We start from the raw sequence: 72,089 nt of genomic DNA on the forward strand, positions 1-72,089 counted from the left end.
GAGGGGAAGATTTTGAGCGAGTGAGAGATGACTATGAGGAAGAAGAAGAATACATTGGTTCGGGTACCAATCAATTCCGTGGAAGAGAGATATTAGACCGTGACAATGACTATGGAGGAATTAAGATGAAAATACCATCATTCCAAGGAAAAAGTGATCCAGAAGCTTATCTTGAGTGGGAGAAGAGGATTGAGATGGTATTTGATTGTCAGAAATATTCGGAAGCTAAAAAGGTTAAATCAGTTGCTGTTGAATTCACGGACCATGCTATCGGATAATGGGACAAAGAGACACTTTCTAGGAGGCGAGTGGGTCAAAGACCTATAGATACATAGGAGGAGATGAAGGCTTTGATGAGGAAGCATTTTGTACCTAGCCATTACTATAAGAGCATTTTTCAAAAGCTACAAAGCTTGTCTCAAAGAAATAGGAGTGTGGAGGACTATTATAAGGAGATGGAAATATTTATGTTGAGGGCTAATGTTGAGGAGGATAAGGAGGCTACAATGGCACGTTTCTTAGCTAGTTTGAATAGGAAAATAACAAATCACGTGGATTTGCATCATTATGTGGAGATTGAGGAGATGTTGCACATGGCCATCAAAGTAGAGCAACAACTCAACAGGTAGGGTACCACAAAACCTAGTATTGCTTAAAATGGTTGGAAAGCAATCTCATCCATAGGGAAACCCAATCAACCCAAGTTTGAAGATAAAGCCCCCACACGGCCTAAATTCGAAGCTAAGGCCGAACCATCCTCATCCAAGAAAATAAGTAAATCAGATTCACCTTCAACTAGAAATCGAGATATCGTGTGCTTTAAATGTCAAGGTAGGGGTCATATTACAAGTTAATGTGCTAATAAGAGGGTCATGGTGATTCGGGAAAGCGGAGAAACTGAATCTCAAGAGGAAGAGTCAGATAATGAATCCATGCCACCATTGGAGGATGTTGGTGATGAAGATGAAGATGAAGATGATTACAAGTACTAGGTTCGTGGGGACTTATTGATACGAACTTAGGACGACCTGCTCCTAAACCCGTATTATATTAGCCCGGATCTTTAATTAAGTTCAAGTTCTAATGGAATGGACCTCAACCCCTAACCAACCTGTGGTTAGAAACCTTGGTATAATGTAGACGCCACAATAGGGGATGGAAAACCTATTGATAAGTCAAGCTAAAACAACCAATTCTCCAATGGTGTTTTAGGTGTTCTCAAAGAACAAAGAGATAATTAATCTCACATGTATTTTCTTAATCAAATCAAAGTTGTATTCTTATTGATAACTAACCCTTTAAATAGGCTACAAATCCATGAAATAAAACCCTAGAACATAAAGAAATCCAGCCACCACACATAAAGAAACCTAGTTGGCCGAAACTATACTTCCTTTCCTAATCTAAATTTGATTAATTAATTCCTTTATATTAAATTAGGAATTAATTAATTTACAATGGAAATAATAAAATAAAAACCTTCCTAAAGTTATTTGTCCAGAAAATAAATAAATAAAAGCCAAAAAGTAATGGTAGTTTCCTAAAACAAAAAGTAAAAACAAATTAGGAAACTAAAAATGCTAGCCTTTTTGATCAAGTTGACTTTGATCAATCTTTGACCTCTTTGAGCTCCAAATCAGCTTCTATATGCTTTTTAGGATGCCAAATAAACTGAATATGAAAGCCCACACGTTGCCCATGCTTGGAAAAATAAGAAAAGGCTAATACAGTAAAATACAGTAAAGCCAGCAAGCAATACAGCAAATTCGGCCAAATTGTTGATGCTGTCCGTACAAGCCCTTTTTAATTGCATTTGAGGCTGCTTTAACTTGATTCCATGACCTCTTAGGCATATGTATTGAACCCGTAAAGCATTGGCACCATTTCATGCTTCTCGGACTCCAAAAATGTACCAAAACCGTCACCCAGGTCCGTATCGGCTTCCACCACTTGGATGCTTCGAATAGGCTTTGTATCTTCAAGTATGGACAAGCTCTGTTGAGATTGATTACCCTCTGTATAAATACTCCCAGTTTGTCCTTAAATCTTTTAATTTGAGCTCTTGTGATTGGCCTAGTCTTCATCCGTGTCGAGTCAGCACCATAGCGGGTTATCGGTGGAGCGGGCTCGGGCGGAATCACATCACTTATCATTGCTTGCTAGGAGAGCTCTAGCTGTTTATAAAGATGAGAAGGAAGTGCAATGGGAAAACATCTTTCATACTAGGTGCAAATTCAAAGATAAGATATGTAGTATGATTATTGATAGTGGAGTTGTACTAATGTTGCTAGTGTTACTATGGTTCAAAAATTAGGTTTACCAACTATGAAGCATCTAGAACCCTGTAAGCTACAATGGCTTAATGATTGTGAAGAGTTGAAGGTGAATAATCAAATGGAGATTGCATTCTCTATTGGTGATTATGAAGAGGTTATTTATGATGTGCTGCCACTGCAAGCTGGTCATATGCTTTTGGGACATCCATGGCAATTTGATAGAGACACTAATCATCATGGTCGTACTAATAAGATCATTTTTAACTTCAAGGGTAAATGAGTAGTGCTTATGCCAATGACTCCTAAACATGTTTTTGATGATCAATTAGCTTAACAAAGAAGGAGAGAAGCTGAACAACAACAAAATCAAGTTATGTCCAACAACCAAGAGAAGAAAAAGAGTGGTGAGGCTGAGAGTGTGAGAGAAAAAGAAAAGAAAAAGAGTGGAAATGAAAAAGAGAGTTTTTATGCAAAACAGAGTGAAGTAAAGGAGGTTTTATAGTGTAAAAGGCCTATGATTGTAATAATGTACAAAGAAGCATATATGAATCATTTAACTAACCCTGGTGAATCTGTTTTGCCTAGTTCTATTGTTTCTCTTTTGCAGGAGTTCAATGATGTCTTTCCCAAGGAGATTCCAAGTGGGTTACCACCAATTAGAGGGATCGAACATCAAATTGATTTTTTTCCAGGATCAACAATTATAAACCGACCGGCTTATAGGAGTAATCCGGATGAGACAAAGGAGCTTCAAAGGTAGGTAAGTGAATTACTTGAAAAGGAATATGTTAGAGAAAGCATGAGTCCATGTGCTATACCTTTTTTATTAGTCCCTAAGAAAGATGGAACGTGGAGAATGTGTGTAGATTATAGGGCTATTAACAGTACAACTATCAAATATCATCATCCTATTCCTAGGTTAGATGATATGCTTGATGAATCGTATGGTGCATGGATGGTTTCAAAAATTGATTTTAAGAGTGGTTATAATCAAATTCACATGAAGGAAGATGATGAATGGAAAATAGCATTTAAAACAAAGCATAGTTTGTATGAGTGGTTGGTTATGCCATTTAGGTTAACTAATGCCCCTAGCACTTTTATGAGATTAATGAATCATGTCATGTGTCCATTCACTAGAAAATTTATGGTTGTCTATTTTGATGATATTCTTGTACACAGTCAAAATTTAGATGATCATGTAAGACATCTTAGATTAATTTTTTAGGAGTGCTTCGGAAAGAAAGATTATTTGGAAATATTAAAAAGTGTGATTTTTGTCGAAATGAGCTTATATGTCTAGGATTTGTTATGATAGTGTTTGACCCAGGAGATTGGGTTTGGTTATGCTTAAGAAAGTAAAGGTTTCTGAAGCAACAAAAGTCAGAGTTTATGCTATGTGGGGATGGACCTTTTCAAGTTCTAGAGCAGATTAATGAAACACTTACAAATCAGACCTTCCAGGTGACTATAACATAAGTGCTACTTTTAATGTTGCTGATTTATCTCTTTTTTATGCAGATGATGATTTAAGAAAAAATCATTTTCAAGAGGAGGGGAATGATGAGGACATGACTAGGAGCACCTCAAGATGGAGTCCAAAGCCACTTCAAATCTCTACGAGACCAATAACAAGGGCAAGAGCAAAGAGGTTTAAAGAAGCACTAAATTGTTGAATCCCGGCAGTGTCCACATCTCAAGGAAGCAGGTTCATTACTAAAGATGAACCAAAATTGGTCCATATGATTGGAACAATGGATGTCAATATGAAAGAGAGCTTAACGTAAGGAATCCAAAAACATGGTGATGTGGCAAGTTTTGATGACATGGATGGTGACATGGCATCCTATGGTGACATGGCACTTTTGCTATGTAGAGAGTGATATACGCCTACATGGCTTCCAACTAAGTTTAGCCGAATTTTATAATTAGGAAACATTAATTTTTATTTATGTCTTGATTGGATTTTGGCATGTTGCCTATTTACTTTCCTAATTTAGTTTTTATTAGGTTTTTAAATTACTTTCCTAATTTTATTAAGGTTGAATTGGTCAAAGTATTACAGGCCATTTAAATTAGGAAACTAGGAGCCAAATTAGGTTTCCTAAACCTAACCAAATTAGGTTTCCTAAACTTAACCAAATTCGGTTTCCTAAACCTAACCACATCAGGTTTCTTAAACCTAACCAAATCAGGTTTCCTAAACCTAATTTTCGTCCATCTTTATTTCTAGTAAATTTAGGAAAGCTTTGTAATTTATTTTACCTATTTAAAGGCACAAAAGTCATGAACAAAAAGGAGATTTCAATTTTGATTCAAAGTGAGAGTGATTCTCTTGGTTCTCTAAGAACTGTATCGAACTTTTCAAGCTTTTCTTATGGAGTTCAAATTTCACTTATCAATAGGTTATTCCCCACCTTATTGTAGCGTCTTCACCATACCAAGGTTCTTACCTCAAATATAGGTAAATGTTCGAGGTCTTCTATTGATAATTTGTAATTAGACTACCCAAATCAATCTTTGTTACGAGACGTGGAGGCAAGTCGCTCTAGATTCATATCAAAAGGGGATTCTAGAGCTACGAGAAGTGGAGTCGAACCTACCGACATGATGGCGGTTTTGAAGCAAGTCCAAATGATGAATGCTCGCTTTGATCACCTATATCAAAGAATGGACAAATTTGAGAATTCACATGGTGGGCTGAATCTTATGGTGGATTTCAATGGAGGCCGTAGACGTCCTAGGGTAGGATTTAAGGAAGATAATTATGGAGACAATCTAGAGGAGTTTGATGATATTTTTGCATTCCAAGGAAGGCAAAACTGTGGGAGGCAAGTTAGAGATGAGGACGATGACCTTGAGAATGTTAAAGTGAATATCCCACCATTTTTGAGGAAAAGTGATCTGGAGGCATACTTAGAGTGGGAGGAGCATATGGAGATGATATTTTATTGCCATAACTATTCCGAGGTAAAGAATTTGAAATTGGTCATTATGCACTCTAATGGTGGACTAATGAGCAAAGTACCCGAAGGAGATTTGGTGATGAATTGATTACTACTTGGCAACAAATGAGATGAGCCATGAGGAAGAGATTAGTGCCGATGCACTATCATAGGTTGCTGCATTAAAGACTCCAATCTTTAACCCAAGGAAGTTGGACTGTGGAAGGATATGGAGATGCTTATGATGAGATTGAACATGAATGATGATCTTGAGGCAATCATGGCACGGTTTCTGATGAGGATCCGCCCGAGCTTGCACAACCGACAACCCGTTGGGGTACATATCCGACACGAATGAAGACCGGACCAATCACTAGAGCTCAAGCTAAAAGGTTTAGGGATCACCTTGCTGCCTTTATCCAGGGCACAATCCATTCTCAAGAGGGCATGTCTATTCCCCAAGAACCAAGACCTATTTTGAGCATACAAGTGGTGGAAGTAGGTACGGGCCTGGGTAGTGGTTTTGGTACTTTTAAGGTGTCCGAGCAGCATGAACTGAATCCAATGCTTCATGGATTCAATACATATATATAAGAGGATATGGAATCAATTCAAGGCAGCTTCAAAACCATTCAAAGGAGGGGTGTGCGCATAAGTAGAAATTTGGCCAGAATTTTGCTGTTTTCTTGTGGGCTTTACTATATTTTGCTGAGTTGGCTTTTTCTCTTCCTTTCAAGCAAGGGCAACGTGTGGGACTTCATGCTCAGCTTATTTGGCATCCTACAAAGCATATTGAAGCTGATTTGGAGCTTAAATTGGTCAAAGAATGGTCAAAGTCAATTTAGTTTCCAAATTTAATTCTACTTTTTATTTTAGGTAATTACCATTAATTTTTTTGTTTTTATTTATTTATTTGCTGGACAAATAAGTTTAGAAAAGTTATTATTTTAATATTTTTATTGTAAATTAATTAATTTTTAATTCAAAATAAATGAATTAATTAATTAAAATTAGTTTAGAAAAGAAGTGAGAATTTCGGCAATCATAGGAAACCACTTTCTATGGCCGAGTTTCCCTTTTGTTTTTAAGGTTTTATTTTGTGACTTTGTAGCCTATTTAAAGGCTTATTTTTCAATAAGAATTAAGCTTGAATTTTATACAGAAAATTATTTGTGAGATTGAATTCTCTTTGTTCTTTTAAACACCTAAAACACCATTAGTGAATGAGTGTTTTAGTTTGATTTATCAATAGGCCTTCCATCACCTATTGTGGTGTCTGCATTATATATCAAGGTTTCTAATCACATGTTAGTTAGGGATCAAGATGACCATTACAACTTAAACATAATTAGATCCGGACTAATACAATACGGGTTTAGGAGCAGGTCATCATAAGTTTATATCAGTTTCAAAGAGGATTAAATTGTGAGATAAGCCAAGTGGAGCTGCAACAATATATGGAATTGGAAGAGATGCTTCATGTGGCTATTAAAATTGAGAACCAATTCAAGAAGAGGGGTATATGTTTATGGTTTGGAGGTGTTTCAAACAGCGAGAGGATTAATTTAAGTGTTTGGAGGAGCAATCCCACCTATGAAGCAAGGATAAAACTGAAAAATGGTGAAGAGAGCTCCAACCGGTCAAGGAAAGACAATCTAGCCGAACACCCAGCAGCACCTAAATCTAGTGTAAGCTTGAGTCTAAACCTTCTAAAACTCGTGACATTGTTTATTTTAAGTGCCAAGGTTGAGGACATATTGCAACCAATGCCTAAATAGGAAAATTATGGTGTTGAAAGGTAATGGAGAATTGGAGTTTGAAAGTGAAGATTCCGTAGCTTAAACTAAATTTGTAGATGAGGCAATTGAGGATGAAGAACAGGTAAAACCCGAGACACTTTGATGAGAATCCGCCCGTGCCTGCACAACCGACTACCGCTGAGGTGCTGATCTAATACAGATGAAGACCAACCAATCACTAGAGCAAAAGCCAAGAGATTTAAAGTCAACTTGGCTGGATTCATACAGGGAGTTATCAATTATCAAAAGGGTTTATACATATCCAAGGATATAAGGTCCGTTTTAAGCATCCAAGTGGTAAAGGCTGATATGGATCCGGCTAGCTGTTTTAGTGCATTTTTGGACTTCGGACAGCAAAGAATGGTTCCAACACTTCATGAATTCAACGAATATAACTTAGAGGTCATGCAATCAAGACAAGGCAGAATCAAATGCATCTAAAATGGTGGTTTACGCATACAAGGCGTTTTTAGCCAAAAATGCTATTTTTGTTGCTGACTTTACTGTATTTTGTTGATTTTGCATCTTCTCTTTGTTCCAATCAAGGGAAATGTATGGGATCATAAATAATCCTATTTGGAATCCTACATGGAATATGGAAGCTGATTTGGAGCCTTTGCAATCTAGAATTTGGTCAAAGATACCTTAGTGGTCAAACTAATAAACTAATTTCCTAATTTGATTTAGAATTTTTGTTTTAGAAAATTAGTCTTTTTATGTGGTTTCTATTTATTATTTTTCTGGAGCAAATTAACTTAGGAAAGTTATTTTTTTATTATTTCAATTTTAAATTAATTAATTCCTAACTCAAAATAAGGGAATTAATTAACACAAATTAGATTAGGAAAGGATGTGAAATTAGGTAATTTCCTAATTTGATTTTGTGTTGGCCAAAATTTTCTAATCCTTTTAGGGTTTTATTTTATTCTTTCAATGAGAAATCACATTCAATATTATTCAAAAAATTAAATGTGAGATTGAATGATGAGGACATGACTAGGAGCACCTTAAGATATAGTCGAGAGCCACTTCAAATCTCTACGGGACCGATAACCAAAGCTAGAGTAAAGCGGTTCAAAGAAGCACTAAATGTTTAATCTAGGAGATGTTCACATCTCAATAAGCAAGTTCATTACTGAAGATGAACCAAAATTGGTCCATATGATTGGAACGATGGATGCCAACATGAAAGAGAGCTTAATGCAAGAAATCCTATAACATGGTGATGTGGCAAGTTTTGATGACATGGATGGTGATGTGGCATCCTATGGTGACATGGCACTTTGCCACGTGGAGGGTGATATGTGCCTACATGGCTTCCAACTAAGCTTGGCCAAATTTTATAATTAGGAAAACATTAATTTTTATTTATGTCTTGATTGGATTTTGGCTTGTTGCCTATTTACTTTCCTAATTTAATTTTTCTTAAGTTTTTAAATTACTTTCCTAATTTTATTAGAGTTTAATTAGTGAAAGAATTAAAGGCCATTCAAATTAGAAAACTAGGAGCCAAATTAGATTTCCTAAACCTAATAAGATTAGGTTTCCTAAACCTAACCACATTAGGTTTCCTAAACCTAATTTTCGTCCATCATTATTTTTAGCAAATTTAAGAAATCTTTATAATTTATTTTGCCTATTTAAAGGCACAAAAGTCATGAATAAAAATTAGATTACAATTTTGATTCAAAGTGAGAGTGATTATCTTGATTCTCTAAGAACTATATCGAACTTTTCAAGCTTTGCTCGTGGAGTTCAAATTTGACTTATCAATAGGTTATTCCGCACCCTATTGTGGCGTCTTCACCATATCAAGATTCTTACCTCAAGTATAGATAAAGGGTCAAGGTTTTCCATTGATAATTTGTAATTAGATGGTCCAAATCAATCTTTGTTATGGGTTTAGAGGCAAGTCGTTCCAGGTTCGTATCACTGAATTTCTTTTTGCTCTCTTTGAATACTTAAAACACCATTAGAGAAAAAGTGTTTTAGTTTTGACTTATCAATAAGACTTTCATAACTTATTGTGGCGTCTTCATTATACCAAGGTTTCTAATCATAGGTTGGTTAGGGGTGAAGGTGTTTCCCTAATAACTTAAACTTAATTGAGATACGGGCTAATATATTATGGGTTTAGGCACGAGTCAACCTAGGTTAGTATCATTTAGTATCAGAGCCAAAATTTTGTTCAAGTTTGATCTATCTTATTTGCTTTATTTTGTTTCATGTTAATCTGCAATTTTAGCATTAAGTTAGGGTTTCTTCTATCATCATACACATTCTGCATATTAAAAAATAATAATAATTCATTCCTAGACAAATTAGGATTTTCTTGTTTTATTGTATCTTTGTTTCCTAGTTTGTTGGTTGTGTTTCATCTTTGTTCTTAGTATTTCTGTTTATTATTGGTTTTTCTTTTCTCTTTTGATCTTAAATATTTGCATTCATATATTGAAAAAAGAAAAAAAAAAGTGTAGTTACGGCAACATATATAAATTTACAAAAAATTGTAAAATTGTATTTTTGTTTTTGGTGGTCACGAGTTTGTTGGCATCTTCGTGTTGGATTTTCAATTTTGTTGCTAATTATTGCTACTGCAGTTGAGTAAATATTCTGTGAGTAAAATAAAAATAAAAATAAAAAAAAAGGAGAAGAAAAGCCGAAAAAAAATATCGATTTGTTGAAATTTGAAGCTGAATTTGTGTGCTGAAAATTTGTTGGAGCTGCTGAGTTGTTGCTTATTTATTCAATATTTGAAGTTGCTGGAAATTCAATTTTTCTGCCGGGCATTTGAATTTTTGAGTGCAAAATTATTTCGATTAAAATTAGTAAAAGGATTTGATACAAAACTTGAATTACAAAGAACAACAACCAACAACTATTATATATTTTTGTCCAATTTGATTCTTGTTTGTGTTTGAATTTCTTTCTATAAATTTTATTATTGAATTCTTAGTTTCTTACCATCTGATCTAGTTCTTATTGATTTCAAAAATTCCTTTGTTAAATTGACTTATTTTTGTCTAGAAATGTCGAGAATTAGTTATTTAAAATTCACTCGGTATTGCTTGCTTTTTGCTACTGTTTTGTTGATAAGTTTAATTAAAACATACTTGTGATCTAATTGCTATTTTGTTTGTGTTTTAATTATAACTTTGAGTTAATTCTTTGAGTGGAAAAAGGCAAGTACGTGAGCTCAAAAGAGGGTCAAAAGTCGAAACTAGTGTGCAAACACGAGTTTTGAGACCTTGTTTGAGCCTGATCCAACAACATATAGCGAGGCTACAGGCACAAAGAATGGCAAGCCGCAATGAAGGAGAAGTTTTTCATGATAGAAAAGAACAGAAATTGGAGCTTGATGCCGAGACCAAAGAAATGACATGTTATAGGTGTTAAATGGGTGTTTAGATCCAAACTAAACCCTGATGGCACCTTAAACAAACACAAAACAGGGTTGGTTGTAAAGGGATATGTTCAACAATATGGAATAGACTACATGGAGACCTTTGTACCGATGGCAAGACATGAAACTATTTAGCTATTACTTGCATATGCAGCCAACAATTCTTGGAGAATATATCATTTGGATGTGAAATCATCATTTCTAAATTATATATTAGAAGAAGAAGTCTATGTAGAGCAACCTGAAGGCCTTTTCAAAGAAGGAGAGGAGGAGAAAGCATACAAGCTTCATAAAGCTTTGTACGGGCTCAAACAAGCTCCAAGAGCTTAGTATGCAAGAATTGATGATTACCTCACTTATAAAGGCTTTTCAAGAAGTGATAATGGGTCTACCCTCTACATTAAAGCCAACTCACATGAAGATGAAATGGTAATCTCTCTTTATGTTGATGGTTTACTCATAATAGGTTGCAATACTAAAGCCATCCAAAACTTCAAAGAAAAAGTGAAGGAAACTTTTGAGATGTTTGACCTTTGGCTTAACGAATTACTTCCTAGGTTTAGAGATCAAGAAAACAAATAAAGGTATATTTCTATCTCAAGAAAGATATGCTTTAAATTTGCTTGATAAGTTTCAACTAGAAAATGCCAAGTTTGCTAAAGCACCAATGATTCAAAATACCAAGTTCGAACTCAATGATGGAAGTGAAAAAGTGAATGGTTCGATTTATAGAAACTTAATTGAAAGCTTACTTTATTTGTGTGCTTCAAGACCTAATATTATGTATGTTGTAAGCGTGTTATCAAGGTTCATGAATGCTCCATCTCAGAACCATTATCAAGCTACAAAGAGAGTGCTAAGGTATGTGAAAGGCACGGCCAACTATGAAATTCTATACAAGCATGGTAAAATGTGTGAGCCAGTTGGCTATTGTGATAGTGATTAGGTAGGTAGCTTGGAAGACATGAAGATTACCTCTGGTTACTTTTTCATGTTTGATTCAGATCCATTTTCATGGAGTTCACACAAGGAAGGAACCACAGCACAATCAACAGCAGAAGCTGAATACATTTCAGTTGCAGCAGCATCAAATCAAGCAATTTGGTTAAGAAAATTGTTTGATGACTTAGGTTGCAAACAACAAATGCAACCACTATTTATTGTGACAACACTTTAGCCATTGCTATTACTAAAAATCCAATACAAAACAAAAGAAACAAGCACATCTCTGTGAAGTACCATAGCAACCGAGACGCTGAAAGAAACAAGGAAACCAACTTGGTATATTGCTCCATTAAGATCAATTGGCCAATATACTTACAAAATCATTTCCAAAAGAGAACTTTAAATACTTAGGAGTCTTCTACATATCATGCCTAATATTGCCAAGGAGGAGTGATAGAGAATCATTGCATTGTTAGACATGAACAAAGTAAACTCGAGACCAAAACGAGGGAAACCTAAGAAGCAAGGTGCTTTAGCCGAGGGGCTACTTTCTAAGTTTGTTTTTTGCATTCTGTTTTGTAATTTGTTAAAGCCAAATTTTGTGTAACCTACAATTGTTAAGTTGGTGCACAAAGACACCAAAATGTTTTAATTAATATGCATTAGCCAAATTAGGGTTTTTACCTAAGCACCTTGATGACATGGAAGCACCTTGTTGACAAAGTTGATGACATGGACACCTGCTTGGTGATATGGAGCTTTAGCATTCGGCCAATCTCTCATCCAATGCATGTGAAGACATGTGGCATCATGCATATGAATTACTTCAACATGAAGCACTCAATAAGGCAGCAACACTTGTCAACATCTGAGGAAGCATATGGTGAAGTTACCTTTATACATGTGTTTACTTCATCATGAAGAACTTGAAAAGTATTGGTGCATAGAATCAGCAATAGTGTGCTTTCTCACCGCTTTTGTAATCTACAAATATGTACAAACATTTTAATGAAAAATTGAATTTTGGTTTTGGTAAACACCTTAGTTTTCTTTTGAAAACAAGAAAAACAACAGAACCGGCCTCGTTAAACATTTTCAGCTGCTTATTCAAACAAGTCGAGTATATCATCTCCAAAATCAATTTTGAACAATTTCAAAACCTTGTTCTCTTTAGTTTAACCTTGCCCTCATCTCTCAACAGGTAACCACAGATATCTCAAACTCTAAATTTTGCATAGTATGTATAGTGCTAATTCACCAATAACTTATTCTCCAATTTATCTATATATATATATATATATATATTTATATAGATAATAATAAAAAGTAAAATTGAAAAAAAAAAAAAAGGTGATAGGCGATGCTTTTAAGGTAAGAAGCATCGCCTATTCATTTAAATTATAAAAAAATATATTTTTTCAATTTTATACTAATTTAAAATGTAATTAAGTTAACATTAAAACAAAAATAAATTAAACGAATAGATTAATTATTTTACTTCATATTTCTAATTAATATATTTAATATTTATATACATATGAATCAAAGATAATGTTAATTATATTTCCAAAAATAAATAAAAAATAGAAGACAATAGATGGCACTTCTTATGCTAAAAGTGTCGCCTATGCTCTTCAAATTATAAAATAAAACAATAAAAATAAAAAGACTTTAATTGTATTATCAAGATGTTCACCAACAATATTTAGCCTTTTAAATGTGCCATCAAATAAATATAAAATTCTTTCATGTGCAAAAAAGATATCAAATTTAGATAACCAGTACTGCCTAATAGTCACATTACTCTCTTAATTAATTTTCTACTTAGGTTTATACAAGATAGGCAACCATAGATATCTCAAACCCTAAATTTTGCATAATATGTATAGTGCTAATTCACCAATAACTTATTCTGTAATTTATCTATATATATATATATATATAAATATTTTTATATAGATAATAATAAAAAGTAAAATTGAACAAAAATTTTTTAAAAAAAGAAAAGACAATAGATGACGCTTTTGAGGTAAAAAGCATCACCTATTTTTTTAAATTATAAAAAAAAAATTCAATTTGATACTAAATTAAAATGTAATTAAGTTAACATTGAAACACAAATAAATTAAACGAATAGATTAATTATTTTGTTTCATATTTTTAATTAATATATTTAATATTTGTATACATATGAATCAAAAATAACATTAATTAGAATTGCCAAAAAAAATTAGAAGACAATAGACAATGTTTTTTATGAGAAAAACATCGCCTAATATTTTGATATTTTTTTAAAAAAAAATTTGAAGCTCTTTAATTTAATTAACAAATAAGTTAAAAATACAAAAATTAAGTTAAAACTGTAACCTCAACAATAAGTCAACACTGTAAAAGATTAAAAAATAAAAAATAAAAAAGAACATAGGCAACACTTTTAATGCCAAAAAGCATTGCCTATAACATTTGAAATAATTAAAAAAAAATTATAAATTTTTACTTCATAATACTAATTACTATACTAAACTATATTACTAAGTCTTCACACATTGGACTTAACCTTTTAAATGTAGTCATTTAATTAATAAATTCTTTGTTTTACAAAACAGACAAGAAAGTGACAGCAATAGTACTATCTAACGAACATATTGTTTTATGCAGGTTTTTACAAGCCATCTATGTATTATACTAATTCACTAACCGTTTATTTTCCAATTTATCTATATATATATATATTTACATAATTATATGCATATTAATAAAACTTGAAAAAAAATGGTAAATAAGCTACGCTCTTGATGAGAAAAGCATCGCTTAATGATTTGATATTTAAAAAAAAAAAATTTGAAGCTCTTTAATTTAACAAAAAAATAAGTTAAAAATGCAAAAAATAAATGAAAATTGTAAACACAACAAGAAGTTAATATTGTAAAAAATTATAAAAAATAAATAAATAAACGACGCTTTTGATGAGAAAAGTATCACCTATAGTTTTGATATTTAAAAAAAAAAGTAATAATTTTAAGCTCTTTAATTTAACAAACAAATAAGCTAAAAATGCAAAAACTAAGTTAAAATAACACAACAATAAATCAACATTGCCAAAAAAAAAAAATTTTAAAAAGACAGGCAAAAAATTATAAATTCTTACTTCATAATGCTAATTGGTATATTGAACTGTATTAGCAAAATCTTCACACACTGTATTTAATCTTTTAAACGCATTCATTGAAACAATATAAAAGTCTTTGTTCTGCAAAACAAATAAGAAAATGACAGCAACAATAGTACCTAACGGACACACTGCTTTACTCAGGTTTTCACAAGCCAGATATGTACAGATATCTCAAGCCCTAATTTTTGTATCCTACATACCGTGCTAATTCACTAACCAGTTATTCCCCCAATTATATATATATATATATATATATATTTACATGATATATGCATATTAATAAAACTTGAAAAAAATTAAAATAAAATAAAAAATTGTAGATAGGTGACGCTTTTTATAAGAAAAGTGTCCCCTAGTGCTTTGATATTTAAAAAAAAAAAAATTGAAGCTTTACTTTAACAAACAAGTTAGTTAATATTGCAAAAACTAATTAAGTTAAAATTGCCCCAAAAAAAAAAAGTTAACATTGCAAAAAAAAAAAAAAAAAAAAAGGAAAAAAGAAGGCAATTAGGCGACACTTTCTTTGCCAAAAGCGTTGCCTATTAATCTTGAAATAATTAAAATAAAAAATAAAAAAACTTTGTCAATTTTTGCTTCATATTGCTAATTGGTATGTTGAATTATATTACTAAAATCTATACACACTATATTTAATATTTTTAAACACAGCTATTAAATCAATATAAAATTCTTTATTTTGTAAAACTGATAACAAATTGACAGTAGAAGTTTGCTAATGCATACACTACTCTTCTCAGGTTTTCATAAATCAGATATCCACAAACATATCAAGTCTTAATTTTTCTATCCTATGCTAATTCACTAACTATTGATTCTCCAATTCATCTATATATTTATATATATATATATATATATATATATATATATATATATATATATATATATATATTCCCCAATCAAAAATAAAAATTATCAAGTTCTGTTAATTTAACAAATAATTAAGTTATAATTGTAAAAAAATTGCAATAATCAAGTTAAAATTAAAATTGCCAAAAAAATTTAAAAAAGACATAGGCGACACTTTGGTCTTAAAAGCGTTGCCCATTATGGATTTAATTTAAAATAATTATATTATCTTACTTTTAATAAATTAAAAGTTGCCTATTATTTATTTAATTTAAAATATTATATTATCTTACTTTTAATAAATTTAAAATTTTAAATCAAATAAATTAAATTGAATGAGAAGATTAATTATTTCACTGTGTGTTGCTAATTAATATATTCAATATTTAAATACATTTAAATAAAATATAAAATATTTGAGTATGTTAAAATTACATATTAAGGACACTTTTGCTCACAAAAGCGTCGCCTAAGACTTTTTAATCATAAAAAAATAAAAATAAAAATATTATATGCTTTTTTAATATAATTATTCTTCTTCATACTTCTAAAATTAAATAAAATAAGTATAAATTACAAAATAAAATTATAATAGCCGATGCTTTCTTCACAAAATCATTGCCCAATGTTAATTATTTTTACCGACGTTTTGTTTATAGAAGCTCAACCAATGTTTTTAATCATCAATCCAGCGATACAAAAAAAACATCACTTATTGTTGTTATTAAGTGATGTTTTATCTTAAACATTTTTTGAAGACGTAGTATATTTTTGATATTTCAGCCGATGTTTTATCTTTAGCGTCGCTGCTTTTTTTTCGCAAAAGCTTTTTTTTGTAGCGTTGCGTAATTAATGTCACTAGTTTACTATTTTGGCGTAGTGTTTACAAAAGAAAAGTACATTTAATATAAGCATTATTAATTTTGGAATTCAAATTTGGCCTCCCAAGCTTGCCTTGAGCAAATGGGAGATTGTTCGATTTATACTCTTGGAGCAAGCTAATTCATTAATCAGAAACTTTGATTAATAATGTACCATATGATCTCCAAACCTGCTCATTAAATGACAAAATCCATTTAACTAGTTATTAAGATACAAGAAAGAACTCATTAATTGGACCCAACATATTATGAAACCCTAAAAGAATTAGGGTTAAGAGTCTATAAATACTGACCTCCAATCACATAAGTTTATACGTATTGTTTTCTATAGATCGAGAAACTCAGTAGAAAATAAAATATCTTGAGAAAAAAACAGAAACGGTGAAGTTTTAAAGTATTTTTCAGATTAACCTTCTTATTTCTCTTGTGATCAAGAGTGCTCACATGTATATCTATCACGTAAAAAATAATTTGGAAAGTCTTGTGGATTCAAGAAGATATTTTCTGCATTACTACAGAATATTAATGGATAATGAAACTATATCTATCACATGTTGTATTCAACTGTGCAATTCCTTACTTAATAAAGAATGTTTTTTTCCCTTTCCCTTGTTTGACTTTCTTATTTATGTTTCCCCTGTTTACCAAATCAATAAGAGAATTTATTTTTGATTGGAAAAAAATAAATAAATAAAGAAAGGAAGAAAGAAAAGCATTTGGCTTTTTGGCTAATTCATTACTCTTTCACATGCAGATTCAAACTCAGAGTGTTGCCGAGCAAAGACACAATCATCAACGTGAACCTTTTGCCTTCGACATGGATTGCAAAGAAGAAGCCGACGTCTCATTGCCGAACAGAATCATCTCAAGCGTGCGCGGGAAACAAAGCATAAGAGAGGCTAATGTCGACGGGCTTGAGATTGAGAAGCTTGTTCACGAGGAATAAGAGATGTAGATGAGCTAAAAAAAGAAGAAAAAAAAAAAAATCCAAAGCAAAACAAGACATTAAATTTCCTTGTATGCCGCTCACTTGTTGGATATGTTAACTTATTGGATGGAATTTGCTAAAAGGACCAAAAATGCAAGATTTAGTTAAGTTTAGGGTGCAAAATATCATTAAAAAAAAATTAGGATGGTTGATGTATAGTTTGAGGTGTTTTGATGTCAATATGCTATTTATAGTTATTTACTCGTCGTTACCCATTTATAAGATTCCACATGCATGGATTACTCAATTCCTTTTGAGAAACTTCAGCTAAAGCAAAAGAAAGCATATAAAGAAATGTCCTTTTGTGAGCATTTTTTCTTCTTGATAGATAAATTAACTCAAACTTCTTCGGTCTTTTGCTCCCTCCAGAAATTATAAATTATTTATATTATTTACAATTTAGTATATTTTAGCGTGGAAACATGCATTTTAAACTTCCACATATAAAGAATTGCAACTTAGGCCTTTAATTTGTTAAGTAGAAGGTGTTAAAGAATTTCAATTAACCCTATCTTCTTGTCAATCAGGCGGCTTATATCATGATCTTAGGAAAAGACGATATTAATTTACCATAACGACTACCCTTTGGTAACTTGTTTAGGATTTTATTTTCTTCTACCTTTCTTTTTTTTCATAAAAAGAATGGGGGTTATGGGGATTTGTCGTTTAGAATTGAAGTTGATGAGTGATGCGTAATATATTAAGCCTTGTAACTAGTTAAAGTGGAGGTTCCCAATTCACCGGGCTTTATAAAAAGCTTAAACTGAATATCAAATTATTTGGCGAGCTTTAGTAGTCTTCCATTAATTCACCCAAAAAAACAAAAAGAAAAAGGACTTCCATTATAAAATCACAACCCTGGAACATGGAAAATTTAACACAAAAGACACCAAAAAGTATATTGATACCACTCAATAAAATATCAGTAGAAAATGGAAAGTTACACTTAATTACTCCACTACATTAAGAAACCCAAAGTAGTACTAAAACTCAGCCGAAGCTGATTAAGTTACAATGACCGTACCAAGCAAAGCTTGCTTTTATATATTCCAAAGCAAGAGAACCAAAAAAAGAAACACCTATTCAAATGGTACCGGCGGGTGGTAAGAGTCCACCTCTGCCAACTTCTGGTTTACAATAGAAGATAAAAAAAAATAATAATAACAAAAATAACAAAATCACCCCCAAGAAAGTGTAGGGTCACAATGCATAAGGACCTTACAACAGTAGAAATTAAAGTTAAAATGATGAAGAGCAATTTTAAAATATGCCCTTCCCATTTTGACTCCAGAGGCCAAAATTGACCCCAATACCCCTTTTTTTTTTTTTTTTTGGCTGCAAAAAAAAAGGGAAAAAAATTGACCCCAATACAAATAGTATACTATCTAATACCCTAGTATACTTACGAGTCATACTACCTAGTATTATATATAAATATAAATGCATTAAGGGTATTTCAGACATTTGACCGGCTAGCGGAATTGAGCCCCACTATAAGTCTGGCCAAAGGACCACCCAGCTGGAGCAACATTGTTAGACACAACACTACGGCCGTCGCTGGTAGTGACCTTGAATGAGAGGCTTTGGCCATTGAGATAGGTGTTGCTTTGCCAATTTTGGCCCCAGTTCCTAGACATTGCCTGCCAACGGGTTCTTGACCCTTTGATTGCAACAGCATGAACATCACCAGCACCACCCACGTTTGTGATCAGGACTAGGTTGAAGTACGAATGGCCATTGATAGTGAACCTTATGCCTCCTCTTCTCCCGCATGGTACCCTACAAAAAACCGCCCAGATAAAAATTAGTATTAATTATTTTTTCTATTATTACCAAAATACCCCCACCCCTTCAAGTCAAATAAAGACACCCAAAATAAATAAACTAAATAAATTGTTAGCAAAAACAGAAGGGTAAAAGTTGAGAAAAAGGGAACTCAAACCTCATGTTCATGAAGGACTAATCACTATACTAAGTTTAGACAGGAGACGAAATTAAGGAATAAATAATATATATATATATATATATATATATATATATTATACCGTTCCAAAAATTCTCACTAATTGACTGAGCTTTTACCTTCTGTAAGATACAGGGACAATTCCAGCTTTGTATTGGGCAATGTGCTGAAAAACAGGCTGAGAGAGATCAAAATGGTGCTGAGGAGGATTACACCAGCCTCCAGCGTTGTTAGGGAGAGCATTGTTTGGTGGACAGAAATTAGTGGCTGTGACCACAATGGAACCAGGCAAGCACCATTTTGGATCATTTACACACCTAATCTCGTAACATGAGCCACAGCCTAAGCCATTGTTGAACAGAGCCGTACTCAAAGCAGCTGTGTTTGTTCCATAACCTTGGCTGTATAGGTTCCCATACCCACAGGCACCCCCTATAAACAATTCAACGAAGGAAAATTTTTAGTCAAAGCAGAAAATAAAAAATAAAAATGTTGAAGAAAGTAATGATTTTGATTCATACCCATTGTTCCAGAAGCATCACCACCTCCATAGAAAGTGGCATGAGCATTTATCCAACCCCCTCCATAGCCACACACAGATGAGAACATTCCCAGAAAACCCACCAAGAAAAACCCAGCAAGAGCCATTTTCCTGCAGGAAAAAGTGAAGAATTTCATCTATTTATTTCCTAAAGTAAACAACTATAGGAACATCCTAAACTCAAGTTAAGACATTGTTGTTATTGTTCTTCTTCTTCATAATGAGAGTAATACTAACACCAAAAAGGAAATGTGTGCATGTGTGTGAGAAAAAGAGATGGAGAAAGATATTATTACATCAAAGATTAGTGAGCCTTCAAAGAATGATGAAACAGAGGAGGGAAAATTTGAGGTAGATGGGTGAAGGAAATGGGGAGGGTATAGAAGGGAATATATAGAAGTTTGGGAAAGGGAAGGGATGGGCCTAGGACTATTCAACCACCCTCACAACTAACAAAACACTTTTTAAAAGTCTGGGGGACCATCAACAGCTGCGTTTTAAGGGATTTTTTTTTTTCTTTTTTTCTTTTTTTTTTTTTTTTTGTGCTGGCATAGGGTTTAAGTGGTTTTCCAATGGTTAAAAACAAGTCCCTATTTTGTTCCGGAGAGGAAACCGTGTGGTTTTGTAGCTTTCAGATAGGAAAATCCCCCAAATCCTAGTGGGCCACAGCGGTTTTTAGCTCTAATTGTTAGCAAACTTCCATACCCACATGCAAAGCTTCGCCAATTTTCCGCAAATTCCATTTTCCCTTTTTTTTTTTTGGGGCAATAATTTTCCCTATTTTGTTCCTTCTGCTTTCTTTTACTGTTTTACTTTTAGCCCATTTAATTTATATGTTTTTAATGCAGAAAATTAAAAATAAATAAATAAAATTTCAGAGCTGGGTTTAACTCTCTCTCTCTCTCTCTCTCTCTCTCTCTTTGTTTCTTTTGTGAATCTCTCTCGCTGTATAGTGTTATAGCTCTGATGAGAATTTTGAAATTTTTTGAGGTTATTTCTGCAATGTATAATGCTTGGTCTTTCTGACATGCATTCAAACTTCAAAGGCTCATTTCACAGTAAAGTAAACCTTGATCATGGAGCCGCCTGGCTTAGATAGAAACTAGGGCAGGACTTAAAAACGCACTTTAATATGCCCGAATCTTTTCTGGTAAACGAATTTAATGAGTATTTTTGACTGTCACATAAAAAGAATTTCAACTCCTTCTTTCCCACCATTAAATAGCATATCTGTACGCTTACAAACTTAATGCGAACCTTCTCTCTCTTTGTTCTGTTTCTGTGCATAGTAGTAGGTCCCATACTTTGTGTCAGTTGTCATGAACGGCTCATATGCAAACTTAAACACCTCTACTACAATGCTGCAGACGAAGCAGTCAAATTGAGATGTCCGCAGCACATGGGTGATGGCATTTCTTGCTAACCTTTTTGAAATTGAAAAACAACTCCGATTTCTTTATAAATAAATAGATAAATAAATAACCTTCTTGCTTTCTTTCAGTTTCAACTGTTATATTTCTAAGAAGTGATGAAAAAGAAAAACAAATATAAAACTGGTATATATTAGTAATATTACTTTGAAAATAACTGAAAGCTCATATGCAACTTTCATTGGTATAACATGCAATACTTAAATCATATCGTTCCATATTAATTTTATTTAACATGCACTATAATATTAATAGAACAATTGACTTAATTAATAGTCCATTTACATCAATATTTAAAAATTCTTTAATTTAAAATATTGGGAAATTATTGTAAATTATAAAAAAAAAATGTTAATAAAATAATCTATAATCAATGACATCAAATTAAAACATAAAAAGATGCAGATCCTAAAATTAATTTTTAAATATTTGATTATGGCATATAACCGTCTTTTCTCCCAAAAAAAAAAAAAAAAAAAAAAAAAAAACAACTTGTGAATCTAACTTGTTTTTAGGAAAGTGAAACTTTGATGTGTATGTGAATAGTTTAATAGAACATAGGAAAGTCCGGAATTACAGTGATATTTTTGGCTAAAAAGTTTATCCGGTAGCGTATTCTTTTTTTGGTGAAACTATACAGGTGGTGTATTCATAACAATTGATGATGGATATATTTAACAATAATAAAAAATAATGGTTGGTTTTAAGGCACTAAATTAAGAAAAATTGTGGTGATTTTTTAAGATAAGATTTTGCATTGAAAACGATAACTTCGATCTTAAATTGATTTGGAAGATTAATACCGCGATTCTCGGCATTAGTGTTTCAATCATCTTGAATATCAGCCAAAAACTGAAGTACAAAATAATAATGCATGCTACACAACTCCGCAGTGTTCATTGACTTAATTAGAATGTACTGGCTTTCAACATAATAGTTTATTACCAATTCTTTTAGGGCTTGTTTCTTGCAGTGTCATTGTTTTGTTTTTCTTGTGAATTTTATGTTTTTGATTGTGTTTCAAAATATAAAAAATAAAAATAAAATAAAAAAATAAAAAGAAAATCATAATCCTAGTGAAATTTAAATATATATACAGTTTGATAATTTTAACAATAAAATATTTTTTATATCATATCAAATGTTACATTTTAATATTAAAAATAATAAAATATAAATTTAATAACATACTCAAATTTTATTTAATAATAATGAACTGTATGGAAATTGATAATTAATAAATAAAATATTAAATTTTAACTTTTAATACAATTTAATGTTGAAAAAAATTAACATTAATTTTAATATTAAATATCTAATTTCAGCATTAGAACATGAGCATGTATATTTAAATTTTTGTGGGTTTATTGGGTTGAGTAAATGGGATTGGAAGGGCAAGGGAAAAATCTGAACATTAGGGACAACAAATTTAAAGCATTAGGGACAACAAATTTAAAGCAATGTTTGTCATGATATAGTAAAAAACAATACCTTTAAAAATAAATTGAGAGGAGGATTTTCCAAGATATACGCGCCATTTGTCTGTTGAAAGGGACTTCTAAAGAGTGCTTTAACGGCGGCAATATAGCATCTGCACATGCAATCCTTTGTCTGTATTCTTTTTCTTTCAAAACCCATTTTGGCCTCTAATTAGATTTTTATTTTTATTTTTTATTTTTTTTATATTGCTGATTCTCGTTCTTTCAAACACTACCCCTAAAACCCAATGAAAGAGACATAGCAACCAGACAATTCATTCAAAATCGAATCAGATATAACAGATTATAGGAAATTACAGTGTTAGCTACCATGCTGTTGGCTTCCATGTGTTGTTTTCCGAGTATATATGCTCCCGAAATAATGCATCATTTACGTGGATTTTTTACTTTTAGTTTTTTTTTTTTTCTTTTTACTGTCATTCCTTTTTTTTTTAGGATTTTTATATCATATATAGAATTGGTTTGTGTTGATGTTCATATAATTTTATTATATAATTTTCATAAAAATAATAATTTTTAAAAAATTAATAATTAATATTATAAAAAAATAAATATTGATGATGATTTATTTAAAAATTATTTTAAAATAGTTCGTAATATAACACAATACAGACCGTCTGTAATATAAAATTTTTTATTATACATATATTATGGAATTTAAAAAGTAATTTTATATTGTAAACCAATTCACATATAGATTACACATAAATTGATATTTTTTAAAAAAAAAAATATTAACTTTGTATGCTATATACATAAATATATATATATATATATATATATTTCAAAAATATCAATTTAGATAAAAAAAATTTAAAATTTAAAATGGTTATCCATAAAAATGATTCAGTGGATTGCTCTAAAGTCGCCTTTTCCCTTGAAGCTTTTATTAAATTCCTTTCATATTTCACACATGCCACAAAAAATAAAAAAATAAAATAAAATAAAACACCGCTTATTTATTTATTTTTTAATAAGAAAAAATCCATGTTCTTTAATGAGGCTAAAAAAAATTTGTGGAGAAGGGGGTATTTTAGGAAACTCGGAAGAGATAGACGAGAGATTGGTAAATTAACTCCACGAAAAACAATAATATTTTATTTAGAGACCTTTAACTGCCAGTAACCAACTGGTAGGCTAGAGCTGGAACACGTCCAAGCATCCCAACTTCCTTTGTACTATACACTTTATTGTCCAATAGTCTCATATTTAATCTGAGCCGTTAATCTTTCAAAAAAAATTTCTGACCGCTGTGCCGTACTAGATTTTTTCTTCCTTCTTGCTTTTGTGTTTGCTCTCACATTTCTCTGTTCCTAAATCCCAAGATTCACTGTCCCGTCCTGTCTTATCTTCCGGATTTGATTCCTTGCAACCACACGTCAAATTCAAACTATACATCCCCTGTTGATTCTACATGTCAAACACCTAATCTTCAAGAAAATCTACATACTTTTATACTAACAAATACATATTGGATACATATGGAGTCAATTTCGTTGTATGTATTTAATTCTGGAAATATTGTAGATTTTTTTCTAATCCTCCACTCATTTGGGAATTTCAATACATGTAGAATCAGCAAAGTTACCCCTAAAATAAAAAACAACATATGGAATGAGCAAAGTTAGCATCGGGCCGCTGTTACCACATTGCATTCTTTACCTTTGTAAATAGCAGATATTCGTCCCAAAAAACAAAAGAAGAACACAAATTTGTCCCAGTCAATAAATCACTGCCCAAGAGACGGTTTCGATGATGGCAACAGCCATGCTTATTTATCTGTCCTAACCTTGCTTACCAATCAAAAAACATTAATAAATCACCATTTTTCTTTTGTAATTATAGTAATCTCATCTGTCCAAATTTTAATTCACACCAAATTATAGTTGTTGAAGAAGCATTTACTTATTTTAATTATTTTATAAAACTACAACTTTTAATATCGGCAATGCTAAGTACATTTACAAAAATTGCATAATTAACTTTTTATTTAATTGTAATAAATTAAAATGTAAAATAAATTTTTTTTTTTTTTTTTATAAATTAAGGAGGAGAGATGCGGCATCAGGTTTCAATTAAATTCTCTTACCCAAAAAAAAAAAAAAGAAGTCTTGACTAAATTTAATTATATATAAATTAAAACAAACTGGGGCATAAAGCAAATCGAGTGTCTGATAACAAAAGTTTTTTTTTTTTTTTTTTGTGTTAATCTCCAATGTCACGGAACAATTTTAAAATAATTTAGAATAATCATTTTCTAATTTTCTGTTTTGAATGATTATCAGAATTAAAAATGTATTGTTCAATGACATTACTATAAATACATTGAAAAAGCCGATGGTTTATTTATTTAGGAGATATTACAAAATATAATTTTGTATTTTCGCCCGAGTTTCAATTTGAGCCCTAAAATATTTTTTGAAGTAATTCCCCTTTTAAATTTTGACATAGTATCAAATTGCCACCATTCCCTTTTTTTTTTTTTTGGTTAGAATTTGAAAAAAAAAATTGATTGGTTACTATTCAAATTGATTTTTTAATTAACTAAAATATATCTAAATCAAAACATTTTTTTTATCAAATTTGGTTAAAAAAAAGTGAAAGTTGAATACTAGAAATTAAATGGAAATTAAATATTGTTTACGTTCCTTTTAATAATGTTTTTCAAAAAGAAAATGGTTTAGACATATTTTATTTAATAAGCAAGCAATTCTAATATTAATTGGTCAGTTTTATCAAAATTTGAAAAAGGAGGTAAATTGACATTGCTAAAGTTAAAGTATAGTCACTGGATATTAATCTTCTATCCTATTTTCCAATCCCATTTATATCCAACCAGTATGTAACGTCATGCCATTTTTTTTTTTTTTTTTAGTATTGTGTAGTTGGCAATTTAAGCTTAAAATTTGTGCGCAAGGAAATAGTAGCTTTGCTATGATCTCTAAAAGGACAGTGTCATCTTATTTAACATGTGTATCAAAGAGAAAAATTATATCAATTTAGATAAGGGTAAATTTCTATAGAAAATTGATTTCGGGTATTCAATTTTTTTAAAATTAGTTTCTTGAAAATAAATTTTAAAAATTTGAGAACTTGAAAGCTTTTAAATTAAAAGTTTATATTATAACAAATTAAGGATAAATTCATCTTCTTAAATCCTTACAACTAGATTTCTAAAATTTTCAAAATGATATTTATATATGGAAACACTATTTTTTTTGAATTTACAAATCTTATTTTTTAGGGCCATGTTTTCCTATCTCCAAATAAATATAAGAAAGTTTGAATCTTTTCTATAAATTTAGATTTTCATTAATATTACTATTTAGCAAATATGAAATAAAATTAACTATTTTTTTTGATGGTGTGAAATTCTATCTCGTAAAAACATAAGATCCCTGTCAATGATAAATCCGTCATTTTTTTTTTTTTTTTTGTGAAAATCAGATAATAAATTGGTACAATTTCACCCTTAGAAAGCCAAAATTCTAAAACATCTTTTACAAATCATAATTAATGTTGGGTAATGTTAAGTAACGTAGTACACTGGAGCACCCGTGAGGCAGATCGATATGATTGGGTTCACGAGGCATTTCTCATCATGCACACTCTCTCTCCAACGCTAACCCCCATGTGGTGTGTGTTGTTAAAGTGGTTAATTATCAAACCCTTAATCATATATCGTTAAGACTTTAACCCAACACCAAATCTTCTCCTCTCCATTTGTGGACCACACAAAGAGAAAAGAAAAAAAAAAGAAAAACAAAAATAAAACCATCATTACCCAATTGGCTTCCGCCAAGTTGACCCACTTTCTCTCCATCTAGCACAACAAAAATCGAAAAACAACAAAGGATGACAATGAAGATTCAATAATCTGTGTAATCTTGATGCTGTCCCTACACAAACTGAGCTTTCAGAGATGGAATAAATAAAAAACCCTTTAAGAATTCTCCAAGAAAAAAGCCTGTAATATCAGACTAAGGATCAATTTGGCATAGCATTTTCAAGTTTCAAACACCTTTCAGTACTGGCGCGTTTATCTCAACTCCCAAAAGTTGTTCGCATAGCCAGCAAGTGCTTGAAATTCCCACATGAAAGCGAGTGAAAAAGGATCGGTATTATGCAAGCCCGTGATCATAGGAGTTCTTGCCTAATAAAGAGAGTGAAGCTGTATCTTTGGGTTAGATTTTGCTTTCTTGTCTTAAAATCTCTTTTAACTGCATCCCTTAGGTTAGCTAACCCTAACTACCATCTTTACTTGCTTTCTCTTGAGCTATAATTGATAAATCAAACCAGAGTTTAAAAAGAACTCCTTCCAACTACCCATTAGAGATTTGGTGAGAGAGAGCTTTTAAAAAAATTCAGGGGTTTGTTTGTAGTTTGATTAAAGAATTAGATGCTTCTTATGAGTATCACAAAGGGGTCAACCATTGTAGAGGAATCAATTTATTACTATATTGCTATATACACCAATTTCATTTACGGAATTATATATATATATATATTGTATGAAAAATTAATATAAGCTAATAATTAATAAGTAAATTTTTGAAGGCATTAGGAAATTTCAAATATATATCACTTAAAAATATTACATTATTTATCATATTATTTTATATATAAATTTGATAAATAATTTATTATCTCTGACAATCTTACTTGAGCTAATAAAACTGTTTTGGTTCAATAAAAATGTTTTGCAGCGATTATATGATAATGTTGAATGAGAGCCATTTGATTTTGGGTCATCATTATTATTATTCATACTCTTGATAGGATTTTGATGAATGTGAAGGTGACTAACAAAAGCAATGTTTGCCGACACCCATTATGATTATTCCCAATTTGAATTTAATATTCGAATCAATTCCACAGAGTTTGAATAAAAATTTGCATTGGATCTTACTTTCGATTTTAAATTAGTTTGTTGTATAGAAAGTTTAAAGTCATAACTAAGTTACATGCTAATCGCACTTTGGAATTAAAAACGGTTAAAATATATGTATGGATTTTGGTTGGCTTCTTTACGTTTAATGTGCATGACAAAAGCAGCGTTTCGCCAAACATAATGTTGCCTTTTTTATTTATTTATTTTTGGTAAAATCCTTCGCTTCTTGCCTTGGATTCCATACGCTGTGAAGAAAATATATCTCTTAGCTAATTGTAAAGATGGCGTATAAGACAAAATAGATTAAAAGGATGAAAGGCTCAGTGGACAAGCCTTTTTCTTATTCGTTTTATTTTGGATTAAAAAAAATAGTAATAACAATATCAAAAAAAAAAAAAAAAAAAAAAAAAAAAAACAAACAAACAAAGCAAAATTCTGATGTATCTAGCCAAAAACTAACAGCAAAATGCTGTATCATAAAAAAAGGTTTGCCTAATCCGTCTTTCTATACTTTTTTAATTAGTTTGAATAATAAGGTTTATATTATCTAAATTATATTTTTTATTTATTAAAAAATATATTATTAGCTGTTTGAATCACATTTTTCACCAAAATAAAGAGTTTGACGAAGATTAACTTATTATACCAAGATATTAAAAATTTTAACTTGCGCTAAGATTATTTATTTGTTTTATTTTTATTTTTATCTAGTTGATTAAATGAGTTTCATTATTATCTAGGAAGTTATTATTTATCTAGTTTGTCAACTAGGGTAGTTTATTTCAAAAAGAATGTGACCTGGAGATCTATGTGAAAGGGTAGATAAAAGATGGACGGCACATACAATTTTAAGACAACAGCATAACTCTTTTAAAATGTCTTTCACTCAGTTTTTCAATTTTTATTCAGTATTCTTTTTTCAGTTTTTATTCAGTATTCTAACTTTCGTTATTCTAGTTGCTTTCATTGTTCTAGTTTTTTAATTTAGGCAATAAAAGAATCCATTAAATTTTTTTTGTTCTCTGTTTTTAAGTAGAGTTGTCTGGTTGAAGTTAAATTATTGTGCATTTTTATTTGTTTTATTTTATTTCCTTCAAGTTGAAGATGGCATGCCTGCATATACATCTAAAAAGATTACAACTTCTTTGATTAATTTTAAGATCGACAGTAGTTAAACAAGTTACTTATTTCAATAGTTATTAATTATTATTATCTACTGGTATTTGTTTGTAACTTCAATAAATACTTTGGCTTTATTTTCCTGAAATGTGTCCAAACCTTAACAATGTTTGAATCATTGTTCGAACAAAGATGTTATTGTTCAAAGAGTAAGTTTGATTGTTCAAACAATAATTCCAATATTGTTAGAATTTAGTATTTTGACTTCTAAAAAATCTAGAAAAACCATTTAAATTCAAATTAAAATACCCCCGACATAAATCGATCCAAGTAAATTGTAAAAATCAAGTGTTGAAATAATTAAAAAAAAAAATTATTGAGTGAAAATAATTGAGATTTGTTATTAATGCTCTAGCATATATTGAGATTAACACATTTATAACTTAATATTTTGGATCATGAAAATTGCCAATAGACAAAAATTGATCAACAATCTTTTCCTTTAGCATTATCATGACAAAACACTTTTTCTCATGTACTGACTCAAAAACAAAAAGAATTCAACACATTTGATTAATACAATCCCACATAAACTATACAAGTGCATCTTAACTGACAAGATCTGTCTCGGGAACCCTTCCAGAATCTTCAGGGTGGTTCTGCCTGATGAAATCCCACTAAACAAGTTCTAGAGGATATTCAATGAAACCTCACTTAAAATGTGGACAAGAGAATACAAGCAATATCAATAATATCTTAATATAACGATAAAACTACAACAACATATAGATCCACAATTAGTCCATAACTATAGCTCGTCATACTATAAGCCATAACTACATAAATAAAAAATATAGTCAATACTATGCCCAAAATCTAGATTATAGCATTCTAAGAGTATTAGTAAAATTTAGAAGAACAACTTATACAAATAAGTTTAGAAAAATAAAGATAAATAGAGAAAGACAAGTACTGCTGCTACGGTGGGAAGCACGGAAAAACAAGTGGTGCACTAGATAGATTGCAAGCTAACTGCTTTAGGAGAATGAATTCAAAAACAAATAAAATATGAGATAAAGATATCTCAGTAAGTGGCATAGTATAGAAAATAATACTTTATTTCTGTAAAATTTTCTCTCAAGATCTCTCGTTCCTCTTTTGAAAGACTCCCTTTTTAAAAACCCGTTCACAAAATCCAAACTTATACCCCAAATCAATATCATAGAATCGATGCTTAAATAATATAAAGTGCATGATCATTAAAATATTATAAACTATTTTAATCATTATATAATTATTGAGCATAAAATAATATAATATAAACACAATTTCACAAAATAATTATGAAAGAGCGTAATAATCACAAATATTGGAAAACCAATAATACACTCAAAAACATAAACAACATACCATACGATATACTTAGCGTTGCCAAGCGGTGCACGGCGTCTTGAAACACCATCGGACAGTAAAATAAATGAAACCTATGAGATAAATCCATCTTACGACCTTTAGTATCCTAAAGCAACGTGGCAATATAAACCTGTGGGATGAACCCCACCTCACGACCTTTAATATGAGAAAGGTACCATACCAATAATTAACCTGTAGAATAAACCTAATCTCACGGCCCTTAGTGTACTACAGGTATCATAGCAAACCTGCACGCTATAATATGATACTGATTCGAAACACTGGTATTATATGGGATACCAATTAAAAATAAACAATACAGTATCCATAAAACAATATTTGTAAGATCATACATTTTCAAACAATAATGTATTGTAAAACATAATTTCATATTCAAATCCAATCATTTGTTTAAATATCCCAAACATTTCAAATTATCATTTTATTTCAAAACTATAAATATCACAGAGAAATACATATCACCATAAACCATTTTTTTAGATACATAATTATAAAACATTTAAACATGCTTAAAAACATAAACTTTTCAATTCACTTTCTCAAAATCAATTATTTTCTGAAATGATTTAAATCTTCAATTTAAATACCAGGATATTTAAATAACATGATCCACAAGTTCACTATGAACTCATCAGAGTTAGAAATCATTTAAAATATTATCAAGTGTCATATAAAATGATAACACATATATGTAAAAGTAAATATTCATATATGCACAAAATAAACATTTACATCAAATGTTAGATATGTAAAATATTCAAATCAAATATATATATATATTGTACTAGCATGTCCAAAACAACTTAAAAAGATATAAATGCTCATTCTTGCTCATTTGCGGGATCGTTTTCAAGCTCAATATGAGTGCCTGTCATATAATAAAATATTTCTTAGGCTCCAAGAGCTAAACCAAAGACATTGGTGTGTACCAAATGTCTTAAAATAATTTGTACAACTGTAAAATTAAAAAAATTAAACATCGACTTGTCCAATTATACTACGTATCTTTAAGACCTTATATCCAAAATTGGGATCTTTTACTCTAAGGCTAATCTTTTAAAATTGATCATTATAATGGATCCTATTAATATCTAATTACACTAATCTAACTTTAATTTTAACCAATTTGACCACTTTTGTCCAAACACAGTCCAAATTTATCCGGTATTTAACTAATTGATCCAAAAATGAAAAAATTATCAAATGATGTCCAAAATTCACAAACTTTATATCAATGGAAAACCCAAGAGATAAGAAATATAATGGTGTGCTAATCTTGGTCCAAAAATGTCACCAATGGCTGGACAACTTGTCATAAAACTTGGCCAACCTCCTCTTAATGTATCTCCCAAATGGTGAGGAATTTAGGCAAATGGAGCATGGAAATGGATTCAGAGGATCCAAAAATGGAAGAGAGGGGTGTGTAGGTTGGCTTGGAACAGCCAAAAAATGCCCAAATGGTTCGAAAATGCCAAACAGCAGATCCTGAGGCGACGATTGGTGGTTTGGCCTAAAATTTGGCCAGCTTGGTCATCAAGAGGTGGGTAATATGCATGGCTAGCATGTGTAGGTAGATGGTGGCCGAAATTTGAGAAAATGGTAGTGACCTAGTTAGGCATTAAACGTGGTTTGGATCGATCCGATTCGGACACATGGATTTGGAGAGAGGTTTCTTAGGTTTAGGGGATAAAATAGATATTTTGAGATTTGTTCCCTATTGGGTATGCTTCCCAACATTTATATAGGTTATTGGGTCACTAATAGACAAAAATATAAGACGGTTTGGACATTGATATAAAACTGATGTTTAAAATTTTTCAGAACCATAACTTTTTATCCGTAACTCAAAATTAGACGTGCCAGCAGTTTATGAACTCGTATTGATGAGCTCTACACAATGACATATCAGTCAAACCAAAATCTTAACTATAGAAAAAGTTAACCTTGGATTCACACATGGTTCACTTGGTCAAATTTAGTCAAACTTATATAATGGGGATATTTTGTTACAAATTGTTACACTAACACTTGAAACATACACATAAATCCCCCTAAATCCCCCTAAATCAAATTTTAACAAACTTGAGAGTGAGAAACTTGGAGAAAAAGCCAAGAGTGATGCAAAAATCAATGAAATCGTGAGTGAGAAAGGAAAAGAAAGAAAAGAAAGGAAATAAAAATTTTTATTTGAGTTTTGGGGAAGTTAATAAAGTTATTATTTTCATTGTAAATTAATTAATTTCTAATTTAAAAATAAGCATATTAATTAATCCAAATTGATTAGGAAAGGATGTGAAATTAGGCAATTTCCTAATTGGATTCTATGTTGGTCGAAATTTTCTAATCCTTTTAGGGTTTTATTTTGTTCATTCAAAGCCTATGTAAAGGCTTATTTTCAATGAGAAATCAAGCTTGAATTTTATACAGAAAATTATTTGTGAGATTGAATTCTCTTTATTCTTTTGAACACCTAAAACACCGTTAATGAATGAGTGTTTTAGTTTGACTTATCAATAGGCCTTCCATCACCTATTGTGGCGTTTTCATTATATAACAAGGTTTCTAATCACAAGTTGGTTAGGGGTCAAGGTGACCATTAAAAGTTGAATAAAATTAGGTGGTATTAAACTCAAAATTCCACCTTTTCAAGGAAAAAGTGATCCCAAAGCATACTTAGATGGGAGTAAAATATGGAGATAGTATTTGAGTGTCAATACTTTTCAAAAGCTAAGAAGGTTAAACTTGCTACCCCAAAATTTGGAGAATATGCAATTAAGTGGTGGAACAAGGAGTCCATAACCCGGAAAAGAGCAAGTCAATGTTCAGTGGAGACTTGGAAGGAGATGAAACAAATTATGAGGAAAAGATTTATCCCTAGTCACTACTACAGAATGATCTATCAAAAGCTTCAATATTTGTCACAGGATAGTAAGAGTATAGAGGATTATGACAAAGAGATGGAGTTGCTCATGATGAGGGCTAACATTGTGGAGGATTTTGAAGCTACCATGGTCAGATTTTTGGCAGGCTTAAATAAGGAGAAATCAACCAAGTTGAATTGCAATATTATATAAAGATGGATGATATGTTGCATATGGCGATCAAAATTGAGCAACAATTAAAGAGAAGGGGTACTACCATCATATGACTAGTGGGTTCAATGAATCAATGGAAATATAGTCTAGCAAGTTAGAGATCAAATCCCACCTTGAGAAGGCACCTAGGTCAAAAAAAGAGGAAAAAGAACTAAATAGGCTTAGTAAAACTGATCCTATTGCATCTAAAAATCGAGATATTTTATGCTTTAAATGTCAAGGTAGATGGTACATTGTAAGCCAATGTTCGAATAGAATCATGGTATTTAAGGATAAGGAGGATATTGAGTCTGAGGATGAAGAAGATGAGGTAGATGATGAGTTAATGCTAGCATTAGAGGATAACATAAATGAAGATGAAGAGGAGTCTCAACACAAGTTTATGATGAAAGTAGATTTGGGTTTAGTTACGAAAAGAGCCCTAACAGTCTATAAAGATGAAGATCAAGTACAGCAATAGAACATGTTTCATACTAGATGCCAAATTGAAGATAAGATATGTAGTATGATAATTGATGGAGGAAGTTGTGCTAATGTAGCTAGTAATGTTATGGTTGAAAAATTAGGTTTAACAACTATGAATCATTTCTATCCTTATAAATTACAATGGTTAAATGATAGTGGGAAAATTAGAGTTAATAAATAAGTAAAGGTAAAATTTAGCATTAAGGATTATGAGGATGAAGCGCTTTGTTATGTTGTACCTATGCATGTGAGACACATATTATTGGATAGACCTTGCAATTTGATAGAGATACTAAACACCATGGTTGGGTAAACAAAATTGTATTGTCTTACCAAGATGATAAGGTTATGCTGATGCCCCTAAAGAGGTTTCTGAAGACCAACTGAAGATGCAACGAAGGAGAGAGGTTGAGTAACAACAAAGGCCGAATCCACCATTCCCACAGCCAAAAGTGATCACACAGCCCTTATAGGTAATTTTCACCATGCAGCCAAATCACATTCTAAAGTTAAATTAGGTAAGTCCATGAGTGAGGTAGAGAAAAAAAGAGGAAAGGAAATAGGGGTTCTATGAAAAAACAAGTGAGATCAAGACAGCTTTCTTATGTAAAAAGCTTATATTTGCAATGATGTATATGGAAGCTTATTTGAATCATTTAGCTAACCCTGATGATCTTGTACTTCCTAGTTCTATAGCTTCTCTATTATAGAATTTGATGATATCTTTTCTGAAGAGATACCAAGTGGACTTCCACCCATTCAAGGGATAGAACATCAAATTGACTTTGTTCCATGTTAACAAATCCTAACCGACTAGCATATAGAAGTAATCACAAAGAAACAAAAGAGCTTCAACGTTAAGTAAATTGTTATAAAAAGATTATATTTGAAAAAGTATAAATCTGTGTACTGTTCCAGTGTTATTAATCTTTAAAAAAGATGGAATATGAAGAATATGTATTGATTCTAGGGCTATAAGCAATATAAATGTTAAGTATAGGCACCCTATCTCTAGGATAAATGATATGCTTCATATGTTATATGGTCTATATTGATCATGAATCTTTGGAGCACATAAAAGGCTAAGGTAAGTTTAATAGACGACATGGTAAATGGATGGAATTCATTGAATCTTTTTCCAATGTCATTTGCTACAAGCAAGGTAAGGAAAATATTGTGGTTGCTGCATTATCCCGCAAGTATGTTTTACTTTCCACTTTAGATACTAGATTGCTTAGGTTTTGAATAAGTTAAAAGTTTGTATGCATGTAATAATGATTTTACTGAAATTTATAAACTTTATGAAAAATATGGTAATGGAAAATTTTATAAATTTGAGAGATACTTATTTAAGGATAATAAACTTTACATTCCATCATGTAGTATACGCGAGCTGTTAGTGTATATGTAAGCTGTTAGTGAGGAAATCACATGGGAGTAGTCTTAAGGGACATTTTGGAATAGCTAAAACTTTGACTATTTTCCAAGAGTACTTTTATTGGCTGCACATGAAAAGAGGTGTTGAGAGAGATTATGAGAGATGCATTAAGTTGTAAGAAGTCAAAATCACGTTTACAACCCCACCAGTTGTATATGCCTTTGCCTATTCCATCTTAACCATGGACATGTATTTCTATGGATTTTGTATTAGGTTTGCCTAGGATAAAGTGTGGAAAGGGTTCTATTTTTGTTGTCATGGATAGCTTTTATAAAATGGCATACTTCATTGCATGTAACAAAACTGATGATGCATCTTATGATGTTGATTTGTTCTTTAAAGAAGTTGTTAGATTGCATGACATGCATAAAACAATTGTATCCAATAGAGATACTAAGTTCCTAAGTTATTTTTAAAAAAACATTGTAGGCACAATTAGGTACTAAGTTATTATTTTCTAGTACTTGTCATCCACAAGCAAATGTTCAAATTGAAATAGTGAATAGGACTTTGTATAAATTGTTGCATGCTTTAATTGGTAGAAATATTAAAACTTGGGAAGATTGTTTATCTCATGTAGAATTTGCATATAATAGAATTGCTCCTTTTGAAATTTTATATGGTATGAATCTTTTAACTCCATTAGATTTAACACCTTTGCTGATGAATGAACGTGTTAATCTTGATGGAAAGGAAAAAGTATAATTTGTAAAGCAGATACACGAGAAGGCACATGCAAACATTAAAAGAAGAACGGAGCAAATTGCACATGTAGCTAATAAAGGCCGAATCCCTATAGTGTTTGAAACTAGAGATTGAGTTTGACTACATTTGAGAAAAGAAAGATTTCTAGCCCAACGCAAGTCTAAACTTATGCTAAGAGGAGATGGACCTCTTCAAGTGTTGGAAAGACTAAACGGCAATGCATATCGTTTAGATTTACCAAGTGAGTACAATGTTAGTGCCACTTTTAATGAGTGCTACTTTTAATGTTTGTGACTTATCTCATTTCACTACAGATGATGAATTTGATTTGAAGATAAATCCTTTACAAGAGGAGAGAAATGATGAGGACATACCTAGGAGAACAATAAGTTGGAGCCAAGATTCTATACAATTAAAGACAGAACCAATAACATGAGCTTAAGCTAAAAGATTCAAAAAAGTACAAAATGATTTAAGCTAGGAGGTGTTTAACTCTTAAACAAAATTCACTATTAAAAGTGAATTAAAGATGGTCCAATATATAGGATTATACGGCCAAATCCATGAATAAAGGCCTTTACTGACTTGACACGATGATGTGGCAACCATAGGATGATGTGGCAGTGTTATATGGCATTCTATATGGCATTTGTGCATATTTGATAAGCTTTAAGGCCGAATTGACTTTTCTTAGTGTCCAATTCATTAATTAGTTTCCAAATTGTAATGAAATTTTAATTATTTTTGTATTTACTTTATATTAGGATAGTGTCAAATTAGTTTCTTAATTTTCCTTCATCAAGTACTTAAATCACTTTTCCTAATTTCAATTAAAGGAATGCTGATTAGTCAAATTAAAATTATGACACTAGGTTTAATGTCAATTTTTGTTTTAGGAAACTAGAAAATTTGGCCAACCATAGTTTATGTTTAATGGCCGAAATTTATGCTTTATTTTTCCTTAATTTTATTTGTACTTTGCATATAAATAGGCATCCCTTTTAGTTGAATACAACAGTTTAAGAATTTTCAGCATAATTGTGAAAGTTATTCTCTTAGTTCTCTAAGAACTATTGACTTATCAAGCTTTACCTGTGGCATTCAAATCCTAGACTTATCAATAGGTTTCCCATTTCCTATTATGGCATAATCACTATTCCAAAGTTCTTAATCATAGATTGATTAAGGGTTAAGGTTTCCATTAAAACCTGTTTTAAAATGATCCATACTTTATTTGTGATGGATTTAGGAGCGAGTTGACCTAAATTTGTATCAAACATAGCTCTGTAAATGAAAAGAAAGGAATTTGTATTCTCATTGAATGTAAGAGAATACAGGACATTGGTCTACTTGGCATAAATGTAGCCAATGTTCTTGTTAAGGTCAAAATTGTAACATGGCAAAATGTTAAGGATCTTAACAAAACTTAGTTAACTAATCACTATTGTAGGGAGTAATAGGAATTTGAAACTCAACAATAAAATCATTGATAAGGGTAGTGTAAACAACCACTTTATCGTATGGAATACAATCGCCTATATCCAACCTAAGATAAGGCATTGAGCACGTAATGGATATATGGACCTAATCACAATAGGAGAAAAAGAATAATAATGGTTTAATGTCCAAAACATAAAAGAGTTAGGTAGACAAATGTCGATAAAACTGACATAAAAAGTACCCATAACCTTGGAAAAAACAAAGAATTTTGACACCATACGCAAAGGTCGCCAACACCTATGCCGAATCATTTGATCAAACAAGAAAGGTATCTATCATAACACAAATGGACACTCTATGATATTGGGAAACTCTTAAAACACAAAGATGGGTCTCATAGGAGGCATTAGGAGGTGGAGGCTCAAGCAAATTAGACCGATGTAAAGGAGAACCTCTAGAGGCATGACCTTTGATAGAAGACCCACCAAAAGAGGAAGCGTCTCTAGTGACATGGGCTTTCTTGAACTCCCTAAGTTATGACTCTAAGAATAAAAACTAAACAATCTAAACAAAGAAACTAAGGGGGGGCAAAGAAGAGTAGTCACCTGTAGGTAAAAATAGCAATATATGTAGAAGTTGAGATAAAAACAAAAGAATAAAAACTAAACAATCTAAACAAAAACACTAAGGAGGCTAAAGAAGAGTAGTCACCTATAGGTAAAAATAACAACATATGTAGAAGTTGAGATAAAAATAATTAAACTACAGTAATAATAACAAAGAAAATACTCTCTCAATTCACAATAGTGAGCCCTAAATAATACTATTAACAAATAAAATATTCCTCATGGTTTTTTTTTTTTTTTCACAAACTAACAAATATGGAACAATATCTAATAATTTTGAAAATAGAAATGTATCAAATGCCAAAAAAAATTATACAGCCCCTAAATAAAATAATGTGATTTTGCAGTGTACTAATGTGTATTTTTCTTTTTGGCTTTTTACTTCTTTTTCTTTGATACCACATAGAATTAAATACAACTCATAAAAGTTTACACAAGATATACTTATTTGTAGCGAAGGGTACTGTATATACAGCATTTAAAGCTGTCATCTTCAAGTCGGCCTTTTTTTCTACAATAGGTGTTGAAAAATCTACAAACTGGACCAAATCGATGTGATTGCTAACTACAATGATCATAAGCAATACCAAATTTTCAGAGTTAGAAATTCTCCAGTGTTTTGGTTTAATAAATGTATGAAACACCAATCCATCAATAATGGCTCTCTCAGCTTGTTTTTGAGAATGTGAGGAAATAAAAAAAAAAAAAAAATACTACAGGTCAAGATTCCAATATAAGCAACGCATGAAAATTGTATTTTCATTTGTTTCAAAAATAAAATTCATTTCCTTTTTGACAGCGGCCCAAGTTGAAACAAGGCAACAAACACGATATCCAACTATAATTATAATTGTTTCCATGTTATCAGTTTGCAATCTCTTGCTCTCATCTGGGTTTCTATCAAATTACAATATCGATAATAATTAGTTTAATTTATTTTTTACATAAAAAATAGAAAATAAAATATTATTCGCATCATATTATTTTAAAGGTTAAATGCACACTTTTACCACCCTTTTGTTTGGGTGAAGCCATTTTTTGGGTTTTTTTTATTCATAAAAAAAATCATTCAATACCCTAAGTTTAAAACGTTATATTGCTGATAAAATGGATATATATATATATATATATATATATAATAAAATAGAACCAAAACGGTTTACCCATTTTTAACCCCAATTTCTTTTTTGTTTATTTTTCCAATGAATGATGATTTTTTGAATATTGTTTGGGAGGAGTAGAATGTATATATATATATATATATATATATATATATATATATATATATATATATTAAAAAAAAAAAAGAAAAAAACTGGATAAGCGGTTAAAATTGGATGAATATATAGTTAGGGTTTCCTTAGCACATTGTCACTAACTTGCAACTTTTAAGAACTAATTAACGAGGTATGAAATGCGAAAAAAAAAAAAAAAAGAAAAAAGAAAAAAAGGAAAAGAAGACCACCTTGCCCAAATTAAAGGGTAACAAGTTGCATTTAATTACTTTATTTTCAAAATTATATAAATTGTTAGAAATTAGTGACACGTCAAATATAATTTTGTAATAGTGCTCTCTGAAGACAAGAATACTATTTTTTTTTTTAAATTATGGTGTTATTTTTGTTTGGATTGATTTTAAAGCTCCAAAACTAATTATTAAAAGATTTAAAGTTGATTTGAGTGTTTGGTAAAATTTCTTAAATAATTATGATTTTGCAAGAATTTATATCCTCTAGGAGTTGAATTTGAAAAGTAATAAAAGACTAGCTTTTAAGATTTTAATTTTAAACTTTTTAATTATTTATAATTAAAATATCAATTTTATCCCTTATTAATTATTTAAATAAATAATTTTTTTTTAGTTCCAATTTTATAAATGCACTTTTGATATATTTTCTCCTTTAATATCGTTTTGATGAAAATAAATTTTTTGTTAAATATTTAGTAATATAGATTACATATAGTAATAAAAAAATAATGTTATAAGTAAAGAGATGATAATAAATAATATACTTTTTTATTATTATACATAGCAACAACAATTAAACACTATTATTTACTAAACAGTCAAATACTGATTTTGAGTCGTATAACAATTATATAAGCACATAATTAATTCTTTTGCAGCACAACTAAAGACATTGAATTTTCTTAGAAGTTACAACTATACTAAACTAAGAGCATTTCTAAACGCAAATGCCATAATCCCATTGGTATTTCTAAACTTTAACATTGGCATGAGTTCTTTAATGGTAAATGTCAATATCACTCCAAAATTTTAAGATAGGCATTGCAACGACATATGCTAAAATATAGCATTGGGAAATATAATTTTTTTAATCAAATGTTTGAAATGTTTGGGTGTATTTGGTCTACCGTATTTTTTGTTTTAACGATTAAAAATTCAAAGCTACATTAATAAATGGTGTGGATTCCACTACTATAATTTGCCAATTGTATTTTTGGTACCAAATTTGAAAAAAAAAATAAAATGGAATTGACAAACTTTGTAATACGCCACTAAAGAGGTTAAAATCAATTTTGATGCCAAAATTTCACAATATAACGGTAATTTGCAATGCTATTAGGGATGCTCTGCAAAGATGACATTTTAGAAAATCGATGCATGTATTCAATTCCTCAAACATATGTAAATGGGAAGTGATTATATTTTGGTATCCTATACTCTGAATATTTTGATCCTTGTTTCTATTATTCATGATAGTGAGCCCTCAATTTTTTATTTGATACAAATTCATCTAAGTTGACTTTTGACTAACACTTAGAGGGTAGTGATCATGGCATGTAACTTACACATCAGTATCTAGGTATAATTTTCTCCAAATGGATTTAACCTGTATGATTTTTAATTATTTAAAAATAGATGCATTTTCCATACTAATGACATGACTTACACATGAAACTATCGTTACCCTTCCCATTGGTTAAAAATAAACTTTAACCAACTTGCATTAAATTGAAACTTAAGGGTTCAACGTCATAAGTTTTAAAATTGAGATCTCATATTCAAACGCCAAAATTGAAGGATGTCAAAATGCAATTGAGGAGAGACTTTTTTGTTTTGAAAAATGAGTGAGGTTTTGAAAAATAATGTTTTGAGGAAAATATATATATATATATATACATATATATATAAATATATATTTTTTTCTACATGAGTAAAGATTAACATTTTTTTTTTTGAAGATAAAAAAGATTAATATTTTTTTATATAAAATTAACATTGTTGTTGAGAAAGAATATTGCACATTATATTGTTTTGACAATAATAAATGCTATTTTATATATGGAAATAAAGTTTAATAGATTAATATTTTCTAAAAGTAAGAACAGATCTATTCCACTGGATTATATCAGTTTAAAAGTTGGATTACTTGTCAAAAATTGTTATCAAAACTATTGGTATAAAGAACAAATAGAAAAAAATATATATATATTTAGGCAGGGAGTACAATCTCCATCCTCGCCCCATTCACCTTTTAATTAGGGAATCCCCATTCCATTAAAGGTGGATCCACATTGGGTTAAACGAGGATTTTTTCCATCTTTATATAAAAGTAAGGGTTAAAAGCAATTTAATACCTCTAGTTTGAGGTAATTACACTACTTCGTAACCTTAAATTTAAAGCATCAAAACTTAGACGCTTACATTTATTACATTTTTGTATAATTAGATTTCAGGAAACAATATTTGACTTAGACAAAAACTAGTCCTGTTTGGCCATATTTTTTATTTTCTATTTGCAAAATATTATTTTTTCAAATAAAGAAGAAAAAACTGTTTTTATTTGTTTTATAAATAAAAAGGTGTTTGTCCATTAATGTTTGAAAATAGTTTTCAAAATTAGAAAATAAAAAACATGTTTGGTTAAATAATTTTTATTTTTATTTTTTACAAATACAAGGTTTTTTTTTTTTTTTTTCATACAAAGAATCTTGTATATAATATATACAGCTATAAAATATTTAAATATATATATATATATATATATATATAAAATATGAATTTATTTACATATTAATGAATTATATTTATAATATATAAAATATATATTAAAATATAATATAATATATTTTTTTGGTTGAACTTTTTTGTTTCAATCGTTATTGATTCATTGACATTATAATATATATTTATATATATATATATATATATAAATATTTATGTATGTATATAGCTATATATTTTATTCTTTTCAAATTCACCAAAATCACTTTCTTTATTTTATTATTTATTCTTCCCACACACTCTTAGCAATGAACCAGAAAGTAGTAGGCGCATTATGACCAAAAAAAAAAAAAAAAAAAATCAAATAATTAAAAGAATTTACAAAAAAGAGAAAAATGAATGAAAAAACTTACAAGAAAAAGGAGATGGGGATTTTTATTCGAACAAATTTTCAAAAAAAGGAAAACAAAATAAAAAAAAAGAAAAGGGGTAGAGACAGAGTATAGAGAGATTACTGGAGTCTAGATTCAGGGTGACCCATCTCTCTCAGGTGGTGTTACTATCAAAAGGACCATGGACAGCATTAGCCATCAGGACTCAGACGGTATTTGGTTTACTTTGTGTAGAGAATATTGATGCAGCAAATGGGGGGAGAAAGAACAGATAAAAGAAATTTTAGATGTGGATCAAAGATCCGAGATCTGCTCGAGATCTATCGACGAAATGGCGATTTGAAACCTATTCGAAGAGCCATATTCTATCGGATGTGAGCGGTGAAGGTGAAAACAAGTGGGTTTGAAAACAATGAAAATATCTTTATGTTATTTTCTAAATTTTGTTTTCTAAAATAATTTTTGAAACCTGATACCCAAACAGGTATACTTTGTTTTGAAAACAGTTTTATGTTTTATAAAACAGAAAACTTTTTTAAAATCTGTTGGCCAAAGAGACCCTAAGGTACTAAAATGTGAATCTTGTTTTAGATCAAAAAATGAAATTGTCTTCCTAGTTTTCCCAGTGAAGAATATGGCTAAATAATGTCTGAAAACGAAAAGAAAACATTTGTGAGTCAATGGGTATTAGTGTATTAGCAACCTAGTGAAACAATGATGCTCAAATGAGAAAATATATTTCTTCAAAATTGACGAGGCTTGGGGTATCTCCTTTTGTTATGGGACTTCCTCTTTGGGAATGAAAGGTACTACGTGTAACGGTTTTATTAAACCGAAATTTTGATCTTATCCTCTAATGGAAAAGCGTGGCACATAGTCAACAATTACAGCATTTTCAATGAAAAACTATAAAATATAAATTGTTAAAATTAACATGTCACAGTGTATTGTAAACATTGTTTCTAAAAAAATTACTCACTAATGGTAATATTTAAAATAAAACTTCAATTTTGTCTAAGTGAATAACTATTTTTAAGTGAATTTTTTCTTAAAATGTTAATATTTTCTAAACAAAAAAGTTAATAAAATATTTGATTAATTAATAGCTTTTTTTCAATAGTATTACTAATCAAAAAAAATTTTAATTGACTGTCAAGTGATGTTGGCTCAGTTAATAAGCCATTAGAGATTATGGGTATGCTTTTACCATTAGAGATGCAATCCTCTTTTACAATTAGATTGTAATCTAAACCCTAACACTATCAATTCATATAGATAGAATTGTAAATCCTTTCTATGCACATAGATAGCAATCCACTTTTACAATTAGATTGTAATCTAGACCTTATCGACTTTTACAAACAGATTGTAATCTAGACCTTATCAAAATATTTTTTAAAAGAAAAAAATAGATAAATAGATTAATGATAATGATTATTACTTTTATAAGGAAATATATATATATATATATATATATACGGATCATTAATTATTAAAGATTTAAACAAAATTGTTAGAGAATAATTTTCGAGTTGAATGTCTATCAAGTGGACATATATACCACATGTGTTTCATAGATAACAATCTATATATAGACTCATTGGAAATGCTTTTATGCAATCTAGACACCAACACTGTCAATTTCTATCCATATTGACAACAATCTACATTTAGCATTGAAGATACTATTAAATTATTCTCTATGAAATACTTTCAATTGGACTATCATTAAGTTCATGTCCAATCAAAGTCTAACTTTTGTTATTGGTTTTCTTAAAGCATCTCCTATATTTTGTGGATTGCTATACTTTTTGTTATTACATCAGAAATAAAAACAAAGATTTAAAAAACACACTCTCAAATAACTTTGTTTATGACTTTTTCAAGCTGATGTGATAATAAACTAAAATAGATATTATTAAAGAATTTTATATTTTAAACGATCTATATGACAGTGTAACTTATCAAAACATTACCTATTAAGATATTTCTCAAAAGAAAAAAAATAGATAAATAGATTAGTGATAATGATTATTATTTTTTTAAAGAAAATTTATACATTATTACTTGTTTGAGATTTAAATAAAATCATTGAAAAATGATTTTTGAGTTGAATGTCTATTAAGTGGACATATATACCACAAAAACTAAAAACCCTTCAAACCTATGTGTGTCATAGATGAAAATCAACAAATCTATTGGAGATGCTCCTAGCTTTCATGGGAAATCAATCTTCTGCTTTATAAGTTGTTGACTAGGTGAGCCCTTGATCGGACATTTGAAACCCAAAAAAAAAAAAATAATAAAAAATAAAAAATTATATTGGTTCGATTTAGAGATTTTTATCAGAATTTTGGTGAGGGATGAAATTACCCATGCAAATCTATAAAGTAATGGGTTTAGATTGCAATAAATTAGAAATAATTGTTTAATATTTGTGAGGTGGTGCAAAATCATAGGCACAATTAGTAAAAAAATCTAGGGCATGTCCATATGAACCCATTGAGATTGCATTTGTCATAATATAATCATTAAAATTTTAAAAATTACAACTAACATCCCTGATACAAGCTTAAGAAATCCAAACTAGATTCGTACAAACTAATACTTGATTATCTAATTGATTCAGGTTCTATGGAATGAATGACGTAATAAAAGGGTTGCAGAAATACCCTATTAATGAGTTAAGATTTGAACTTTAATTCTCAAGTTAGAAAAGCTCAAAGTTTAGTTGTTAGAAAATCAAAAGATTTAACTCTAACAAGTATTAAATTTTTTGCTAAAGATCAAAAGTTATTGTATTAATCAAATTGAAGCATTTTAAAGGCAAAAATACATGTAAAAATAATAAGAAATTTGTCCAAAATGCTTTCCTAAATTCTAGCTTATTTTCTAATTTAAATTTGACTAGTCAACTCTTTTATAGTTTAGGAAAGTGACTAATTACATGACAGCTTAAGATTTAGAAACTAGTTAATTTTTCAACTAAAAATAATTACAAACATAATAAAAATTAAAGATTTCCTAAAATTGAAATATGACTAAAATTGTAAAACTTGGAGAACGAGTAATTGATGATCAAGTAAGACACATAATTGGCCTAAAAAGAAAACAAGCTAATTTCTTTTTTTTTTTCAAGCCATGTTGGACAGCCACATGTCATGCCACGTGTCCAAATATGCCATATCATCAAAGCATCACGTTAGTATGCTCTTGAAAAATTACCAAATTGCCCCTAACATTGTATTCGTTCATGCCTTCATATCCGAAGCCTTCAATGTTCAATGTTGTTGTCAATTTTGATTTTTCCTTAATAAAATTCTTGCATTTTTTATTGATAAGCACCTTCCAGATAAGACCATTCAATGTTACTTTAAACCTTTTAACACAAGTTCTAGTAATTGGTCCAATTGGTAACTTCAATGGCTCAGGACTCCATCTTTGAGTACTCCCATGATGATCTCCCTTTGAAGATGATTTATCCACAAATCTTTACATGCATAAAAAAGGAATGAGTCAGATACATTAAAAGTAGCATTAATGTTATACTCAACTTGAAGATCTAGCTTATAAGCATTGTCTCCAATCTTTTGCCATACTTGGAATGGTCCATCGCCTCTTGGGATAAGTTTTGATTTCCTTTACCTAAGAAACCTCTCATTCCTAAGGTGCAACCATACTTAATATCCAGGCTCAAAGACAACTTTCTTTCTTCCTTTGTTAGCTTGTTTTGCATATTATTTTATCTACCTCTCTATATTTGCACATGCATTTTCATGTATAAGCTTGACCAATTTGACTTTACTCTTCCCATCTACATTAGCTCTTTCACTTGAAGGTAATGGTGATAAATCCAATAGAATTAAAGGATTAAAACTATAAACAACTTCAAAAGGTGAAAAATTAGTAGTAGAATAAATAGCCCTATTGTATGCAAATTCTATATGTGGTAAACACTCTTTCCAAGTTTTAATGTTTTTACTAATTAAAGCTTTTAATAAGGTAGAAAAGTCCTATTTACTATTTCTGTTTGACCATCAATTTAAGGATGAAAGTAGTAGAAAACAACAACTTAATTACAAAGTTAGTCCATAAAATCTTCCAAAAATAACTTAGGAATTTAGCATCTTTATCAGAAACTATTGTCCTAGGCATACCATGCAATCTAATAATTTCTTTAAAGAACAAGCTAGGAATATGGGATGCATCATCTGTTTTATGACAAATAATAAGGTGTGCCATTTTAGAAAACCTATCAACCATAACAGAAATAGGATCTCTACAACTTTTTGTTCCAGTTAACCCTACTACAAAGTCCATAGAGATATAAATTCAAGGATGACTAGGAATAGGTAATGACGTATATAATCCATAAGAGTTCAACTTTGATTTAGCTTGTTTACACTTAATGCATTTGTCACAAATTTTCTCCACGTCCTTTCTCATACACGGCCAATAAAAGTGTTCATGCAAGATAACTAATGTCTTAGCTACACCAAAATGTCTCATCAAACTGCCACAATAAGATTCTCTAACTAATAAATGCCTGTTTTATAGAGCTTTTTTTTGGATCAAAAACTCTATTTAAAGGCCAAAAACTCTTTTGTTTAAAAATAAGGATGTTTGGCAAAAGTCAACAAGCATTTGTTGACAAAAAAAATAGCTTTTTTAAGCTGGTTTAGAGAAGTCTAAATTTTATGTTTTTTTAGAAAAGCTTTTTTTTTAAAACTTATATGGAAACTTAATGAACATTTAATATAACTATTTTATCTTATATGGAAACTCATTAAGCATTTAATAAATTTTTTTATTTACAGCTAAACACTTAATAACTTTTTAATAATAGTTCTTTTTCAAAAAGATCTATTATACAAAGCTTTACAGACTAAAGTTCTATTTTCATCAGCTATAGATAAACTATAGCTAGGAATGCATAATTTATCTTCCTTAAAGATGAAACCATCAAAAAGATAAAACTTAGCTTCAGCGCACCTTTAACATTGTAAATAAATTTTAGCAGTGTCTTCATCACTTGTATAAAGAATCATACTTTCTCTAACATAGTCTTTGTTAATAAGTTCACTTACCTGACGTTGCAATTTCTTTGTTTCCTTTGGATTGGTTCTATATGTAGGCTTGTTAGGAATTGAAGCTCCAAGAATGAAATCTATTTGATGTTCAATTAATGGAGGTAATTTTTTAGGAATCTCCTCTGGAAAGACATCTTCATATACTTACCAAAGAGATATAACAGAACTAGGCAAAATAGGATCATTAGGACTAGCCAAATAAATAAAATAACATTCTTTATACATCATTACATACATTGGCTTCTTGCTTAAGAAAGCTTTCTTTATTTCACTCTTTTTTACATAAAATGACTCTATATTCCTTCCCCTCTTTCCATCTTGATTTTCTTTTTCTTTCGTCTTACCTTCACCTACGGATTTAACGCTCTCTTTCTTGGAATGCAACTTGCTTCACATGATTTCTCCTTCTTTGAGTTTTTGTTGTTGGCTAAAGGTGGAATCATTCTCTCTCCATTTTGATTTTCAGTCTCTCTTGCAATTTGCTTCCCTATTGACTTTTGTATGGCTATTTGATCTTCCAGCACTTGTCTAGGAGATAATGGTGTAAGTACAACTCTTTTGCCTTTAAAATTAAACTCATACTTGTTAGTTTGACCATGATACAAAGTATCCTTGTCATATTTCCAAGAACAGCCTAATAACAAGTGTCCAGCCTCCATAGAAACTACATCATACAGAACTTCATCAATGTATTTTTTGGTAGTAGAAGTAACCTTAACTTGTTTAGTCACCTTTACATCACCACAATCATTCAACCATTATAACCTATAGGGATCTGGATGTTTAAATGTAGGTAAGTCTAGTTTTTCAATAAGCAAAGTACTAGCAACAGTTGCACAACTACAACCATCAATTATCGCAGTATATACCTTATTTTGGATTTTGCATCTAGTGTGAAAGATATTCTCACGTTGAATATCCTCCTCATCTTTGTATAATACTAATGCTCATCTCGCCACCAAATTCAATCCTTCATGATATGGCAGCTCTTCCTCATCTCCACAATCATTGCAATCTTCCAAAGGTGACATCTTATTGTCACTAGAATCGTCCTCCTTGGACTTTACTTCTTCACTCTCTTGTATGACCATTCTCCTTCGATTTGGATATTTTCTAGCTATATGTCCCCTGCCTTGACACTTGAAACATATTATATCATAATTATGAGAGGGGGTTAGATTAGACTTACTTGGTTAGAGTGGCTTAGAACTTTTGGCCTTCGCTTCTATTCTTGGCTTTGAAGTTGTTTTGAAATCTTGTTTGCCTTTGTTGGTGCTCCATGGATTGGTTGTTGATTTCTAAGGGTTTGGTGCACTAGATACACGTGTGATACCCCTCCTCTTGAGTTGTCACTCTATTTTGATTGCCATATGCAACATTTCCTGAAGATCCATATATTGGTGAAAATCCACTTAGTCAGCAATGTTCTTGCTCAAACCTATAAGAAAATGAGCCATTGTAGATTCCTCGCCCTCCACCATATTAACTCTAAGCATCAAAGACTCCATATCTTGGTAGTACTCCTCTACACTTCTTGAACCCTGAGAAAAAAGTTTGTAACTTTTGATATATACTAAGATAAAAATGGCTAGGTACAAACTTCTTTTTCGTTAAAGTTTTCATCTCTCCCTATGTAGAAATTGATCCTTGGCTAGCTTTTCTTCTAGTACTACATTCCTTATCCCACCACTTTAGAGCATAGTCAAGAAACTCCATCTTTGCTAGCTTGACCTTCTTAGATTTCCAGTAATCATGATAGTTAAAAACCATATCAACTCTTTGCTCCCATTTAATGTACGCTTCAAGATCCATCTTACCATGGAATGAAGGTATTTTAAGCTTGATACCCCCATTGTCTTCCCTATGGTTCCTCCTTGTTGTACTAGTTGAATCGACCTCTTCATCTCCCGAGCCATCTCCATCGGTTCTACTAGTATGTTCATCTCTTTGCACACCTTTTCCCCTATTTCTTCCAACTTGCAAGGCGTTTTGTTATACGTTCATTAATTTCTTCTCTAAGCTATTTTATTTCCACCTTCAATTCAGCCTTGAAATTCCACCTTGAGTTTCTCCATCATTTCACCAATTAAAGCTTGTAAAAGTCTTGGATCAAAATCTATTTTTTATGCTATTTATTATAGAAAAAGATTAGTATAAGAGCACAATAATATAAGAAACCCTTACAATTTCATTCCCTTGTGTGTTTCACACAATTAAGGTCTCAATGCACGTGTTTGCACACTAATTTTGGTCTTTTACCCTCTAATGAGGTCACACTCTTTTGCCTATTTCCTCTATTCGTTAAATCTATTGGTTCTTTGCAAACTAAATCCCAAATAATAATAATATGAAAATTAGGTCCAATTAACTTATCAATAGAATTGACTAACTTAGAAAAACAAGAAATTAGCAAAAACAAATAATAGAGCAACTAGTTTCGGCCAATAAAATAAATTGACCAAAGAATTAAAACAAATTGACTACAGTAATAAATCTGGAAATAAAAAGTGATTTAGATAGCAAAAAGCTAATTTAAGATGACAAAGAATCAATTAAAAGAATTAAAGAGTAAGAAAATAATACCTTGAATCGGCAATCTTAAGGCTTAGTGCCTTTTACTAGCCAAACATAAATTACTCAATTTCCAATATATATATATATATATATATCTTAACCAAAACTAGCAACAAGACCTATTATATATATATATCTTAACCAAAACTAGCAACAAGACCTTAATAATCTTTACAATGGACTTCGACTTTCACATTTTTTTAAGGATTTTTTTAAATTTTTTTTAATTTTTACGTATCATCAAATATAACCAATATCAAATAATTTAGTAGTAAAAATATCACCAAATATCTTTCTCAATCCAAGTAATTTAACAAAACTCACAAACTACACCAATGAATAAAGTTTGATTCAATTCGAATCCACTAATGTATTTTGAAAAGGAAGCAATTTGATGCAAACTTTTTTTTTTTTAATCAAGATAATATGATGATAATGCAAAATTAATGACTAGAATTTATCCAGAAAAGATCACACAAAAACCAAATTCTTCAAAGAGAACAGTTGAAGCAATTTCGATCAAAATTCAAGATTTGGAAACAGTAAGGAGACCAAAAAGTTTTAGACCCAAACAAAGTTTGATACTCAAGAAAACCTAAACAAGATTTTCGACTTAAACAAATTCTAATGCAAGAAAAAAATTTTGTTTTTTTTTTTTCGATTTTTTTTTTTGGATGTTGATGATAATCAAGAACTAACAAAAATATATTAGAATACAATCTAACCTAATGCTAAATTGCAGCAAAAACACAAAAAATAAATTTAAAAGATAATCAAACCAGAAAATTAGAAAGCTTGCTTTGATACCAAATTGATACATGCCTAAGCAATCCAACCTAGATTCGTAAAAAGTAATACTCAATCGTCTAATCGATTCAGGTTTTATGGAATGAATAACACCACGAAAGGGATGTGGAAATACGCTATTGATAAGTCAAGGTTTGAGCTTTATTCTCAAATTAGAAAAGTTCAAAGTATAGTTGTTAGAGAACCAAAATGTTTAACTCTCACAGGTATTAAATTTTTTGCTAAAGATCAAAAGTTATTGTATTAATGAAATTGAAACATTTTTATAGATGAAAATATATGTAAAAATAATAAAAAATTCGTCCAAAATACTTTCTTAGACTCAAAACCCTAAATTCTAACTTATTTTCTAATTTAAGTTTGATTAATCAACTCCTTTATAGTTTAGGAAAGTGATTAATTGCATGACGGCTTAAGATTCAAAAATTCAACTAAAGATAATTAAAAACATTATAAAAATTAAAGGTTTTCTAAAATCAAAATATGATAAAATTTTAAAACTTAGAGAACAAGTAATTTGGTAATCAAGTAAGACATAATTGGCTTAAAAAGGAAACAAGCTGATTTCTTTTTTTTCAAGCCATGTTAGACAGCCACTTAGATGTCACATGTCATGCCACATGTCCAAGGATGCCATGTCATCATGCTTTTGTAGAATTATCAATTTGCCCCTAACATTGTATTCCTTCATGCCTTCATATCTGTAGTCTTCAATGCTCAATATTGTTGCTAATTTTGATTCTTCCTTAACAAAACTCTTGCATGCTTGATTAATTAGTACTTCCTAGGTAAGACCATTCAATACTACATTAACCCCTTAGCACAAGATATAGTAATTGGTTCAGTTGGCAACTTTAATGGCTTAGGACTCCATCTTTGAATGCTTTTATGATAATCCTCATCAACTCCTATAAAAAGTGTGGATAATATTAATTTAAGATTTATGAATGAGATAATAGGGAATAAATATGATATCTTTTTAAAATCTAAAAGAAGATTGATAATATTCTTAAAATCTTGAAACTAAAAAGACTAAAAAATATAATTTCATAATTTTAATTGGATTCAAAATGTAAAATCTTGAAACTAAAAAGAGTAAAACTATAACATTCTTAAACACTATAGCCCAAGATGCATCTATCCAAAATAAAACGCTACTAAAGGCAATCAACAACTAAGGGTAATAATAAAAGAACTTAATGATGAACTTTATTTCTAGGGTTAATTGTATTTTAGTACATTATATTTTGGCATGATTACATATTGAGCCTTCAAGTTTAAATATTCCATATCAAATTCTTAATTTATAATTTATTCCATGTTAGGACCTTAATTTCAAATGACTAGTAGAAAGTTAAAAATTAATAAAACTGACTAATTTTTTAAATTTACATTCAAGATAAAGGAAACAATTGATTAATTAGAAAACTAATTAATAAGTTTTATATTTTTACCAGTCAACTTAGAATTAAGAGCATGCTGTAAAATAAAACATAAATGGAAAGCCTAATATGAAACAGATTATAAATCAAGAGTCTAATATAAAACGTTTTAAACTTGAAAACCTATTATGCAATTTGACTAAAGCACATAGTACTAAAGTATAATTAACCCCTAGTTTCTCAAACAAATGAATTTCGTCAACTACTAGCAACATTCGAGGTGCTAATCACGTTAACATTGTATTAAACGAGATGCTCACAGCCAGGCTACACATGCATGTGCTCAATTGTTCTTCCAGCCGGCCTAATGCTTTTATCATGTGCATTTTGCTTTAATGTTCATGTCCTAACATTTTTTTGATAAAAATCATCATCAATCCATTTAAATGATAAAAAATTAAACAGGTGAAAGTATTTATTTACTATATATATATATATATATTTAAAAAATAACCATACCTATTGGAGGCGAGAAAATTTCAATACCATTTAAAAATACTAATTTCTAATAAATAAGAAAAACATAAAAAAAAGAAGAAGGTAATTTAATAACTCAATTCTAACCAAATGCGGTCTTATGCTATTACACACCAAGCCATTGGTCAAGCTCACTTTGGTGCTGTCCACTAATATTAGCCTGTAATTAATTAAAAAATTATCTGTATGCTATGATATGATGAATAACCGATCATTTTAATTATGCTTTTTTTTTTTTCAAAAAAAAAAACCAATCATTTTAACTTACTGGGTCAGTTCTTCTTTTAAGCGATGGCACAATACATGAAAAATGATAGCATAACATTTTTGACATGATTATGAGTACTGCACTACTTGGGAAAAAAAGAAGAAGAAGAAGAAGAAGAAGAAGAAGAAGAAGAAGAAGAAGAAGAAGTCAGACGAGCAGTGAGGACCTTCATGGCTAATGTGGCGCCTTTTACTTTTTATTTTTATTTTTTTTTTAAATTTAGTTCCAGCCAATCTTAGACTGCCACATACCAACGTATTTTCGTGCATATTGAACAAGAAATATATATTTTTTTCTTCAGCAAAAAAAAAAAAAAAAAAGAAAAAGAAATATTTTTTTATTACAGAAGTGCCATTAACACAAAAAGACTTTTAATCAAATTTTTTATTTACCAAATAATATGTGGTTGGCTTAATTTCCTTGATTTAGAGTTTTTTTTTTTTTTTCAACCACTAATCGACTACCATAATTTATAAGATGCAATTTCAATTAAAAGAAAAAAAATAATATAAAAATTCTATACCATGAGCTACAATAAAAATTTGTAAATAACTATCAAATGAATTAATGAGAAAAGTAAAAATAAAATAAGAAAGGTTATAAGAAATATATAAACTTATCAAATAAATAATAAAAAATAAGATTGCATTTCTTTCTAACCCTTTTAATCAAAGTATATAAACTATATAATAAAATTTAACAATTTTTAGATATGAAATATTAGTAAAAGAAACGAAAGAGAGTGAGCGGAGATGGAAAAATTAGTTTTTAACCTTTATTATTATTATTATTATTATGTTATAATTAAAGTTTGAGACAAATGTAAGAAATAAAGAATTTTATTGCTTTCTTTTTACAAAGATAATTTAATATTTGACTAAAGCTTTGTCTTTAAATAAAGAAAAATATTAATAACAGTTAAGCTAAAAATGTTCAAAAATAAAAAAATATTAATAATAGTTAAACTAAAAATAATGAATTAAAATTAATGTTGATTTCTAAAAACCAAATAAAATAAAATTATTCTATCTTATTTATTAAAAAATAAAAAAGGGCTAAAAGATATATGTAGGTACAAAGTTATATATAACAATTTTAATATGAAATTTTTTGATATATATATATATATATATGCATATATATTTTTCTACTTTACAAAATAATATGTGAAAATTTTTTAGGCCTTCTGTTTTTGTGGCCCCTAGACATAGGCCTTGGTGGCCTATCCCTTCAACCGCCCAGGCTATGTATACAACTCTTCTTTTTAAACTGCCCAAGGATATAAACACAACTCTCGCTTTATATTTTACCTTCTTTTGGTCCTTTTTAAGGGTAAGAATATGTTTCAATTTACGTGTACAACTTCAATTCACGAATCAACTACCTAAAGTTATTGTCATCCGCAAGTTTAATTTTGAATTATAAATACGATTTAAAATTTTAAAATGTTTCAAAACAGGCACTGTGATCTGGGGATGCTGCAGGGCAACATACCTGCATGCCATTTGCAGCGCAGTGTGTTGTCTACTTCTCTGTCATATATTGGTTTTTGGCTGTATCTTATGACTTTCTTCTACGTGTACATATATACTCCTTAAATACAAATTTCATTTTCTACAAACATAATTTGTCTGATTCATATTGTAAAAATTATCCCATCCTAAAATCAATAATTAATCCAATATACATGTTTTTCATATTAAATGCACTTTACTAACATATAATTTGAACAGTGCATTTTGGTTTATTTATTTGTAGGAGGAGGGCATGGGTTTCTTTTAGCATTTTATACTCTTTTAAGTTCCAAAAGTTATATATTGATGATAAAACTGTTAAATACAAGCAGAAATAACAAGTTACCGTTGATTGAAAAAAATAAACGGCAAAAAATAAAACTTAGGGTTAAATATAGATGAACCGATAGGGTTCCATTAGTATTTAACGATTTTATTACATGTACATAAATTCTGGAATTTAAAGGGTATCAAAAGTAGAAAAAAAAAAAAGGTTTAGAAACCCAAATGTGTAATTATATATATATATATTTATATTTATTTATTTATTTAGACAAAATTAAAGGATGAAAATATTTTCTCCATTTTAGATCCTCAATATTATATAATTTTTAAAAAAGGGTACCTTCTGTCAAATATCACAATCAGACAAATTTTTGTTTCACTCACGCCAGGTTTCTTTCAAAAATACTTATCAAATTAATTAAACAACCAAAAAATAAAAATCACATTTGTGGGCCATCCTTAACCATGTGCATGGCACATTAATTGGATAGCCCAGCTCTAAGGCCCATACGTTAACAACTTGGGTTGGTTATTTTGTTTGTTGGCCATCTCACTCAGAGTGTCAGTGGCAGACACTACCTATCAAAGATTGTTCCTTCTAATGACTAACAAAATGGTCCTGCACTTCCTAACCAAGTCACCAAAAGAAAAATAAATAAAAAAGTAAATAATTAATTAAAAATAAATGGTCCTATAACTTGAAAGAGTGACATGCACTCAGAAAAAAAGAAATGAAATTTAGTAGGGGCTTAGCTAGCATGAGGCTAGAAGACCTCAATGGTAATGAATTGTGTCTACCCAAAATAAACATGGCCTGGGCATGCAAAGTGGGCGGCTATCCAGTTGATCATGACAAAGCATAGGCATTTCATTTAAGGGGAATGTATTATATGTGACCATTACCCTCCTCTTATTCCATTTATCACAAAAAAAAAAAAAAAAAATTATGCCATTTTATTATAATTTTCACTTATCACTTGTACTGTAAATTGATGTATTTATAATGTGTAATATCAAATAAAAATATACAAATTTAAAATATAATTATTGAATATTCAATTATAAATGATTTGTGATATCATATCCTTAGAAAAAAAATTATTTATTTATTTATATTTAAAAGGTAAAAAATAGTGGAATCTTAATTTATATTTATATTTCCATCATGTTCTGTCAAAATCAGAATCATATCTTCTATTTTTGCATGAAGATTTCACAATTTTTAAATATCCAAAATCCACATCAAAGAATTCAAAACTTAACGATAAAGATACAAGATAAAATGCGTAAGCCTGACATGGGGATGAGAGAGATGAGAGGATAAGAAAGGGGAAGAGTGATGAGTGAGAAGAAAGAAAAAATCACCCATTTCAAAAAGAAAAGACCAGCTTCGCATGACAAACATGGTCACCCACTTTTCTTCATTAACTTATATTAAAAAAACCCAGATAAGAAAACATAGTGGCAAGGTCATGAGCGAATGAAGCACTAATTATATAAACAGCAAAACCCACTTCCTTTTCATGTTTTATAGCTTTTTCTATAGCATGAAGTTTAATTTTGTACATGAACTGTTTATTCCTTTTGACTGGGAACAAAGCACTCATGGAAGTAGCACCCATGTTCTAGCTCTCCCGAGGCTACTTTGAATATGAATTCCGATTGGCTCCAAAAATAAAAAGCAATTTTGTGGACCCTCCATGCACATGGAGGTCACATGCTTAGTACTTCTTTTTGCTAAGAACACGTACACATATGGCTACTTTAGGATCACGCTTCAAATTACCATCATTATTAATTGATGCAAATAAGGCAGGCCATAATGCCAAACTCATTCATTACACATAACCATCAAAGGAATAGCAAGTGAATTGGAATCCAAATTCCAAGCAAAAGAACAGCAAAACTCCTCCTTTTAGCCTAAATATCCAAAAAGAAGTCAATTTCTGACCTAATATCAAGTTTTTTGCATTTGCAATTTTGGTTTCATTTATTTGGGCGCCAACTTTTGATTTCAAATTCAGAGAGCAGTCTAGAACTTAAAGTTTATTCAATAAAAAGCAGGACTAACTTTTACCATATGGGCATTGATACCGCTTTCAGTTGGAAAAATAACATATATAGAACATAGCTTTGAAAATCTTATTATAATGGTTTAGCCATTAATAGCAGATTTGTCAAATGGGTATCCACATGATGATGCCAAAAAGTTAAGAAACATGGAAAACATGTAGAGGGTACACTTTTTCCAAGTGGCCAAAGGCTATTCCACTACTCTTGGGTTGATATAGTTTTTCCAACTTTTGAAATAAGACCAACTTAAGTTTTAACCTCCTTTCTAATTTGAAACCTTTTGCATATCTGTCTCCTTTTTCTTTTTCCTTTTTTTTTTTTTTTTTTTTTGGGTAGCAACTCTCTCTTAATTTGAAACTTTTACACATTTACCCTTGTCTTTTCATTTTAGCAGAAACTTCTTTTGTTTTTTACATTATTTGAAATTTCTCTATTTCTGGGTATAAAATATAAAAATTGCACTAAAATTGTACTTTTTTATTTTTTATTTTTTTATTTTGGGGGATGTTACAAAAGGAGACTTCATTGTCGCATTCAATAGAAAAAATAGCAAGGGGCAAAAAAATCAAACCCTAGTGACTGCACTTTAATGGAGTGTCACAATCGGTCGTAATATTGGTAGATCTTCTCGGCCTCCTTGTGGCAAATTGAGACAAAATGATAAGGACTAATAACGTGGCCAGTGGGTGAAGAAAAACCTTTATCGTGATCCAATATGGGCCAATTGAAAACAAAGAGATGATTTACAACAGGGAACAAAGAATTTTGGTGCGGTTCATGTTGCACTTACAATGTGCAATTGTCTAAGTTGATGCCAACAGACCACATGATTGTGGGGAAGTGAGAATTGGTCCCCCCTTTCCGGTTTTAGGGCCCTTACCCAAAATGTTGCTGTAAGTAGCATAATTTACATTACCAACCTTCTACTATTTGAATGGCTAGGAAATTGGATCCTGAATTTTCCTCTATTTGTTATTATTATTATTATTATTATTTTTTTTTTTTGTGGTGGAGTTGCACCTTAACATCTCTTAGTACACAAGCTGGACCGAAAAACAAACACAACAAAATCTGTTACGACATAATATTTACTTGAATAGTGATCGAAACTTTTTTTCCTTTTAATTTTGTTTTTTTTTTCACTTTTTTATTTTTATTTTTTATCATAGGGGGGAGAGAGAGATAGAAATCTAGTCAAGTAATTCATAAATAAGAGGCACATTATATGAGTTGGGTTGGCTTAACATGCACTTAGTAACCTCTATTTTCACCAAGTTTTTTTTTAGGAGGTTGTAAAATTTTTTTTGACAAATAATACCCTTATTACCAAATTTGTTAATTTTTAACAGATTTTGTCAAAAATGGATCATATGAATATAACATGACCCCTAAATTATCTTTTTCATTTTTATTTCAATCTCTTAATTAAATTGGGAGAAAATTAAGTAAAATCCTAAAATTCTAAACAGCGTGTCCAACGTCACCACCATTCATAAATCTCTCCAAAGTGCATGAACAAACCTTTCCAAAGCCATATTTTTGGAAGAGCTAGTTTTGAATAGAGGAGCTAAAATAGAGAGCTTGACATTGTATATGAGATAGGAGGAGTGCCTCGTCAGATTCAGCACCACTAAGTCAACGTTCAACCCCACAACACTAATAATATCACCACAATCAGTTCCCAAACACCAACAAAATGGTCAAAAGTGTAACAAGTAATGAAATTAAATTACATTCACGGGAAATAACAAAATCGAAAACAAAGGAGGCCAAAAAACTTGTTTCCATTTATTTTTGTAATTATTTTGTTAAAGGAAGTACTTTTTTTTATGAGAATCCGACTGTACCTGTACAACCAGCTACTTGCTGGGGTGCTGATCCTATACAATTGAAGACGAGGCCAATTACTAGGATACAAACTAAAAGATTTAAAGACAACCTGGTTAACTTCATTCATAGTGTTATTAAATCTCAAGAAGGCATGATAATACTTGAACATTCAAAGCCTGTTCTATGCATCCAAGTTATGAAGGTTGAAATGAATCTAGAAAGTTGTTTTGGTGCATCTAGGGACTTCGGGAAGCCAAAGACTAGTTTGTTAGCTTGTGAACATGATTAAACACACCAAGGGATCATGGAATCAAGCCAAAGCAGCAGCAGGACTGAACATACAACATATTTGTGCATAGAGATCAACTTGTCTGGTTTTGAGTGGTTTTGGCACTAGGAAAAGTCTTTCTTGTTGTTCAAGCAAGCTTTGCTTATTCCAATTAAGGGCAATGTATGAGAACCAATTATAATTCTATTTGACATCCTACATGGCATATTGAAGCTATTTGGAGCCTAAACTAGTTGGTGATTAGACAAAGATAGCTTGTTTGACAAACTAGTCAACTAGTTTTCTAATTTGAAAGTTTGAATTTTGTTTTGGGAAATAGTCTTTATTCTGATTTTTATTTATTTATTTGCTGGAAAAATTAATTAGGAAAGTTGATATTTTATATTTTGATTGTAAATTATTTAATTCCTATTTTGAAATCAAGGAATTAATTAATCCAAACTAGTTTAGGAAACATAGAAAATTCGGCTTTTCCTAATTCTATTCTATGATGACTGAATTTTACCCTAATGTTTCTAGGATTTTGCTTTATGACTTTAGCCTATTTAAAGACTTATTTTTCAATGAAAAAGCAGCTTAGATTATTATCCAAAATTATATGTGAGAAGAATTCTCTTTGTTCTCTTTAAACACCTAAAACATCAAATAAAGATTTAGTGTTTTAGTTTGACTTATTAATAGGACATCCATCATCTATTGTGGCATCTTCATCATATACCAAGTTTTCTAATCATAAATTAATTAGGGATTAAGGTGATCATTAGAACCTAAACTTAATTGTAAGTCGGATTCATATAATAAGGGTTTAGGAGTAAGTCGACCTAGATTCGTATCATTTAGTATCAGAGACAAATTTTGTTCAGCTTTGATCTATCTTATTTTCTTTGTTTTGTTTTGTGTTATTCTGAAATTTTAATATTAGGTTAAGGTTGTTTCCTATCTATTCACATTCTACATAAATAAATAAATAAAAATTCTTCCTAGCCGAATTAGGTTTTGTTATTTTAGCCGAATTTTTGTTTTCTAATTTGTTGGTTGTTTTGCATATTAGTTCTTAGTAATTTGGTTTATTGTTGATTTTTTCTTGCTGTTTTAATCTTAATTTGTTGCATTTATATATTTAAAAAAAGAAAAAGAAAGAAAGAGGAATTTGAAAGCATATTGCATAAATCTTAAAATTTTTGCAATTTGTTTTGTTTGAAAGTGTGGAATGGGTTTGATAGAATTTTGGCTTTGGAATTGCAATTTTTGGTGGTGATTATTGATACTGGAGCTTATGTTGATATTTTAATATGAGTGATCATAACAAAAAAAAAAAAAAAAAAAAAAAAGGGTAGCTGAAATTAAAAAAAAAAAAAAAATTGCACAAAAGGAGGCAGGTTTTGAAAGATTGAAAAATTGAGTTTGTGTGGTGTGGAAATCCACTTGAGAATTGTTGGAATTGCTTTTTATTCATTCAATAGTACTTCTGGATATTTGAATTTTGAGTTCTTAAATTGATTGGATTAAAATTGGTAAAAAGATTTTATACAAAAACCCAAAATTACGAGAACTATAACCAATAACTATCTCATACTTTATTCCAATTTGTTGTTCTTGTCATTGATTAACTTATTTTCAAAATTTTATCCTTGCATTTTTGGTCCTTAATATTCTGGTTTATTCTTTAGTGAACTCGAAATTTTCCTTGTTAATTTTTCCTTATGTTTGGTTAGAAAGCCGAGAATTAGGCATTAACAATACATTTGACAGTTGCTTGTTTTTGTTGTTGTTTTATTGATAAGTTTAATTAGGACATACTTGTGATCTAACTTCTATTTTGAGTATCTTTTAATAGAACTTTGAGATAATTTTTTGCGTGGAAAAAGACAAGAGAATGTGAGCTTAAAAGAGGATCAAAAGCCAAAACTAGTGTGAAAACATGAGTAAACGAGACATTTTTGAGTGAAACATGTGAGAGAGTGAATTTGGGGAGGTTCTTTGCATTATTTTCTCTAACATGACAGATTCAAGAATCAGAAGAGGAGGAGAGTCATTAAGAAATCTTGAAGATGAATTTGTGGGGTTCAAAGGGGTATCTAGAGCAACGGGAAGTGGAGGAAAACCTACCGACATGTTGGCAGTTTTGGAACAACTTCAAAGGATGAATGCTTGCTTTGATAAACTTGATTAAAGAATGGATAGATTTGAGAATTCACAAGGTGGGCCAAACCTAAAGACAAACTTACATGTAGGCCATGGTTGAGGTCGAGGAGCCTGTGGATGTTTTAGGGAGGAATTCGAAGGAGGTAACTTTGGAGACAACGTCGAGGAGGAGTATGAGGACATATTTGCACTCCAAGGAACACCAACTGTGGAAGGCAAGTCTGAGAAGAAGATGATGACCTGGGCAACATTAAGCTCAATATAACACCATTTTTAGGTAAAAGTGATCTGGAAGCTTACCTAGAATGGAAAGAATGCATGGGGATAATTTTTTATTGCCATAACTATTCCGAGGCAAAGAAGGTAAAATTGACCACTTTGGAATTTGGTCGTTGTGCACTACAATGATGGAATAATGAGCAAGGTACCCAAAATAGAGTTGGCGATGAACTAATTACCACTTGGCGACAAATGAAAGGAGCCATAAGAAAGAGATTTGTGCCGACCCATTATCATCAAATGTTGCATCAAAAAGTACAATCTTTATCACAAGGAAGAAGTACTGTGGAGGAATACTACAAGGAGATGGAGATGCTTATGATGAGATTAAGCATGAATGAGGATCATGAGGCAACCATGGCATGGTTTTTATGAGATTTAAAGTGAGAGATAACCAACTAAGTGGAATTACAACAATATGTGGAGTTGGAAGAAATGCTACATGTGGCCATCAAAATTGAGAATCAATTTAAGAGGAGGGGTATGAGCTCATGGTTTAGAGAGGTTTCAAACAGCGGGAGGTCAAGTTCAAGTGTTTAGAGAAGCAATCCCATGTTCAAATTAAGTTGAAACTAAAACAAGGTGAAGAGAGCTCCAATTGGCCAAGGAAAGACAATCCAGTCAAACACATACTAGCACCAAAACCAAGTGGTAAGTTTGATTCTAAACCCTCAAGAACTTGAGATATTGTTTGTTTTAACTGCCAGGGCCGATGACATGTTACCAACCAATGCCTAAATCAAAGAATTATGGTGTTGAAAAGTAATGGTGAGTTGGAGTCCGAAAGTGAGGGATTTAAGGGTGACACCGAATTTATAGAGGAGGCAATTGAAGATAAGGAATAAGATGAACCTGAGATACTCAAAGCTTCAAGAGCCAAACTTAGCTTGGTGGCAAAGAGGGTTTTGACCATGTACAAGGATGAGGACCAAGTCCAAAGAGAAAACATCTTCCATACTAGATGTGTTATTCAAGGTAATATTTGTAGTATGATTATTGATAGTGGAAGTTGTGCTAATGTGATTAATAATATGGTGGTTGAGAAATCAGGGTTAACAACAATAAAACATTCCGTGTAACACCCTGTACCAATAATACACATGTTTTAACAAATTTGACCAAGTTGACTAAGTTTGACTGAGTTTGATCAAGTTGACTTTTTCAGTGGTCAATATTTTTGGTTTGACTGAGGTACCATTGTGTAGATCTTGTTGATATGAATCTATAGCCTAGTGGCACGCCAAATTTTGAGTTACGAATAAAAAGTTATGGTTTTGAGAAATTTTAAGCATAAGTTTTATATCAGTGTCTAAACTAGTCTCCAGTTTTTGTCTGTAAGTGGCCCAATACTCTATTAAGCCTCAATAAGCATGCCAAATAGGAAACTAATTTTCAAAATACCCATTTCATCCTGAAAACTCTAGAAATTCCTTCTTTAAACCCATGGGTCTAAACTGGGTTGTTTTGACCAGTTTAACGGCGAATCGGGTCCCCACCGTTTTTTCCTATTCTGACTACCAAGCTTTACATGCACCAGCCAGGGAGGAAGATCACATTGAGGTGAGCTTGGTCATGAAATTTTATAGCTAACGGTGGCCGGACACGCCAGGATCTGACCGATGAATGTGGTGGCGGTTGGCGAGGTGGGTCATTGGATTTTCCCATTTTTCGATCATTTCAAGCCAACCTGTAGACCTTTTTTTTTATCATTTTTGGACCATCTGAGCTCATTTCCATGGTTATTTTGCCCAGATTCCTCAACGTTTGAGAGATTTGACAATGGAAAGTTCGGCCAAAGCTTCAATCGAGTTTTCCTGCCACCAGAAGAACTTTCGGATTGAGGTGAGCATACTGATGGGTTGCTTGTCTCTTGGGCTTTTCGTTGATATAAAGTTTGTGAATTTTGGAGGTCATTTGATAATTTTTTCATTTTGGGATCAATTAATTAATTTTTAGATAAATTGGGACTGTGTTTGGACAACGGTCAAATTGGTTGAAATTAGAGTTGGATTAGTGAAATTGGATATTATTAGGACCCATTAGGAGGTTCAATTTTGAAAGATTAGGCTTCAGATGAAAATTCCCAATTTGGAGTATCGGGTCCTAAGGACACACGGTATAATTGAACTATCCGGTGTCCTATTTATGTAATTTTATAGTACTATATTAATGTAAAACATTTGGTCATACAAGTGAATTTGGTTTAGTTATTTGGGACTTGAGGAATATTTTATTATATTACATACGCTCGAGTTGAGCCTGGAGGTGATCCTGCAGGGGAGCATGAGTGAGCATCTGCAGTACTGTGAGTGGTTATTATTTTAAACTATTTTGGGTATATAGAATAATATATATGTGTGGTTGGATATTTTACATATATACAAATTGATTGAAGTGATTACTTTATGCAAATATAATATCTGCTTTTACTTATATGAGTTATTATTTTATGTGGATTCTAATAAGATTTTTATTGATTTTTAATTTTAATGAGTTCATCGTGAACTTATGAATTATGTTAGTTAAATATCTTGGTATTTAAATTGAGATTTTAAATTATTTTGTAAAATAATTGATTTAAGAAATAGATTGAAAATTTATATGATTTTAAGCATATTCAAATATTTTATAAATATTTAGGTGCTCAAAATCGATTTATGGTAAACATATTTCACTGTGGTATTTCTGGTTTTTGCATGAAATGATGATTTGAAAATTTTAAAATATTTAAATAAGCAGTGGAATTTGAATATTAAAGTATAATTATGATATAGTGTTGTTGGAAAAGTATATATGATTTTACAAGATTATTTTAAGGATACTGTATCGGTTATTTATATTTGATATACCATATAGTACCAGAGTTCTGAGTCATTATTATATTACAGCCCGCTGGATTTGCCACGATACCGTGAGATTGGTTTCACCCAGTGGTTTATTATTGCCACGGACTGTGAGGTCGGGTTTAACTGACGGTTTAGTATTACCACGGTGCCGTGAGGTTAGTTTTATCTAACAGTTTATTATTGCCACGAATCATGAGGTCGGGTTTATCTGACGGTTTATTATTATTATCACAGTGCGGTGAGGTTGGTATCATCCAACGGTTTATTATTGCCGCAGACTATGAGGTTGGGTACATCCCAATGGTTAATTGTTATTTCCATGACACCTTTTATATATTGAGAGTCGTGAGATGGGTGTATCCTACGGTTTACAGATTGGTACATCGTATGTTACATTGTATACGTTTAACGATATTGATGATTTGCAAATATTGTGGTTATTTCTGTATTTTCATACCTATCTTGTAGAACTATGTTTACAAGATTTTATGCTCAAAATTTACATCTTGATTAAGGCATTTATAATATTGTATTGATCGTTTATTTTATACCTTTTTAGCATCCATTTCATCATATTAAATTGGGATATAAGTTTGGATTTTGTGAAATGATTTTTAAACAGCGAACTTTTCAAAAGAGCGAAATGAAAGGTCTTGAGAGAAAGATTTTTTTACGGAAATAAATTATTTTTTTTTATATTTTATTATGCCACTCACTGAGATTCCCTTATCTTACGTTTTATTGTTTTAAATTCATTCCCATAGGCCCAGGCATCTAGTAGCAGTCTACCTCGTGCATGGCTTATTGCTTAGTTCCTTCCATGATAGCAACTGTATTTATCCTTTCTTTATTTATCATTATCTTTTGGGCTTATTTATTTCTTATTTGTATTTTTAGACTTCGTTGACACTCTTAGAATGCTCTGATTTTAATTATGGAACTCAATAGAGACCATGGTACTTATGTGTGGACTTTATGCAGTTGTGGATTTATTTTTATATTTATATTTTGAGGTATTATTGTTAATGCTGGTGTTCGGTTGTCCACATTTTAAGGTGAGGTTCCATTGGATATTCTCTAGTGATTGTTCGGTGGGGCTTCACTAGGCGGGACCACCCGGAAGATCCTGAGAGAGTTTCCGGGGTGGATCCTGTCATCCCGAACCTTATATATTTCAGTGGCTTAATAATAGTGATGAAATGAAGGTAAATAAACAAGTCAAGGCAAAGTTTAGTATTGATAAATATGTGGACGTGGTTTTATATGATGTTATACCTATGCATGCCTAACATATTTTATTAGGAAGACCATGGAAATTTGATAAACATACTATATATTATGGTAAAGAAAATGCTATTGTTTTTCAATTCAACGGAAAGAAGATTAAGCTTGAGCCGTTGACTCCAAAAGAAGTGTTTAGAGATCAATGACGAATGCAACAAAGGAGGAGGTTAAGCGGCTAAAGGAGAAGGCAAGCATAACACCCACGGCTTCGCCAATTGTAAAAAAAGGTAAGGCTGACCCACTCAAACAAGGTAAGCTCTCTGAAACAAAAATTGGGGGGAAAATGAGTGAGGAACCCGAGAGAGAGAAAATGGTGAGAAAGTTGAGAGTGTGGGAAAAAGAAAGGTGGCTGAGAGTGGTAAAGAAAAAGAAAGGAAAGAGAAAAAAAAAATTTTTAATCTTATTTTAGGTGAAATTAATAAAGCATTTTTGAATAAGAAGCTTATGTTGGTCATGATTTATAAAGATGCTTATTTAAACCATCTAGCTAACCCTGAAGAGCTTGTATTGCCAAGTTCTATATCTTCTCTTTTACCGAAATTTGATGATGTCGTTTCAGAGGAGATTTCTAGTGGTTTACCACCTATTCAAGGGATTGAACATCAAATTAATTTTATTCCTAGAGCTGCAATTCCTAATGGGCTTGTTTATAGAAGTAATCCTGAAAGACAAAGGAACTACAAAGTCAGGTAAGTGAATTGTTTGAAAAAGGATACATTAGAAAAAGTATGAGTCCATGTGCGATCCTTGTTTTATTAGTATCTAAGAAAGATCGGTCATGGCATATGTGTGTAGATTATAGGGTCATAAATAATATAACCATTAAGTATAGGCATCATATTTCTAGATTAGATAATATACTTGATGAATTATATGGTGCATGCATATTTTCAAAGATTGATCTTAGGAATGGGTATCATCAAATTAGAATGAAAGAAGGAGATGAATGAAAAACCATATTTAAAACTAAATATGGATTGTGTGAATGGTTAGTAATGCCTTTTGGTTTAACTAATGCACCTAGCACTTTCATGATATTAATGAACCATGTAATGCGTCCGTTCATTGGTAAATTTTTGGTTGTTCACTTTGATGATAGTCTTGTATATAGTAGAAATTTAGATGATTGTGTAAGGACATCTTAGATTGGTTTTAGAAGTGCTTAGGAAGGAAACATTATTTTGCTAACCTTAAAAAATGTTATTTTTGTCAGGATGAACTTGTTTTTTAGGATTTGTTGTAAGTGTTGCAGGAATTAAAGTTGACCAATTCAAGGTCAAAGCTATATAGGAATGGTCGAAACCTACATCAATTATCCAAGTAAGGAGTTTCCATGGTTTGAATAACTTCTACTGAAGATTTGTCAATGATTTTAGCACCATTGCAGCACTTTTGACCAAAATTGTCATGAAGAATGTTGGATTCTAATGGGGAAAAGCACAAGAGAAGTCTTTTAATTTGTTGAAAGAAAACTTAGCTAATGCTCCTTTATTGGTTTTGTCAAATTTTTCTAAAACTTTTGAAATTGAGTGTGATGCTTCAAGTGTAGGTATTGAAGCTGTTTTGACGCAAGAAGGATAACCCATAGCATATTTTATTGAAAAGTTAAATGGGGTTGCATTAAATTATCCAACTTATGACAAAGAGATATATGCTTTGGTGAGAGCTTTGGAAACAAGGCAACATTACTTAATACCGAAGGAGTTTGTGATTCATACGGATCATGAATCTTTGAAGCACATCAAAGGCCAAGAGAAGCTTAACCAAAGGCATGGAAGGTGGATTGAATTCATCTAGATTTTTCCTTATGTCATCCGCTACAAGAAAGGTAAGGAAAATGTGGTTGCTGATGCTTTATCCTGAAGGTATGTTTTATTTTCAACCTTGGATGCTAGATTGCTTGGTTTTGAACAATTGAAAGAAATTTATGAGCATGATTGTAATTTCGGTGAAATATTTAGAAATTGTGTTAAGCATGGTTATTATAAATTCTATATTTTTGAGGGGTATTTGTTTTGAGAAAGTCAACTTTGTATTCCCAATTTTAGCGTTAGGGGGTTGCTTGTTAGGGAAGGTCATAGTGGAGGTTTAACAGGACACTTTGGTATTGTAAAAACTTTATCTGTATTGCAAGAACATTTTTATTGGTCGAATATGAAGAGAGATGTGGAGAGGATATGTGAAAGGTGTCTAAAATGCCGAAAATCCAAGTTAAAATTGAAACCGCACGTACTTTACGTGCTATTGCTGATCCCATCACATCCATGGGTTGATTTGTCTGTGGATTTTTTTCTTGGTTTACCTAGGTATAGGACTAGAAAAGATTCAATTTTTGTGGTTGTTGATAGGTTTTCTAAGATGGCACACTTTATTGCATGTAATAAAACTAATGTGCATCTAATATAGCTACTTTATACTTTAAAGAAGTGGTGAGACTTTATGAAATGCCTTGAACTATTATTTCAGATAGGGATGTTAAATTCTTATGTTATTTTTGAAAAAATTTATGGGCTAAGTTAGGCACTAAACATTTATTTTCAACTACTTGTCATTCATAAACGGATGGTCAAACTGAAATAGTAAATAGAACTTTGTTTGCATTGTTGAGAGTATTAATTAGTAGAAATTTAAGAACTTAAGAAGAATGTTTGCCGCATGTGAAATTTGCTGATAATAGATCTATGCATTCAGCTCCTAAATATTCTCCATTTGAAATTGTTTATGGTTTTAATCCTTTAACTCCATTAGATTTAACACATTTGCTTTTAAGTGAATGTGCTAATCTAGATGGAAAACAAAAACCTGAATTTGTTAAGCATATTCATGAGAAGACAAAAGCAAACATTGAGAGGAGGACCGAGCAATATGCCAAGATTGCTAACCAAGGCTGAATGAAGGTTGTATTTGAACCCAGAGATTGGGTTTTGTCGCATTTAAAAAATGAGAGGTTTCTAGAACAATGAAAGTAAAAACTAATGCCTCGAGGGGATTGACCTTTTGAAGTTTTGGAGAGGGTCAATGACAATGCATACAAACTTGACCTACCAGGTGAGTATAATGTGAGTGCTACATTTTATGTTGCTGATTTATCTCTGTTTGCTACAGGTGATGATTTTTATTTGAGGGCAAATCATTTTCAAGAGGAGGGGAATGATAAGAATTTGCCTGTACCCGTACAACCGACTACTCGCTGGGGTGCTGATCCCATACAATTGAAGACGGAGCCAATTACTATGGCACAAGTTAAGATATTTATACAATTCAATGTGTTATTAAATCTCAAGAAGGCATGATAATACCCAAAAATCTAAAGCCTATGAAGGCCAAAATCAACCTGAAAAGCTGTTTTTGTGCATCTATGGACTCCAAACAGCCAAGGACTAGTTTGTTAGCTTGTGAACATGATTAAACACACTAAGGAATCATGGAATCAAGCCAAAGCAGCAGCAAGACCGAACATACAACATATTTGTGCATAGAGATCAACTTGGCCGATTTTGAGTTATTTTGGCGTTGGAAAAAGTCTTTCTTGTTGTTCAAGCAAACTTTGCTTATTCCAATAAAAGGCAATGTATGGGAACCAATTCTAATCTTATTTGGCATCCTACATGGCATATTGAAGCTAATTTGGAGCCTAAACTAGTTGGTGATTAGACAAAGATAGCTTGTTTGACAAATTAGTTAACTAGTTTCCTAATTTGAAACTTTAACTTTTGTTTTAGGAAATAGTCTTTTATTTTGATTTTTATTTATTTATTTGCTGGACAAATTAGTTTAGGAAGGTTGATATTTTATTATTTTGATTATAAATTAATTAATTCTTATTTTGAAATTAAGGAATTAATTAATCCAAATTAGTTTATGAAACATAGAAAGTTCGGCCTTTCCTATTTCTATTATATGTTGGTCGAATTTTACCCTAATGTTTATAGGGTTTTTATTTTGTGACTTTAGCCTATTTAAAGGCTTATTTTTCAATGAAAAACCAGCTTAGATTATTATTAAAAAATTATTTGTGAGAAGAATTTTGTTTGTTCTCTCTCAACACCTAAAACATCGAATATAGATCGAATATTTTAGTTTAACTTATCAATAGGACATCCATCACCTATTGTGGCATCTTCATCATATACAAAGTTTTTTAATCACAAGTTGATTTGGGGTTAAGGTGACCATTAGAAGTTGAATTTAATTGTGATCCGGGCTAATATAATACGAGCTTAGAAGCAAGTCGACCTAGATTCGTATCATTTTCTATAGAAATTGAAGATGACTAGAGGTTAGCAATAGGCAGCCGAGCAAGTAAAAGCAATCCAATGCCTAACTTCCTATGAGATTTCCCATGGATTTGAATTCTAATTTCTTTTTAGGTTTTTTTGCCATCACTACTTTTTGTTCTCCATTTTCTTTACCCATGAAATTTTATTATTATGACTTTTTTGTTTATGTTCTTAGAGAATTTTGTTTATAGCATACCTTTTTTTTGTGTTCTATTATTTTCTTGATGTTTCCTAAATGTAATCTATGATACTGGGAATGACTCTGTTGATGACTTTGGGAGGCTAATTAGTTGTGAGCTATTGTCACATGTTCCCTCTTATTCATATATGCCTAAAAAAAATTGATCTTAGTCTGTAGTAATATATACCCTTTCTTTCTCTCTCACCCTCTTCCTCCATAGAAGCACTCTGCACTTTCTCTCCCATTACAATAAAAAAATTGTCAGTTTCCTTTTCATCTTCTTCACCTTCACCATGTTAGAATTCTCACAGAACTTGTTCTTCTAACTTTTTGAACTAAGACAAAAAAACTCAAACACTCATTCAATTCACACTCATGGACCTAAATGCCATCGGACTCGAGCAACTAGTGTCGAAGACTGCCAAAAACCCTTAACCTAGGAGCTTTAACACCGGAGCAAGAACATTTTCCATGTCTATGCTATGACTTTGCCAACATAAAATTGTGTTGCATTGACACAACTAGTGCTAGCAATGGTGGTTATGATATGACAATTGGAAGCTCATGGCAGTTTGAGAATGGTGTGCTTGGTGGAGATTTCTGAATGGTGATGATGGTCGGATTGCTTATGACGACTAGTGTATGTGGATATGAAATACTGACAAGCTACCTGATATCCAATCCTATGTCGTTCGAGTATAGATCATGGGATGATTCAAATGTAATAATAGTTACTCTCATAATATTTAGAACTTTTTAGAGCGGTTCACTTCAGGGTTCAAAAGAACTTCGAAGCTAAGCGTGTACTAAATGAGCAATTGTAGGATTGATAACCTCTTGGAAAGCTCTGAATAAAAAATCTCATACCTAACGCGGTGGCTAATTTGCAGATACTATTGACAGAGAGTGACAGGCTGCCACTAGAGGTGGGGTTTTACATTACCATATGAAATTCTCGGACTTTCAATTAATTTTTCATTCAAGAAAATTGAGAGAAAAATGAAAAAAATTAATTTAAAGGGTTATATGAGTACCATTTTTTATGAAATTTGTTAATAATTGAAGATTTGGTAATAGAGGGTATTATTTGTGAAAAAAGTTTTTATAAACCCCTAAGTGAAAACTCGATGAAAATAGAGAGTACTAAAGTGCATTTCCGCCTATGAGTTGAATCACCATTTCTTCTAAAAGTTTAAATTATTAAAAGACAAGTGACTCATTATTTCTTTTATGTTTTTTCTTCAGTACTCTTTTTCACATGTAGGTCCATTTTTTTAGACTCAATTTGGGTCATTGCATGGGTTTTGTTTTTGATTGGAGTTGATGAGTTGTGAATTTGATACCAAGTTAATATCACTTCTCCTAAACGCTTAAACTATTGGGGGGTAAATTATAATTTCTTTTATACTTTTTCTTTAATAATATGTGTATGTATTTATTTTTTTGTTTAAATAATATTTTATGTGCAGTATAATTTTCAATTATATTGAAAAATATATGATTTTTTAAGAGAAAAAAATATAAAACATATATCTAACATATTGTCATATTAACAAATGAAAAAAAAAATTGTTTACTTTTTTAAAAAAATTATTTCCATTTTTTTTTTCACTCTCATAGCTGTATAAAAAAAAATGAAAAAAGTGTATAATTCTTACTCGTGTTTTTGTTTTTGGCTGGAGTTTTTGAGTTTTGAGTTTGATATCAAATTGAGTTACCACTTCTTTCAAAACCTTAAGTTATTGGGAGGTGGACTGTAATTTCTTTTATACTTTTTCTCGAACAGCATGCGTATTTTTTTTTTTTAATTCTATATATTCAGCATCATTTTCGATTATATGAAAAGATGTACAATTTCTAAGGAGAAAAAAAAAATAAATATATATTTAACATATTGTCATATTAACACATAAAAAAAAGGGTCTAGTTTTTTTAATTTTTTTTTATGTTTTATTATTTTTTTTTTGTAGATGTATAAAAAAAATGTTTTCTTTTTATTTGCTTATTTAAGTTTTCGGTAGATTAAATTATAATTACATTAGTATTTGTTATAATTTTTTTGTCCCATATAAAATATGTAATTTTTATATATTTTAAATTTCATATATTTGTCATCCCTTATTTTCATTTAAATATCATAT

At 30.6% G+C, this 72,089-nt stretch overlaps 1 protein-coding gene across 1 annotated transcript; it reads right to left on the reverse strand.

Annotated features, from left to right (window-relative positions):
• Window positions 1–18,592: 18,592 nt before the first annotated feature.
• Window positions 18,593–19,891, reverse strand: LOC107428959 (expansin-A1; the record flags this gene model as incomplete). The annotated part of the gene is given in 3 exon segments (NM_001323883.1): window positions 18,593–19,055; window positions 19,359–19,671; window positions 19,761–19,891. Coding segments are annotated over 3 exon segments (751 nt in total), but the record flags the coding sequence as incomplete, so codon positions are not given.
• Window positions 19,892–72,089: the final 52,198 nt, after the last annotated feature.

The sequence above is a fragment of the Ziziphus jujuba genome, chromosome 12 (genome assembly GCF_031755915.1).
Source record: "Ziziphus jujuba cultivar Dongzao chromosome 12, ASM3175591v1".
Classification (NCBI taxonomy): domain Eukaryota; kingdom Viridiplantae; phylum Streptophyta; class Magnoliopsida; order Rosales; family Rhamnaceae; genus Ziziphus; species Ziziphus jujuba.